The sequence below is a fragment of the Larimichthys crocea genome, chromosome XXIII, assembly GCF_000972845.2.
Source record: "Larimichthys crocea isolate SSNF chromosome XXIII, L_crocea_2.0, whole genome shotgun sequence".
Lineage (NCBI taxonomy): Eukaryota > Metazoa > Chordata > Actinopteri > Sciaenidae > Larimichthys > Larimichthys crocea.
The window spans coordinates 20,169,069-20,241,157 of record NC_040033.1 but is presented as its reverse complement, the minus strand read 5'-3'; the positions used below and the strand labels follow the sequence as shown (position 1 = coordinate 20,241,157).

General features: G+C 40.7%; 2 long non-coding RNA genes across 2 annotated transcripts; one reads left to right on the top strand and one right to left on the bottom strand.

Annotated features, from left to right (window-relative positions):
- The first annotated feature begins 51,540 nt into the window (after positions 1 to 51,540).
- On the top strand, positions 51,541 to 54,609 carry LOC113744452 (uncharacterized). Its single transcript, XR_003461540.1, has 3 exons — positions 51,541 to 51,704; positions 51,848 to 52,000; positions 54,560 to 54,609. It is a non-coding gene; the product is annotated as an uncharacterized LOC113744452 (long non-coding RNA).
- Positions 52,744 to 54,535, bottom strand: LOC113744451 (uncharacterized). The gene is made up of 3 exons (XR_003461539.1): positions 54,096 to 54,535; positions 53,921 to 53,997; positions 52,744 to 53,168 (listed from the first exon to the last, which is right to left on the bottom strand). It is a non-coding gene; the product is annotated as an uncharacterized LOC113744451 (long non-coding RNA).
- Positions 54,610 to 72,089: the final 17,480 nt, after the last annotated feature.

The window sequence follows — 72,089 nt, the reverse complement described above, 5'->3', positions numbered from 1 at the left end:
TACTGTAAATACTATAGCCTTCTCTTTTATAGTGATGCTGTGTGAGCTCTGCTGGACTGAGTACTGAATACATCAATATTCCTGTAAATGCTCAGGAGCTGCATTAGTTACTAGTTGGATCACAGCCTCACAGTTGTTTTGAGAAAGACGAAGGCCAGAGTGTGAATTATTCATACAGTTCATACAGGATGTTTAATTCTGAATCCTTCTGAGGAGATGTTGGTAAGGTGCCATGGTTAAATGTGTGGAAGAAGACTGAGGGCAAGAATGTAACGTTCCAACTCACTTTTGCGAGTTAAACGGCACATAATGTAGGCGCAAATTAAGGCGTGTGGTGCAAAGGGGTTGTTGATTACTCAAGCATAAGTATGTTGGGTGTAGAATGAATTCAACCAGTCAGATCATCTCAAAGTCTCTTGATAGGCAAGGTATATAAGAGCTATTTAATCGGTGAGTGAATGATTTTTCTGCTGAAAGTCGAGATGTTCATGTGGTTATCCCACCGGACTCAAACAGACATCTGAAATCTCCATTCAGATGACTTGGAGACTAATAGAACTCAGGCTGGTCACTTGCAAAGAAATGCAGTGTACAAATGCATTTTGCACGGGCCAGGGTGGGTAGTATTAGAGTAAGTGATTAAAAAGTATTCCTTTTTTAAAATTGTATTATGAACTGTACTTGCTCAGAATTGGTAACCGGGTGCAAGTATATTTGCTACTTAGACAACGTGGGCATGACAACTTACAAGTTTTTGGAGATCTCTGACAGATAAGAGATCACTGACAAAAGTCCAAAATGAGAGGCAAATCAGGGCTCACTGTCGTGAACAATGATCGCCATGTGTTACAGAGCCCTAAAGACATCAAGCAGACGAAATATCTGATCATGCAGGGAACAGGTCAGGAAGCCATGCAAGGAGCCTTGTGTCTTTTGAGTGACTCAAAGCATGAAGTGGCTGAAATGCATTAGGGTGGGGAGCCTGGACACTTAGTCATTTGAGATGGCTCAGGCATCTGATCAGGATGTCCCCTCCCTGTGCCCTCCCTTTCTTCGCACCTCCATCTGTGAGGAGACCCTAAGGCTGACCTAGAACATGTTGAAGGGATTACATCCTGTTCTTTGAATGAGAACAGGATGGGATATGTATATAAGTACAGTCTAACCAAACCAAATGTTCACAATGAGTTATTTCAAGTTTTAAGTTACATTACGTGCATGTGTGAAACAGTGACCTATCTAATGTTAACCATGTGTTAAAAAGGCTTTCTGGTCAAAAAGCTTTGTGACAGTTTGGTGTGTTTTATACAGACACTAAGGGTGCCATGTGTGCCTTCATAAGATGCTGAAGTTGTGGGATGAAGTGTCGGTCTCCAATCTGGGATAGGATGAGCAGTAAAATGATCTGACCAGAAGTGTGTTACTTACGTCACCCTAAAAAGTATCTTAACTATAGTCAATTTCATCATCACAGTCTTTCTCTAACCTTAGCCCTACCACAGTGGCCATGTCCATAACCCAAGTCATCATTTCAAAAAACAATGATTGTATTTTATTTTTGCTATTTTTTTTCAACATTCTTCTGGTTCAAATTGACCCAATCTGTTCACTTCCTCCATCCTTGCTTCTTTCCTTCCTTCCTTTTTTTGTCCTTCCTTCTTCTTCCTTCTTCTTTTGATCCAGTTGACCCTATCTGTTCCCTCCTTCCATCTATCTTTCCTTTGTTTTGTTAAGAAAATAAATTAAATTGCACTTCAATATGTTTGTGATGGTTGTAATTTGTTTTAATGATCTTAATAAATGTATTCATTGAGATTACAGTAGGATAGTTTGGTTAATGTTCCCATCAAGAGATGTATGTATATCCAGTGGTAAAATAAGCATGACATGTTTTATTGAAAGCTATTTAAAAGACCAAATAAACACATAGTAAATAAATTGTCATAACATACTGCAAATTTGGTCCCTTTTTTTAGAGAATCTAATTTAACATTCAATTGTGACAACTTTAATTTCCTTTTAATATAGGTTTGTTGTGAATAATTTAATAGATTGTAATTACATTACTTAAATATCTAGATTTATTAGAATATCCATATAATAGTATGTTTAATAGAGGTCTATATGATGTCTAGATTCTGTAATGGGGTTTAAATATGGTATAAAAGTAAATGTCTGGCAAACATCTAAATTTAGACGTCTAAAAATAGACGTATATTAGCGGTTATTTAAATGTCTAAGATTAGACGAGGCGTCTAGACGTAGTCGTCTTTTAGACGTCTATATTAGTCTAAACTTAGACGTCTAAAAAACTTTCATTTCTAGACCACTGGTAGACCGATTTTAGCTTAGACGTCTAGGGACCATTTAGACATGTATTAGACGTCTTTTAGACTGAAAAATGCTCAGTGGGTTTGTAAGTAAGGAGAAGAATGTTCCTGTCAGAACACGTGCAGCAGCATTCTGAATAAACTGCAAAGTCCTAAGAGACTTATTAGAGCAGCCTGATAACAAAGAGTTACAATAGTCCAGCCTTGAAGTAACAAATGCATGGACTAGTTTTTCTGCATCCGCTTGAGAGACAATGGTCTGATTTTAGCGATGTTACGTAAGTGGAAGAATGCAGTCCTCGAAATTTGTTTTATGTGGACGTTAAAGGACAAATCCTGATCAAAAACAACTCCAAGATTCTTTACAGTGGAGCTGGAGGCCAGGGTGATCCCATCTAAAGTAACTAAGTCTCTAGAAAGAGAGTTTCTGAGGTGTTTGGGTCCAATTACAAGAACTTCAGTTTTGTCTGAATTTAACATCAAAAAATTGTAGGTCATCCAACTTTTTATATCCTTAAGGCATGTTTGGAGTTTAGTTAACTGATTGGTTTCATCAGGCTTGATCAGTACATTTAATTGTTTGTCATTGGCATAACAATGAAAATTAATGGAGTGATTCCTAATAATGTTCCCTGAAGGAAGCATATATAAACTGAATAGAAGTGGTCCTGGTACAGAACCTTGTGGGACCGGGTGACAAACTAAAAAGTGGTTTAATTACAGCTACTTTAAATGACTGTGGTACATATCCCGATAATAAAGACAAATTAATCGTATCCAATAAAGAATGACTAACTAGAGGTAAAACATCCTTGAGCAGCCTGGTTGGGATGGGGTCTAAGGCCCACTCACACCGGAGGCGTTACGGCCGCGTTACGGCTGCGCCACGGTCACCGTAGCAGATAGCCACCAGTCTAGTCAATGAGAGCGCTCACACAGGGCGCGTCGCGGAGCGTCCCAGAAGCGTCTCCGTGGCATTCCGTAGCATTTCTATTTTTTCTGCGAGCCGCTGCTAAACCTCGTAAATTTCAACAGAGCACTACGCACCAGACAGGAAATCTGACACAGAATCAACGTAATAAACTTCCGCCCCCTTTCAAAATAAAACACAATACGCAGTTCATGTAGCTTTTTACAACTTCACATCAACGTTACATCATGACCGGTGGCATCAGGTGAGCAGTCAATCGATCAAAGGGTCTCAACATGAACGATGAGAGACTAATTGTTGAAGTGGAACAACACACAATCATTTATGACACAACAGATGCTTTTTATAATCTCTTCCATGTCGGAGAAGCAAAGTCAGCTGTTTGTTGTTGTTGTTTTCTTTATACACAGTTTATCGCGGGGTCTCGCATATATCCAGGATTCTCGCGTGATCTCGTGATCTCGCGTGAATACAGCCGGCTCGCTCCGCTGCCGTTCCGTGGCTGACACGCGTCCGGTGTGAGTTGACGCCGGGCAAAGGACGCAGCTAAACCGCGGCGCAGCCGTCACGCTGCTGTAACGCCTCCTGCGTGAGTCCCGTGTAAGAGATCAATGCCTGTTGAGGGCAAGAGGTGATGGATTTTGTCTCTAATAGTTATAATCTTATCATTAAAGAAGCTCATGAAGTCATTGCTACTTAGACCTAAAGGAATAGATAGTTCAGTAGAGCTGTGATTCTCTGTTAGCCTGGCTACAGTGCTGAAGAGAAACCTGGGGTTGTTCTTATTCTCCTCTATTAATGAAGAGTAGTAGGCTGCTCTGGCATTACGGAGAGCCTTCCTGTATGTTTTGAGATTATCTTGCCAGACTAAATGAGAAAAGAAAGAAGAAACACACTGACAACTTGAACTTCAGTGCTGCTTTTTTAATACAGACTGGCTGCATTTGCTTTTGACTTCTTTGACACCTGTGGTGACTTTACAGCTACCAGTTGCCTCAGCCCCCAAAGTGATGCTTCTTTTAGGTAGACAGTTTAGCCATATAAATGACAGGTGCTGAGAAGAAGACTTGACCAACTGAGCGGCGGGGAGGCAAGACTAAGGATATGCTTCCAATACACTGTGAAAAAACACTGCAGCTTTAATAGAATGCCAGTGCCTTGGAAACCTTGGAATATTTGCAAATTGTCTCACTGTCTAACCATTGTAATAAGAGCTCTGTGTGTATGTGTGAGAGAGATGACAAATGAAAGAGACTATGAAGCCCTGCAGAAAGCACGGGGGAATCTAAAAGCATCAGGCGAGATCTCAGGCAGGGCTGAATCAATGTGTAGTGCCAGTTTTCTGAGACAATAAAACGAGCCCGCTGTCTCAATTGCCTGGGAACTACTTAGAAATTCTTACTTCGATTTATTTGAGGAGACGGGCCACATCAAGGCTAAATGCAGTGAACCAGGACATCTGCTCTGTATAAGAAGATGAAATGCTCTTCTTTGGAGCAATGAATAAATCCAGACTCAGCAAAATAATAATTTAAAGGTTATTACAAAGCCTGTCTATTGTTAGAATAAGAGCTGTACAATGGTTGGCCAGGTCGGTGACTCAAAAAGATGTCTGTATGACAAATGGGACACACAAAAGGGATAATACTATAAATGGTAAATTAACACTTGCTTAAATGGGCAATAAAACTGCTGCCCCGTTGCTCACTATGGCTGAATCCAACTGTCCATTGTCTGGACTTGTAGACTGGGCCCTTGTGGTCATACATACTGTGATGTGTCTGAGGTGTCTGCAAGGGCAATGGGCCGCAAGGGTATAAAATATACAATGAAATGAGACTTCAAACCTCAGTTACTGCCATCAATATAAACCTGTAATCCATCTAAGTTTACACCGAGCCATCTTTAGCTGACTGGACCATCAGAACATCTTCAACAGTCAGCATTCAGCACCTTAAGATCTCTGCCGGTACGCAGAGGACGACCCATGAAAGGATGACAGAAGTGGTGTATGTCATCATCACAACATTGCATGTGACAGTTGTGATGATCAGTGAGATGCAAGGACCCTGAAGAAGAATGAATGAAACAGACATCATCTGCCTGTGAACACTGTTCCAAAACTACTGCCAGCATCCATGGGGAACACGTCAAAGGAGTCATCAGACGACTGGAGGAAGATCAAGGAGGACATTCACGTCTGACAACAGAGACCATCTTTGAAACAGGAGTTCCACCCATATACAACCACCTGTTATCATGTGACCAAAGTTCCATATTTACCGAGCCATTAACCGAGTCATTACACGAACGCTATCTGCTGATGAAGACGATGAGACGTGGTTGAAAGCTTCAGAAAAGGCTACTAAATGGAGTAAGAGCATTTGTCTGGACAGTTTAATATTGAGTAAAGTGTGTGTGTGCGTGTGATCTTCAAAGGAATCTCTCATGATGTCTTTAGAAGTTGTCTGCTTGAGGTCCCTTGCAGAATTAAATGAATTGTGGATTTTGACAGTCCTTGGCATTTAGATTTCACACATACTGTATAGTCCATGGAACTCTGAAATCATCTCATTGTTCACTCTTTCAATACTCCCTAGATAATGCACAATGAGCAATTCAATTCAATTCAGTTAAATTTTATTTATACAGTACCAAATTATAACAACCCCAACAACCCAGTAACCCTTTATGTGATCCACATATGGTCACTTCTACAGGCTTTTAAAATGGTGCCCCATACCTCTCAATGAAGAGACGTGACTTTCTCCAGCCAATCAGTGAATGTCAGGCTACGTCACAGGTAACATTGCTATGGCCTTTACTGGATCCCACTCTAACCCTAACCCTAACCTAATATTTTTTAGGGAGGACCGTATATGGTAACTTCTTTGACTTTGATTTGCAGCCTAAAACTGATTAAAAATAAAATAAAATCAATAAAAAAAAAAGTCTTCTTATATCCACCAATAACACTCCAGGTTTGACATTTTAAATTAAAGGGTTACGAGGCAGAAACAATACAGACCAGTCCAACTACTTACTAATCATCACATTGCATCATTAGTGGTAAAACGGTGGATATTAAATGTAGTGCACTATTTAATAAATAGGAAATGATTTTCAGACAACCCATGAGTCAATGAGTATGGGGAAATCAGGAGACATCCCTGCTGTGACATAATAATTATGACATAATCTTGTGCAGATCTTTTTTCTCACTTTCCTCTAAAGGTCTAAACTTATATTTTTTTTTTTTAAATAACCAGGAATCCTTGGTGTTTCTCAGTATGTGTAATCTTAGTATTCACTAGTGAAAGATTTAGCTCCAAAACAAATCTCTTAGAAAAAGACAGGTGGAATCACATGAATGACAATGTGAATGTTTCTTGTTGTGTGTTGGTGTGATTCAAAGATTCCTGTTGGTGCTTAGACAAGCAGGAATGTTTCCTCTTGATAGAACTACAAAAGTGAGAAAACAATCCGATTGGTTCCTCATCTGCTGTTTCCAGGTTCAGGAATGACTTTGAACCTTTTAAGCCAACGTTGACAAGAAAAAAACTGAACATCTGCAATTTCACAAGAACTCGACAAACCTGACCATCTGCTGTGGAAGAGTGTCTGCTATGATTGAAAGCTCCAGAACAACTACTCAGTTGACTTGGTGGTGAGATTGTTTTCTCAGCTACAGAATCGAAGTCACAGCGGGTGGGCACCTGGGTTTTGGGTGCTGTACGGGTCATAGCTCAGTTCCAAAATTGACCATAAACAAATGTGTTTTCAATGAAAGAATTTTTGGAAACACAAAAACACAGTAGCATTAACTTTGTCCATTTGGGGAAAAAAAGAATATAAAAGACTTTCACAATATATTTTAAGGTCTTGTTCACACTTTAATAAACTGCCAATGTTATTGTATAACATGACACCCTTTAGACATTCCGTCCTTTACCTAAAAATAACTGATGATAAAAGCAGAACCACCATGTAGCATCACCACCTGTGATCCGGTTCCTGCAGTCTTCTATCGAGGATCTCTCAGCAGCTGTCCTCTGTGAATAATTCCCACTGAACTATTTGAACTAGTGTCTGTTTCTCTCTTGTTAACTGCCACAGTGTGCTAAAAGATGAAAATACCAAACTTTAGCAACTCTCTTCCCTATTTGTCCATATGCTCAGGCACATTAAAATCAGCCAACGTTCTTTTCTCAGGCCATTAGACTGTTTTCCAACTCTAATCTATGTGTCCTATCTGTGATGTGCATAACTCCATTCTACAGCTGATTTCCATGTTGTTTGTAATGAGGGGACGTGTAGAGACAGACAGACAGCTCTGTTTCACTAACAGGCCCAGCGGTAACAAGCACTATGCTAATCGCAGTCCTAATGAAAGCATATCTCCAGGCCCGATTCGGTTGGAGAATAAATGCCTTCATTTAACTCAGCATGTGGGCTTTGGCACTGGGAAAATGCAGTTTTTAAATACACAAGCAGTGCGGCACAGCTTGGCTTTTCTACACAGGAAAACAATTTGTTGTGACTGTCAGTGAGCAAGGTAAAACAACACTGCTGCCCTGCCTCCTACACAAAAAAGTGTGCAAATACTCGCTGTTATTCGAAAGCTGGAATTTCCCTGCGAGTGAAGGCATGATCAGGAGGCAGACGAACAGAGGAAACCCTTTAGCCAGACGCAAGCAGGTGGCTTCCTGTCACATCTGAAACATGTAGCGGTTTTTACGTTAATCCTCCTGCAGCAACAGCCTCTCGCGCTCACATCAATGGAGCGACATGTTCGCTGCTGGAGATGGCTTCTCCAGATACGTTTGTGCACTTGTGTGATTGTTGTATGATAGGCACATCTTATCTCACATGCTTCAACACTCACCCTAGTGTGTGTGTGTGTGTGTGTGTGTGTGTAGTAAGTGTGTTTTAGGAGACAGAAACACAAAAAAGACAAAGATTCCCTGCGTGTGATCTGATAGTCTTTCCAGAAAGATAAGCCCAATGAAAGGCTTTCACAGTGAGGAGTCTAAGTTAAATGTGTGTGTAGGTGTGTGTGTGCGTGCGAGTGGGTGTGTGTACGTGTCAGCAGTTAGCTCAGAGTGACTCTCCAGATAAGCCTTATTCCATCTGAGTAACCTTTAATTAACTGAAAGGAATAGTTAATGAATGGCAGAAGAGAGCATTGATATGTGTGTGTGTGTGTGTGTGTGTGTGTGTGTGTGTGTGTGCGTGCATATAATGAGACAGAAGTGTGTCCTATTTCTTAGCCCTTAATTCCATTTGTTTTCTTAATACTGTATACACTACAGCCATGTGTCCATGTTGAATAGCCAGCATTGTTCTGCTGCATGTAAATGTATGATCATATTCTCCATAAGTTATTGTTTCCAGATGGATATAAATAAAAGATGCGTGTGTCTTCATGCATAAGCATTTGCATAAGTGTGTTTAGTGTGCATATGAGTTTTATGTATGAGTGTTTTGGGATTGATGGAGTTATAAAAGTATCAAGATGACAAAAATCAATACAGTGAGTACAAATAATTCAAACGTGTTGCAAAGCCACGGCAGGATCAGAGTCAGGTGCACAGGTCATCCATAGGACCACCTCCGTTGTAAGTGATTCTAGGTACCGTATTTTCCGGACTATAGAGCACACCTGAATATAAGCTGCGCCCACTACTATTAAAAAAAACCAAACAAAAACAAAAAAATTAGATATATAAACCACACCGGGCTATAAGTTGCCAATATCCAGGTTGAAAAATGAGATATTTACCGCATACACAGAAAGATTTTGTACCGTAAATGTTTATTTATATACCTGAACTGATTGTTTCCAAACATAAAGTGCTCACCATGGATTCATTAACGCCAAGCTTACGTGCAGCAGCTCTGTTTCTTCCTGGATAGCCAGATCGATGGCCTTTAACTTAAAAACTGCATCATACGAACTTCTTTGTGTGCTTTCCATGATGAGGGGGAGAGGGTGTGAAAATAATTCGCTGTTAATAATTTGTCGTGTGTGTTGTGTTGCATGTGCTAAATAAAAACTAGCGTGTTCTTTTTTGCACTGACTTCCCCTGTCTGTCTCGTTTTTGCACTTTCTGTTAGAGCGCCCCCTGGCGGCTGAAGAAAAATCTATAGAAAAGCTGCATCTTTGTATAAGTTGCATGGTTCAAAGTCTGGGAACATTTGTTTGCAAACCTTGACTACGAAGTAGTCTGCGGTTCTGCACCCACCTACTTGTATGCCCTTATACAGACATATGTTGCTCTCTCACAGTTGCACTCCAATGTGAACACTGGAAACACACTCCAATGAACGACACCTGGCTCTGCCATCCCTACGAGCAGAGCAATTCAAACTTGGTTGTAGTACCTCCTCTCCTAGCACGATCCACAACAGGACATGTTAAATCTATCCCTCCTAGAACTGTCCCTTAATTCTATGTGAGTAAAACTTATATACCTGCTGCACTAACATGTCCTTGTCACTGTTGGTCTTTGGTCTTAGTCATGGTATTGGATTTCCCCAGAATCGCTTACCCCACCTTTAAATAGGGGAACACATAGATTCAGAGCAACGGAAACACCCACTCTGTCGTCCTTTATTAGAAATAAACTTTAATGAGTTAAAAATTGTGACATATCTATCTGCCCCTCTGTTAATATAACCAATAAACCAGTCAGTGCAGAAAGTGTGCAGTATGTAGCTGTTTTGGTAAAAGAAATTGATTAAAAAGTTATCCTTCAAGTTTGGAGTTTTTCAGACGCCCATGGAATTTATTAGGCTATGGCAATTTTCTCTGCAGCAGACATACAGTGTCTACACTATAATCCTGTAAATAAAGGGAGTAAGAAGGAGTTAAGGCTTAAGCAAGTAGAAATACAGGGAAATGTGAGGAAAATTAAAAATGTTTCATGGGGAAAATAGCGAATAAATGGCCAACGGAATAAATTGGAAAAGTGAGGAGGTGAAAATAAAAAGAGTGAAAGGGTGTGAGGGGTGTGAAGTTTTACTGACGCATGTTTTTCAGAGTAATGAGATCCTTCAAACGTACAAAAATCCAGCCAGTTATCTCCCACTGACACAACATGAAGTTACAGAGTGCAGCTTTTATGAGTCTTGGAGTGAGACCTGATTCTATTTAAGGAACCATTAAGTAGGAGATGACGTGACGTGTCAAAGGAACGTTTTAAATATCTGTCAAACATGAAGCATACAGGTGTTTTTATTGCAGCTGGTTATGTGTGGTCACTTTATGCTACAGAAAACACAAAAATTTAAATAAGCAATAAGATTTTTGTGCAGTTAGCGAGTAAGTTAAACAGATTAAGGTACCCTGGTATCCACATCAGATCACCTGACTTTATGGACTGTAGTGAGAAATGCAAGCCACAGACTCTTTTACCTCATGGCCTTGGAGAAATTATAAAAATACTGGAACCAGTTCCCAGTTTGGGTTCTGGACACCCTCTCCACATTTAAGAGTAGACTTAAGACTTTTCTTTTTGGTAGAGCTTATAGTTAGGACTGGCTTAGATACGTCCTGAACCACCACTTAGTTCAGCTACTATAGGCCTAGACTGGTAGGGTGCTTTCTTGTCTTGCACGTTCTCAGGGTTATTATTATTATTGTCATTTGTATTGTTATGATTAGGACTATTTTTATTACTACCATAAGTAATATTTTATTCAAATTATACTTGTAGCTGCTGTGCATCTTTGTCTGTCTCTCTAAACTCAACCAGTCATGGATCATGCTCGAGGTTTCTGCCTTTTAAAGGAAGTCTTTCCTTGCCACTGTCACCAAGTGCTTGCTCATGATGGAATTGTTAGTCTTTGTAAATAATATTATAGAGTACGGTCTAGACCTGCTCTGTATGAAAAGTGTCAACTTCTGTTATGATGCAAGTTCAGAGAGCAATGGAGCACAAAAAAAAAAAGATTTTTGATACATATTGATTAGAGAGAAGAAACCTTTTGAACTAGAACTGTGTATTTACCCTGCAAGTGGAAGGAAGTGTGTGTGACGAGGAACTATTCTGAATATGTCAAATCAACACAAAGATCAATGATTGATGGAAGTCATTCTTAAGTATTCCTGAGTGCTTCAACCATCACCACACTGAAGTGAAGCTGCTGTCTCTGTCTGTCTGTCTGTCTGTCTGTCTGTCTGTCTGTCTGTCTGTCTGTCTTTGACTATAGTGTCACACTCCTATTTCAGACAGTTTCCCCTGCAGCAGTGGTCAGTCTGTGATAAATCAGGAGCAGCAGCTATTTGTATACATTTCCATTTCCTCCTCACTGTGTGCCTCTGAACAGGAAACTCTTTAAATACATATTGCATTAGGCTGAATATAGTTTTCAGCTCTTCCTTTAGTAAATAAGGATGAATGCATATTGTGTGTGCTTTCAAACCTTCAGTAAAAATATGCATGCCTTACTGTGCATATCACGTCTCATATAGTCAGTGTAGACATGTTTAATTATTTAACTCTGAGCATGTTTCCCCTAAACCAAACAACATGGTTTTATTTGCCAAAACCTAAAGGGCGAGTATGTATGATTTAGTGACATCTAGTTGTGACACTGCAGATCGCAACCAGCTGAATAGCCCTTGACTCAGCCAAACTCAGAGGAGTTTAGCTGTGATACCTGTAAAAGTCTCTAGTGTTACTGTAGAAACATGGCAGTTTGACGTGGCCGACTATGTGGAGGAAGATCTGCAGCATCTGTAGATTTAAAAGTCTCAATCTAAGGAAACAACATAACAATCCTACTGTATGTTCAGGTAAGTATACCTTCATGAAAACATACTGACATAGATATTATATTTGATTTTCTGCCATATTATGTAAATAGAGCCCCTAAATCTGACACACTGGACTTTTATCCAGACTCTTGTTGGCAGGCACGGATAATATATGTTCAACTTGAAAATAACATTGGATAATTAGAGAAAAAATGCAATCCATGTGACATCAGGTATGTTCAAGCATAAACATATTTTAGCTGCATAAAAATGTCAAAGAAAAGGTTGGTCATTTAACACGTGGTTTATAGTGTAGACATATTTTGGACACTTACTAATCTAACAGGTGTGTGTTTTTTGGCTCATCCAGCCTAACACACCCAGTGATGTTAGTATCTCAATTTGACTCTTGCTTTCCATTTAAAGAGATGTGAAATGATCACAGCACTGGAACATGGCTCAGACCTGACCTGTGGGTGTGATATTAATCATCTCTACCTGTAGTGTAAAAAAAACATTCTCTGCTTGATTGGCTCATCCTCGTCAGTTTTAGCAAAACTATCTCTTGGTCTCACAACAGAAATATTTCGGGACAGTATTTAATGTTATATTATATATTCATTGTATTTCGTTTTTCATATTTAAATTTAGATGTGTTTTTAAATTAAGAAATAAGAAGTATCGCTTTGTGCTACAATGTCATTTCTAGTGGCTGCTGTGTTTTTTGTTTCTACCCAGTGTATTCCATCCAAGAAAAAAGAACTTTTAAGCAAACGCTTCAAATCAATTTGAATCAAATCAAAAGAGAAAAGTCTTTATAATAAAATGCCTGTGTGATAACTGAGTCTGAAAACATTTCCCATTCTCAGACTGTTTGTGGCACTCATGTAAAAGGCCAAGCACGCCAGTGATGAATGGCATGCTATTCAAAAGCCCTCGCTCTGTGGAAACTTGTTTGTTGTTGCTTTACTTTGAAATAGAACATCAATCATGTGAGGAGTGAAAAGGATTTACACAAGCGCAGTCTTAATCTAATGGTCTGCCGCGCAAGGCGATGAAGAAATCACAAACCAAATTTGACAAAGCCAATTGTCAAAACATTTCATCCTCGTAGCGTTGGCTCGGTCCACATCGTGAAACTCAGCTGCAAGTCTCCGACAGCGGAGTGAAGCCAAATGTAAATGGGGAAACAGAAGAAAAGCGAGAGGAATGGAGGAAAAGAAAAAGTATGTAAACTCTTTCAACCATCCAAATTAGAGGTTTTTATCGGATCAAAGGCACCCGGGCTTACACAGCGGCACGCACACACTGACTCACACACACACAGTGAGCCTCCCGTTGTGTTTACGGCAGGGCTCACAGCAGTTATATGTTAATGCCAAATGAGTAGAGGGGAAGGGAGGAGGAAATAAAGGGAAAGAATTAAGCAAGGCTGGGAGGGAGGGATATCAGAGGAGTGATAAGTCGAAATAATTCTCTCCTCTGCAGCGCTGCACAGACTGACGTTGTCAAACAAATTGTCTGTGTGGCTTCGACAATGAAAGGAACTTTTATTTTCTAAGCCTCAAAGGAAAAAGGGGGAAGAGGAGAGAGAAGAGAAGGGAGGGAGGAAATAAATCAAAGTTAGACAGATAAAGGGGGTTAATATCAGATATAAGCCAGTCAGTCCAACATCATCTACATCTCAATGAATAATCTAACACTGCCCTTGAGCAAGGCACTGTACCCCCCAACATCTGCACCCTGGGCGCTACGAATCGCTGCCCGCCGCTCCAGTGTGTGTATATGGCATCTGTCACTATGTGTGTGTTCCTGTGCATGTGCATGTGTGTTCCGACAGGTGCCAGCTGGATGGGATAAATGCAGAGAGATCATTTTGTGCGTATAACATAAAGTTTCAACAACAAGATCTGTTTTTAGTGTAATATTTTACGGCATGATTGGTTTATTTATTTTTGTTCAGTTCTAGAAGTAAGAAAACCTCTGACATCTGTAAAATGGCTGGACTCACGTTCAGATATTTATTCATTGGGTAGGTATTAGATTTTCAATGTTGGTATTAGCATATTTATCGATGTTGAGTGATTATGTTTCCTCAAAAGATGCCCTGTGTTTTGTCTCTTAATGTTAGTGGCACCTTCCATTGATGCTTTCAGTAATCGCCATAATCTCTGAATGTATGAGACAATCAGAATGCACAGATTTGATTGGCTGAGTAGCATCATTGAGATGATTTATAACATACACTGTATGAACAGAAGAATTTGGCCACACCTTGGTGGATAATGGTATGGGACTGTTTTTCAGGGTTCGGGCTAGGCCCCTTATCTCCAGTGAAAGTCCATGTTAATTCTTCAGCATACCAAGGATATTTTGGACAATGCTATGCTTCCAACTTTGTGGCAACAGTTTGGGGAAGGCCCTTTTCTGTTCCAACATGACTGTGTCCCAGTGCACAAAGCAAGGTCCATAAAGACCTGCCTGTGCCTGACCTCATAACTGCTCTACAGAATGAATGGGCACATATTCCCACAGAAACACTCTTGTGAAAAAACCTTTTAAGAAGAGTGGAAGCTGTTTAGCTGCAAAAGTGGGGCCAACTCCATATTAAAGTATATGCATTTGAATACAATGTCCTTGTTGGTATAATTGCCAGGCGTCTGAATACTTTTGTCTATATAGTGTACATTGCTCCTGTTCTGCTGAACCAGTGCTGTAAGCCGAAGCTTCAAATATTCATAGATGCTGATAACTACAGAGACAAATGTATTCAGGACAACAAATTGATACTACAAAAACTACTAAAAAAATAGCCTTGGAATGACCATGCTTAAGAGTGCTGTTCATACCATTGGTCTAGAAGGAGGTAATACTGTTTTTATGTAATGTTTCAGTTCTTTAAGTCCAAGACTGACATCTGTTTGACAAAGCGAGGCCAGTCCAAGTGGCTGTGGATTGTCCAGGCATGGTTGCCACTGTCACATGGAGACCTCTGAACTGCTGTCCACAAATTTGAATAGATAGTTAACTATCTTGCTACAGTCTGAGGAAAACAGAAAAACAACTGTGGCCAGGCTGGTTACAATTTGATATCCAAAAATAACAACACTTTGTTTCCCAGCCGTAATGAAAAACTTTAGTTGCTCTTAGCAACAATACTTTAGCCTCCATTTCCATCCCTCTGACAAGAAATGAACTGACATGGACCAGAAGAAGAAGAAGAAGAAGAAGGCTAAAGTGAAAGTGAAGTGAAACAAAATGGCAACTGAGACTGATTATCAGGCTGAGGTATTAGTTCAAGAGAGTGGGTGGATACCATGATCTTTTTTTGAAGCTATTTGAACAAATGAATCATTGTTTAACTTTCTTTATGAGTTTTTTTTTCATTAATTCATATTCATATTTATGTGTCTTACAGTGTGGATTGTACAAAGATGTTTGATATTTCTTTCTTCTTCTTTATTTTTTTTTAGAAAAACAGATTAAAACAAACTCGATAACAGTGACTGCACAGATCGTGTCAGGAACGCCGACCTGATAGCATGGATGATGTGGTGCCCCAAAACTAAAACTGACTTATTAACTAAAGGACTACATATTACAGCACCAAGATCTAATTGGTAGAAATATTTACTTTTCATATTTATTTCATTGCAATGTTAGATGCAAAGAGATAACCAATGACAAAGACAGAAGTGTCAGTATTGTTGAGGCTGTTGTGGTGACTAACTAACCAACATTTGGAATGTTGGTTAGTTAGTAGGTTGATTTTACTGTGACCACAGTATGAATGTTAACGTTGCTTGTAGTAACACTATAGCATGCAGCCCAATGTGGCTCAGATTTACCCCTATCACTGCCAGATGGACCTAATGTAGAACTACACTGTGTTCCAAATTATTATGCACATACTAGTTTTGTTATTTTTTCCATCATAATCTGGATTGTATTAAACAAAATTACTAATGATGACACTGGCATTTTATGCAAAATAACTCAAAGTGTGCAGTGTTCCAAATTATTATACAAAACAGAATTTGAATTTGTCCATGTACAGTTTCTGCCTGTGTTTCCTTTGAAGATGCCAGAATCACCTCCTAGAGCTGTTGCTTTGAGGTAAACTGCTGCCCACCCTCATACAGCTTCCTTTTAAGGATGCTCCACAGGTTCTCAATAGGGTTGTCAGGGGATGACGGTGGACACATCATGATTTTTTCTCCCTTTATGCCCAAAGCAGCTGTGGTATTTTTTGTAGCATGTTGCAGCATGGTGCATTGTCATGCATGAAAATGATTTTTATACCATGGCAGGAAACAGGCAGTTAGGAACTCCACATATTTTGTAGAGGTCATTTTGACACCTTCAGGCACCTTAAAGGGCCCTACTAACTCATCTCCTATGATTCCAGCCTAAACCATCTCTCTACCACTTCCTTGCTGATGTTGCAGCCTTGTTGGGACATCTACCAACCATCCAGAACTCCATTCATCTGGACCATCCAGTGTAGCATGGCACTGATCAGTGAATAAAAATGTTGAAAATTAGTCATCATGCATTTCTGAGCCCACTGCAGTCGTTTTTCCTTGTGGGAATTGTTTAAGAATGGCCAAAATACAGCTTTTTGCACATCAGCAGGCCTCTGGAGTAGCCAGCATCAAGAGGTTTTTGGGACTCCTGAGGCACCAGCAGCTTCAAATACCTGTTTGCTACTCATCAGTGGCTTTTTCACACTCATGCTCTCTTAATACGATAAATTTGCCTTACACAAACCTTTCCTTAACACGCATTTATCTGAACTAATGCACTGTACTCTGAATCAGACACAAATCTTCTCACAGTACGATCGTCTCTTAATTTTTTGTGAAATATCCAGTGTTTTCATACCTTTTGCAAGTTACTGCACTATTTCATGCTTTTTATCTGCAGAAAGATCTTTCTTTTTCCCCATATTGCATGAAACCTGTGACTTGTTTAATAATGTGGAACAACCTGCTTAAGTAGTTTCCTGTTAATTAGGCTCAGAAACAAATTACCAAACCTATCTGATTGATGTCAGTGTCATATAAGCAAACAGGGGAAGACGCACAATTGAAAACTTTCATTGAAAAACTAAAAATCAGATGTTTGTTTATTTGAAATCATATTTGCATAATAATTTGGAACACAGCGTACAGATAGAATTTGGTTTTTAATGATAGCAGTTTTTCCTAGCAAACCTGGAGAGAAAGGTCTCTCACAGTCAGGGTCAGCACCTGGGTCTGTCTCACTTCTTTTCCCCTGCTTTTCTTTTTCTCTGGACTTCTTTCTCAACCCTTCCCAACCTCACACACACACACACACACACACACACACACACACACACACAACCACCTCTCAGTCAACAGAATAAAGCCATGTATTTCCTGTTGTCGGGAACTGAGCTGGACTGTTGACCTATAGCTGTAACAGGCCTTAAGGGGAGCTGTGATCGCTTTGCTCTTTGAAGGTTGGACTCTTGCCTTCATCTTGATTATACAGCAGGAGACATTTCAGCTCAGTGTTATGAGGAAAACATCCTGGGGTCTGTCTCTTCTGTGCATCTGAAAGCCTGTCACACAGTCACAAGTTGTTAGGTTTGAGTGACGTTTCACAGAGGGTCTTAAGAATGAATAACAGCATGGTAAGAATAAAATGCAATGATTAAGAAATGGTGATGTAGTGGCAGTGAATAGGATACATCACAATAAGCTTGTATGTAAGAAGGGGAATATAAAAAAGATCTAATTTAAATTGAAAAATAAAGTGCTTCCAACTTTGTGGCAACAGTTTGGGGAAGGCCCTTTCTGTTCCAACATGACTGTGTCTCTGCACAAAGCAAGGTCCATAAAGACATGTTTGATGAGATGATAAAATGGAACATGTATGTACTATCAAAATGGACCAAAAAATAGTAGTGTAGTAATAGTAAAATAGTAACAATAGAAAGGTTTATAGGTGATTAGGTGGAGAACAGATGCAGAGCCTTCTGTTGTACACATGCTGCCATTTTGTAGACAAAGGTACATGTTGTTAAAATTAGACTGTGTAGTTACATCATGAAAAATATGCTGAAAAAAAGACCTCGTAAACATTTCCTCAGCACTTTTTCTGTAATAATGACTGAAATACATTAAAAGTTGTGTCCACCAAAGTTTTAATTGTTTGTAATAGGAGAGCTGCATATTTACATGTTGCTATGATATGCTATATGAACTGCAGCATGACAAGATACTGAGTGTCTATTTTACACAGAGCGCTGCATATTTAGAACTTTTTTCTGGTCACCAAGAATTGAAAAATGCTTGACTTTGACTAAATACTGCACTCACCACTGTTGACTACTGACTAAAAGTAGAAGTGTACTTCTCAAACATGTCTGTAATGTATTTCACTCTGTGTATTGATTTGTAGACAAGCAGTCTTATATTTAGTTGTATTGCTGAGAGGAAGTGAATGTAGTGACTTAAGAATCCAGTAAGAACTGTAGCAGCTGGATTTTGAGTAAGCTGAAGCTTCTTGAGGCTCTTTCTGGGGACCATCGCTGTAATCGCCCCTGCTTGAAATAAAAATGAGTTTTTCCAGGCCGGCTTTGGTAAGACACAGTCTCTGCGATTGGCTGTTTTTCCAAGCTGATGTTGTTACTGCTGTTAATATTAAAAATACAACGTGTACAGATGTACATCCATTTTGGTTGGTACATACATATAACACCATATTATTACATTTTTATTAAGATAAGATAAGATAAAATAAGATAAGATAAGATAAGATATATCTAGTGATATCTAGTAATGAGAAATATCTAGAAAAAGTCATGCTGGTGCTGAGGAGTGTGACAGCTGCTGGAATGAAGGAGCTGTGGTAGATCTCCTTCCTACATGGTGGGAGTAGCCGACCACAGTGTCATGCATAGACGCCTGCCCTGCAGCATCCTCCTCGCTCCCACCTCCTCCATGTTATTGGGTAGAGATCTTACATTCCTTTGATAAGAGACGGTACGGATGGTTTGTAGCGACTTTTCTGCTTCTGGCACTTAGATCCAGCTCTGCATCCTCGTCTTCTTCTCCTCAGTTCGGCAGGGATCACCGGTCTTTCCACAGATTGTATGCCAGCGCTACCTGGTGCTAACAGTGCTGCCTTCTGTAATAATCGCTGCTATATATCATAATTTATTACAAAATGTGGGGAAATGTATTAAACTTTGCGTTATTAAATAACCCTTCGTATAACATATTATATCATCAGAACCCTTTATTGTAAAATAATCAAGTGACAGGGAGAAAGGCTGGATGTAGAATGTGAATTTATGATTTAATAATGGGATTTAACTAAGATGCAGTATGATCAGTGCTACATGGTATTATTTATATTGTGATCTTTCTTTCCTCCAATCTTCTTGCATTAATTTAAAATATGATTTTCAGTGAAGTTTTGACTGACCCTGGTCATTTGATTTCACGTTTTTAAATGTTCAAGTAGAAAAAAAGCTTCAGCACAGAGAGCCCACTCGGGTCGAGGCCCCAGTATATGTGCATTTTATTTGTGCAGGCAGGTGTGAATGTCCACGTTTGTGTGAGTGCGTGTATCAGTTGCAAACAGTGGAGTCGAGTCTATTCTTGGCAGGCCAGTGTGTCAGGAAGCTCAGATAGGCAGTGACAGCTCACCTGTGGTGCATAGGGCACTGCTGGCCTGCAGGCAGACAGAGGGGGGAAGAAGGGAGAGAGAAAGAGAGAGAGAGAGAGAGAGAGAGAGAGAGAGAGAGAGAGAAGGGGGAGTGGTGGCGATGACACAAACCCAGCATGACTCACCCACGTAGACACACACAGCAGGGGTTAACACGATCACATTACTTACTGCACAGCACAGGTGGGGGCTGGAGGTGGCAGCGGTGGTGGGAGCTGTGGACGACATGTATCGCCTTTGATGAAAAAGGATGGAAGGCTGGAGAGGAGGACTTCAGAGGGAGGAGGGGGTGAAAACAGAGGAAGAAGCCCCAGTGGACGGAGATGGATAGAGACAGGTCTCCACTGAGAGGGGGGAACATTTAGGAGATCAAGGCGAAGCTACATCTCGGATAATACAAACGTAGATATAGAATATGACAGAGGGCTCTTTGGGTATCTGATCGTATTTCCACTTCACTTCAACAGATCTGACAATCAATTTCTGTTCTGTTTCTGTGACTGCAAACAAAACACACAGCAAAGCACTTTGTATGTGCATTTGACCCAATGTGAGTCGATATTTGAAGCAGTTTATGAATTTTAGGGCGATTTCTAAGAGCTTGTGAGATCACTTGATATCTTCATACTCAGACTTGTAAAATATGACAACAAAGATAAACCAATTATGAATGTAGCATTCAGACAACAACTTTCCATGAGTCTGAAAGTAGACACGTGGACCAGTGGTGTCTTAAAGAATAACTACATGAGGCTGCTGCTGTCTCTGCTTGAAGTTTCAAGATTATTTGTAACACAACCAGCGAGTTACCTCCTCGATTACACCCCTCCCTATACTAAAGCATATTTGTGTGTGTGTGTTTATATATATATACATATATATATATAAACACATGCAGTAAGTCATAAATCTATAAGAAATTGTTTTCTTAAGGACTGTATTGAAAAACTGAACGTTTAGAGTGTATAAGGTCTCAGCACATTATGACAGAAGTATATCGCTGTCCAATGAAATGATGTAAGCCCAAAACTTTGAAAAAAAAAACCCCTCACAGTATAAATCTAAAACACTGCAATATTTACGGTTAATATTTTAAATTGATATGCATGAATTAGATTGATATATATGCAGTACAGCTGGAAGCCTACATGTTTCCACAGAGCATATTGACTGTTTTAGACTGAAATCAGCATAATGACCCTGGCGTGTGTGCATCAGTCAGTTGCAGCAGTTTTTGGGTTGACAGTATTTGTGCAAAATTTTACAATTTCTGATGATAACTCTTTCCAAAATACCACTTTAAGACAGCTTGAAGAACACCACAAATAAATCCATGCTGTCATTTTGTATCAAAATCTACAAGAATTGTATATTTTGGTAAATGAATGGCGAGCACTTCTCTTCCTGAAATTGCTCAGAAACCATTTTTAGCAGCATATGTAGGAAAGCCCTCAATCTTCTGAGTGTCGTCGTTTGTGATTATTAGTAGGTAATGTTATACAGTGAGGTCATTTCAGTGCTTACTACAATAAAACGGCTCCTATGGGGACTAACATCATCACATGTAAATACAACTGGGCTCAGGGAATCCACAAGAGTCTCAGCTTTCCAGTCAGACCCAATTTATGTAATTCCAATACTGTTCAGGTATGCGGAAATATTCAAATACACTGGGCCAAATTAACACATTTACTCTGCATGCAGTGCTGCTGTGTTTTTGCCCAAAGCTGGATTAATATAAAGTGGACAAGTAAAGGGGGCTCATTACACCCATCTTCATTCAGATCAGTTTAGAGGTCAAGGGACCTTTTTCGAAAATGACTATGCCAGTTTTTACTTGTATCTGTGACCTAAGGTGTATTTTCCATGTTCTAACATTTTTAGACGTGTACACGCTACTGACTGTGTCCGACCACATCCCGTTTAGGCACAGATGGAGGGCTGGAGCTCCTGCTGCTCTGCTAGTGTGCTGCTTTCACTCTTACAGACTGTGTAGACATTGTGTCAGTGTTAAGAGCTCAAAGAATTTTTTTAAACATCAGAGCTCTCAACAAGGTCTGAGATGACTAAAAGAACTACCATCTCTAGTACTAAGCTACCTGGCTCATGGCTTTTCATGGACAGCAGAAGCCGGTTCCATCCTCTGTGAAAACAGAGGTAGCAGAGAGACATATCAACACAAAACACTGCACTTCATAGACAACAATTGTAAAGAGTAAAGAGTGTTAGAATGATATTAAGAGTTGACAGTCTGACCTGCTATAATGCACTTCAAGATGGCGTTTGGGGCTACATCATACAGTGTATGTATGTGTTCCACTTAAAGCTAAAGGGTCTGCAGAGTCCTGTGTACTCGCTGGGTGTAGCTGCATGTTTTGCCAAATAAAAGCCGGTCTCAAATAGAGGCTGGGTTTGTTTTTTAAAGATGTTCTTTGAATATATAGAATTAAAAGGTCTTAAAGCCCACCAGATTGTCCACTGAGCTAGTCCAAAGCTGTGTAGATGGCACAAACAAATGTAAATCCAATATGGATACGATACTGCCATAAGATTTTACACAATTCAGTAGTCATTTTGTAAAAACCATGCACTGAAGTTTAGTTCCTTCAGATTTCGGTATACATGCTACAGATGATCCTGTGGAGTCCTTTCTTTAGTCTGTAAAGGTGCACTGATCAAAATAAAAATAAATAATAAATGTTTTTTTTTATTATTATTTATTTATTCATCCTGGTTTAAATCAACAATTTCATATGTCTCATCTTTTCTGAGCAGTTGTGTTCACAATATCAGCAGGTTGAGTTCAGTGATTGAAGGAAATCTAAGCCTTTACTTTTTGCATTATATTTTTTTATTTCTATTCTATTTTGCGCAGGTGCAAATCTTCTATAGAACAATACACAGAAGAGTTCTTAAATGGCAGAGAGACTTGTGAAGCATATGGACGCAGACAATGGAACGTCCTCACTCTGAGGACAGAAATAGTGTGCGAGCAGTAGTGTTTCTGTGTGAGCTCGTGTGAGCAATGCTGTGAGCTCCATGTCTCTCAGTGTGACGCTCACTTTCACTGAGCTGTTCAAGGGCCTCCCAGATCTCTAGTTGTATGTTTGTCCAGGAGCCCCCGCTGCTGGGCACTGTGGTGACCAAATGGCATACACAAACCCAAACGGGCTGATTGGTCCCCGACCAGATCAGACCAGCATGATGTTCTACTGAACACATTCTGCCCTCTGAGATTGTGACCAGGTAGCCATCTGAGGATGAGGAAAAAGGCCGGATGGTTGGCAGCAACATGGAGGGAGAATAAAGAGGATGTATCAAAACAGGAGCGAGGTTGAAGGAGAGGAGGAACAGGGAGCTGAGCGCAGTGGGAGGGAGAGAAGAAGTTTTGGGAAAGGAGGAGGAGGATTGTTGAAAGGAGGAGGGAGGTGGATGTGGGAGGACGGAGAGAGGAGCGCAGGATCTTAAATAGCCGTTTGTGCAGCTTGGCAGGCCAGCAGCGCTAATGAAGACTTCAGAGCAGACAGACTGTCCAACGCTGCTGGAGACCAGAGGCTGAGAGAGAGAGCGAGGGAGGAAAACAAAGAGGTGGGAGGGCGGTGATGAAACAAACTGGCTGAAGGCACGGTTAGAGCTGAGCTGGTTTTGGACACGACGCTTTGTGCTTTGTGTTTTGTTTTTTTTACCAGCAGCATCTTCCCGTATCTGCTCCCTGTCAGGTAATAAAGATGTGAAAGTGTAGAACAAGCTCGAGTCATCAAACCATCAGCCTCATAGGAGTGGAGGTAGAATATGACAGACTGTTGTAATGTTTTTAAAAGATGACGTATACTATCACTTTACATGATAGTTGCTTAAAAACACTCTCACATGTACAGTACAACCCCTAAATTCCACTGGGCATGGCTCTGTGACGTTGCGGCCACAGAGCTTGGTTTATGTGCTTCTACCATGAGTAAGTAGACTACGTAGTTAAAAACTTTCCCTTTTGTCAGTTTTTATGAGCAGGAGTCTTCACAGGCTGTTTTATTTTGAAAACTGACCGGGTTCTATGCTGTTTCGGGGTCAGAGTTCTGGCCAGCTCGATCTGTTTTGTCCTGCTTGACCGTGATCAGTCTAAAATAGACGTGTGTTCTCCGTGGTGCAGAGTGCAGAGACGCTTCTGAATGCTGCTGTGGTACCTCTGGTGGAATCACAATCATTGTTTAGAACCGTTGCAGCGGGAATGCGTCACAGCCATGCCCAGTGGAGTTTAGATGCAATGCAATCCAATAGAAGGGTTCTGCCACACAGTGATGATGTCTATGATGTCCATGTAAATACATTCATACATGTAAAATGGTATTAGATTGTGATAGCATGGCTCAGGCCTCATTGTCTAGTATTATTATAAATAATATAAAAGTAATAACATAGTTGAACAAATGAAAGATGAAAAAGCCAAAGAAAAATGTAAACTATAACCATCCACCATCTTTATCAGGATACATTTGTTCCCTCTGACTGCACATGGGAAGGTTTGGCTCACTTCACAGTTACCCTGTGGGTGTGCCGACAGAGAGAGAGAGAAAGCGAAAGAGAGGGGGAGGCAGAGATAGGGAGGAGGCAGGAGAGTGAAGTTATTTGGCCTGAGAGTCTCTGGGGCCTGATATGAGTCGATCTAATGAAACAGCCCATAGAGGAACCCCAGACAGCCATGGCAATAACTGTACATCTTGACTGTGGTCAGGGCTAATCGGTAAGAGGACAGGACAATGGAGAGGATAGAGTAGGAGGATCCGCAGAGGCCCACAGACTCTACTTGCCTAAAAGTCCCCTACACACGTTTTCACTCATGAAAATAGTTTGCTGTGAATAATAATTGAATATGTTTATGTCGACAAAAAAAAGTTCAATTAACAACTTAAAAATTCTTAAAAATTCATCTCCTCTGTAGATGGCCTCATTAAGAAAGCCAGAATTTACGTGCATATATGACGCATAACGCAATTAACGCGGTTTTGTTTACTTCCGGTGGCGGCTGACCCATAACCTTTTTGAGCGCTGAATCGTACGTCGACGTCGCCGCCATTTAGGATGTGGCAAAGTAGAGCTTTGTTTCCCAGATATATTAGTGTTTGTGTGAATGGGTGTATAAGAGGCATTAACTTAAAGCCCTCACGGTGACTGCGCCCTGGGCGGTCGCCCACATTTCCCATAGCTAAAACCGGCCCTGCTTGTATTAGATTATGGGCAGATCTGCCACATCCAATATGGCGGAGAGTCTATGGCGGAAAGATGGATAAGGACGGACTTTCAGGGGGAACATTTCATTTTAAAAAGTTGCCCGATGGCTCGTTGGACAAAAACAAGGTAATTTGCACAGTTTGCAAAACCGAATTTAAATTCCACAGAAGTAACACGACTTTAACATATCACCTCAAAGCAAAACACCCTGTCTACACTACAGGAGTGTGGCACTCAGTATATTGCCTCATTCTGGCTTTTTTCTGTTTGCACTGTGCGTATGTGCACCTTAAGCCAATAAAATGAATGAATTTCTGTGTTTATTCTACATTAATTTGATCATTTCACATAAATACATATTCATTATAGGCTTCAGTCTCAAAAAAATGCAATTAATTTATTGATACATTTATTGATTAATTATTACAGACATTTTTGCAATTAATTAGTTAATTTTTTTTAATCGATTTGGGCACGTTACTCACACAGCGGACTGCGGACAGACAGACAAAGGCATAATGAGATCATGTATGTATCATAATTACGGCTGTATTGGGGCACTCCTGAGAGGTGGAGGGCTTGCTCAGGTTGGCCCAATAAGCAGCTGCCTGGCCTGTTGTAGGCCTGCCACGGTTCAAAACATTTGTTAAAAATTGAGCGAACTTCTTCGTCAGAAGTACGGGCAGGGTATTGGACAGGGGTATCGGGAGGATTTTGGCACGCATTCGCCAGTGTATGTATCATGTCCTCATTGCTTAATATCGCTGCAACTAGATTGCGGGCGGCCTGACTCATTGTCTTTTACAGACTGTCCACTTACACAAGATGGCTGCAGGCACTGCCGCGAAGTCTGACATCAGTGAAGTTTCATTCAATATATTCAAGGTTTCATTCAATATATTCAAGGTTTCATTCAATATATTCAGACTTCATTCAGTATATTCAAGGTTTCATTCCATATATTCAGACTTCATTCAATATATTCAGACTTCATTCAATATATTCAGACTTCATTCAATATATTCAAGGTTTCATTCCATATATTCAGACTCCATTCAATATATTCAAGGTTTTATTCCATATATTCAGACTTCATTCAATATATTCAGACTTCTTTCAATATATTCAAGGTTTCATTCCATATATTCAGACTTCATTCAATATATTCAGACTTCATTCAATATATTCAAAGGTTTTTCTGAAAGGCATGCCATAATATACACACACACAAATATATAATATATATATATATAGATATATAATATAATATATATATATATAATAATATATATATATATATATATATATATATATAACATATATAAACGATATAAATATATATAATAATATAGATATATATATATATACACTATATACATATATATATATATATATATATTTTTTTTTTTTTTTTTTTATTTCAGAAGTTTAATTGCAGGAGACAGTTCTGACATCACACTTATGACCAGGTGTTAAACACAGACATTATTCTGCACAGTGGAGATCAACCAACCGAGTAAAGTGACAATAAGCAAAACACATTTTTCCCTCCTCTTTAGTTTCGAAATGACTAAGCCAAACATTCCAGTATTACAGATAAATAAGATGAACTATAGAAGTGAAAAGTATGAGTTTAATCTTTTTTTTTTCTTCATGTTTTCTGCTGTTTAGGGTTGCAGAGCCCGCAGCATGTAACTACGTTTGTGGAGCAGAGGGCAGCTAAACCTTCTGAATAAGCACCTGGCCTTCACAGATTCTGGAAATATTCAATGAAGGGGACTGTCATAACCAGTAAAATAAAAGCATTATTTTCAAACACTATAAAGGATGGATAGCTTTCCTGTTAAGTGGCCTTGTGAGTAATTAAAGCCACCATACTTGACGATCGCGCTGGCAGTCCTACTCTTTTCCTGTGAGCAGTATCACCCAGCTAGGTAAAGTGCAATCTTTGGCAGGGCGTAACACTGGTGACCCACAAAGTTATTATTAGTTTAACTGACCTTGAGTGCTGCTGACCTTTCGAAGCTGGACCAATAAAATAACACCTGTGTGTGACGTAGCAGCTACGCATGTATGGAGGGGAGGTGCAGAGTGATGGAAGATGGACACCAACACTGATGGAAGACCAACACTTTCCTGAACTCAACCTTATAACACAACATCAAACTACCAGCTGCCAACCTCCTCAATGAAAGTAGCTAGCATGAGCTCCAAAAGTCTGAAAGTCTCTAAGCTGGCAGCTGGTTAAGGCAGCTTTCAGTAACACAAGTGGAAGTTGTCATGTACGTCTTAAAGAGCAGGTACAGATGGCTGAGTGTTGAATAACTGAAACAAAGATTGGATAGTCTCAGTCTGGGGATCGCAACTTTTTCACTGTGCTGCAATTATGCTATTATGTTGCTATTATGATGCCATAATACATTCGCATTTCAAACTCTGTCTAAGCTGTAAATATATTTTTACAGTGGCTGTGGCTCAGTAGGTAGAGCAGGCGGATCCCTGGCTCCTCCAGTCTGCATGTCGAAGTGTCCTTGGGCAAGATACTGAACCCCAAATTGCTCCTGAACGCCGTGCCATCAGTGTGTGAATGTGTGTGAATGGTTAGCTCCTCAAACTGATGAGCAGTTGGCACCTTGCATGGCAGCCAATGCCATCAGTGTATGAATGTGTGTGTGGTTGGAAGACTAGAAAGGAACTATATAAGTACAGTCCAGTTACCATATATGTATTGGGGGTTGAGTGGGAGGAAAGCACAATCAAGCAGAAAAAGAAAAGTTCTTTTTATTAACAACAGAAATATTTGGATATTTGGTGTTTCAGTGATATGAATCATTTCTCTCTGAGGCATAAACAACTCTAGATCTTATTTCTACTTTCTTCTTTTTTTCTAACTTTTGTTGTTTCTAAGGTCTACAACTTACAAGGATGGCAGCCAAAAATATAACATCACACATTCCTGTGCTTTGTTGTAATAAAATCTAACAAAAGTGTCTTTTCTTACTTAATTGGCATAACAAAACCAGTCAGGTTTCTGTGCTTTGTTTTTCTTTTGTTCCATGCCCAAACCCAAGACTCATTCAACTTGAGCTATGACGAATTCAAGGAGGCAAAGTGCACCCAGTTGCTCATTAGTATGAAGTTTTTTAATTGCTAGTTTGGATGAACTTTTTTTTTTCATAAGAGTTGAAAAGTGACAACTGACAGTTTCCACCCACCCTTCACTCTGATCCAGGTTCCAGGCTGCTCCAAGAATCATTTTTCCAACTTTCAGCGATGTGGTGGGCGCTGACAGGACCTGAGCAGCCTGCCTGACAGACAACAAGCTGCACCGCGGCTTGCTGCATAATTTATGAAGGCAGATGTACAAGGCGGGTTATTAGCTCCCCATGCTACGCTGCTCCCCTGATTTACAGTTTAAGGAAGCGAGTATAACAAATAGAACACATAAACAAATCAAATCGGTGACAAGTTTGTTTGTCTGCTGGGGGAAAACGTGCAAAACAGAAGGCAGGGAGGAGGGAAAGGAGACGAAAAATACACAGCAGCCAATTAGTGGATGTTGGGGTGATTGTTAATGACGCAGAGGCACTCCGCATTCTGGTTGGGAGAGGTGTCACCTCTGCTACCTCTCATTATAGGAGATGGATCTCGCAAGTTTGCAGTGGCTGAAGCTATTAGGCAACAAATAGGTGGCTATCATGCAGGACATGGGACCAAAGACAGCTTCATCTTAATGAGAGCCTTTCTTATCCTTAATGAGCTTAACTAACTCTCTCCCTCATCCTCATATTCTCCCTCTATCTTGCTCTCCCTCTGAGGATTTCATCCAGCTCATCCCCTCCCCTCTATCCCCCTCTGCGGACCCTGTGGTTTATGATGATGGAGCTCTGAGGGTAATATACATTATAATGCTCCGTAATGGGAGGGGATGGCGGGATGGCAGAGGAGGGGAAAGAGGGAGGAAAGACAACAAGAGAAACAGTGGGTGGATTAGAAAAGGTCTTCTCCCTGAATGTCTCAGCTTTAAATTAATGAGGAGGCTGAGCGCACCACGATAAATTTAGCTTTTCATGTTTAATTATGCTATGACTGCGGTAGTTCAGTGAGGATAAATCACACAATTATTATGCTCCTCACCCGTCGCCTGTGTTGTTATCCCCCCTCGTTGCTGTTTTTCTCCTCCCATCTATTTGTTGTTGTTGTTGTTTATTCATAAGCTGATGTCTTTTCTTAATAGTAACGTGTGTATGGGTGGAAATAATGTTTCTATCAGAGCGAGCGAAACTCCCTCTGTGAGAGAGAGGGAGACAAATTGCAGAAAAGTGGAAAAGTGGATCTACAACAGGGGGAGGGGACTTTCTGAATGGAAAATTGTTTCCCTTCTTTTGTCCTCACAGTAAAGATGTAAAGATGTAAAGGTGCTATTACACTTGACACTCTTGACACAAAGAGCCTAACATCCTCTGTGAGGTTGTATTTAAACACAGCCGTGCTCTGAGCTAAAACCTAAACTCACCATGACACCATGAAGTATCGCCATGGTAATTACTACAACTGTCAACCTCATGGTGACGCTAGAGGAATCCTCAGGGAATCATCAAAGTCATAATGTCAGTAGATGGTAAATGGACTGTACTTATATAGTGCCTTTCTACTCTTCTGAACATTCAAGGCACTTTTGCAAATACACGTCCCATTCACACACATTCCCTCGTCCAAAACACCTGTGGTATTCAGCTTCTCACCTTTTCATATATGTAGGAGAAACTAGTACTCACCGAGTTTCTCAGCCAACAAAGTACATTTAACTATAGTTATACAAACGAACATATTCATAAATAAAATGTTTATTAATAATACTTTGTCCAGAATCCTTTGTAGACAATAGTTGCTGGAAGTCGGGAGGCCATGGACATCACCAAATGCTGGCTTTCCTCCTTTGTGATGCTTTGCCAGGTCTTTACTGCAGCTGTCTTCAGTTGTTCTGTGTTTGTGGGTCATTCTACCTTAAGTTTGTCTTCAGCAAGTGAAATGCATGTTGGACCGGGTTGAGTTCAGGTGATTGATTGGTCATTGCAGAATATTGCACTTCTTTGTCTTAAAAAACTCCTTTAATCTTTTGGATCATTGTCAAGGTTTAGACCTTGCGGTGAGCCCTCTGTATTTGCTCTTGTACTCTTCTCTTTATGGTAGATTTGGAGAATGATATGTCTACTTCCTGGAGAGTGTTCTTCACTTGCCTTGATGTTGTTAAGGGGTGTTTCTTTACCATGGAAAGGGTCCTATGATTATCCTACTGCTGTGGACGTCCAGGCGTTTTTCTGTTGCAGACCTAACCGGTGCATTCTTTTTTTCTTCTTATCAAACTGTTGATTTGGCCATCCCTATTAACAAGTATTCAGTATTTCAATTTCTAGCTCTGCTAATTTAAAGAACTTTCTCACTGAACAGCAAAATATATAGTGGCACCTGTTTGTGTTGCTGATGTAGTGATAAAACCTACCGACCATCTGTAGCTCTCTCGCTCTCTGCGTCTCCCAGTGTGAGTGCAGTTTGCTGTAACAGATGTGAAGGAAAGGGAGGACGTTACTGTGATACAGTCAGTGTGAGTCTGTGAAATGCCAAACTACAGGTATAGTGATGTAAATCTCCCCAATCTGCACTAATCCCAGATCTCACTCCAAATGCCAGATGAGCTGCTTACCTCAGCAGGTCCCATGGTAATCAAAGTGTTCCTCCTCGAGTAGTCACTCATACTGTCAGCTCCGGGCTTTGACTGATATGGCTGCTACTGATCGTTTTGGATGGATACATAGGATAGCCAATATTTAACACAACAACTGGGCTATTTATAAATGGTTAAGAGGGATGTCCAGTTCGATCGCTATCAGCCGATACTCAGTAAATGATGACGCACATGATATTTGTTTATTAGCAGACCTCACCTAGATGCAGAGCGGGCACATACAGTGGGCTCCCTTCCAGTCAAGATGCATGATGATGAAGTTAACGGAAAAGAAGATTCATTAATGTGGTAATGTAATATCAGGTATTAAACTGCAGATGCTCCAGTTTGAGCATTAATCACTTTTAGTCCATCAATTGGTGATCACTTGGGGCTCCTATCCCTAAAACTAACTAGGTTAAGGAGGATTGAGGAGTCAGATAAAGATGTCTTATTAGTTGGTGCTGTGTTTGAAAAAGGAAATCACAAATTTGTAGAGTAATTATTAAATATAGTGAATTAACCATATTGATTTGGACAACAGAATGTTGAACCTGCATCAGGGTGTCGAGAAGAATTCAGGGTGCTTTCATTCACAGATGTTGGGTTAGACTCTCCCACCAAGGTGGCGATTGGTGTCAGAGCTGAACTCCACAATATCTAATAGGCCTTCCAATGCCACTTCTGCCTCAACAACTTCACCCAGTAAGATTAGATTTTTATACAGCAGTAACAAAAACCAGAAGCTCCTTATCATCTCCAGTAAGACTGAAGCAGAGCTGTAGACCAATTATCACTTATTTGGTGAGTTGTTAGATTCAATATCACTGAATTTGGACGTGATGGTATAGAAAATCTGAGGAAAATTGGATTTAACCAAAAAAAGGCATCTTGGGCATCATATCCATTATGTACATTGTTCTAATCTATCTATCTATCTACTGAAAAAAGCTAAAAAATTCTAAAATAGGGTTTGATGTGCCAAAGATATTAAAGCTGCCCCACTGATTTTTGTCTACTTGTGGGCAACAAAACAAGCTTTTCACCTTATTGTGAATGTTTTAGCAAACAGGTGCTTCATTATACAGCAGATGGAATCAATATTAGATGTTGTGTGTTTGTGTTCACCTGATGACACAAAGCATTTTAGCTGTGGTTTGGTCTCCACAGATATCTACATTTGAATGCACAATCTGTAGGCAAGGGACCGAGATTCAGACAATGGATGCATTCCGGTTTAAGCAGGCTTTATCGTCATGTACGGTAGTTTTAGAAATCTTTAACCCCAAAGCTAGTATCATATGTGGATTGTTGGCCCCATGGGGCGAGTGCATCATCTGATGGAGACATGTTTATAGTTGTGGTGTCAGTAGTTGATGTTGTCATTTTTTGACCTTGTTGGTCTCAAAGCAGCATGGCAGCACTCTACCCTGTACTCTCCTGATGCTGAGCTCCTGCATATAAATGTTAAAATATTTCTCCTCTATCATCTGCGCAGCTTAACAGTAACTGCTCGCTTTCAACAGTTTTAAGGTGTGTGTGTGTGTGTGTGTGTGTGTGTGTGTGTGTGTGTCTTTGTATTTTGTGAGTATTTTTGCATCATTGTCAAAATGGACTGCATGTTAGCATGCTACAGAGTCTTTTTGTTGTCGTCGTTGTTTTAAAGGGAACTCAATGTTGATGCTTTTGACCAGCTTGGTCTCATCCAATTTCCTTTGGCCAATTTTGAGATTTGCAGTTTCAAATACATTCGGGGACCCCTGTCGGAGCTGACTGATTGCATTTCCACAGAGCCTCAGTGGCATGTTGTGCCTGAGATCAACTTGGCATCATGTGGCATGGAGGCAATTTCCATAAAATGCACAACTACCCCCATGTCTCTCTGTGTGTACTACAGAGTCACACGCTAGTGCGGATAGATAAATTAACACTACTGCTTCCAGTCTCTCTCGCTCGCTGTCTCACACACAGTCAGACGAACGTCCAAAGCATCATGGCTGCTCAGGTCTGTGCAGCAGTCTGGGGTGGTGGCATGTACAATCCTCTTCTGACTGTCATCAATATGCTAATTAGGGGGAATTAACAACTCAGGGGTAACTTCTCCACTTAGACACACACCAAGAGAGGAGCACAGGCCTGTTGAGAACCTCTCTGTCTCTCTCTCTCTCTCTCTCTCTCTCTCTCTCTCTCTCTCTCACTCACACACACACACTGGGAAAAAATGGCATGCACTCTTGTCCTGGAGACTTACCCTAACAGTGACCATCACCTAACTGGTCATTAGTTCTAAATTTAACATCAGAAACAAACACATACACACCTGTGTGAACACCATAAACAGAAATACAAAATGTTATTCATACATTTTACAGTATTAATATTGCTGATGAGTGAGTGACAGTGAAGCGCATGCTATGATACTTTACATGTTACTAGTGAAAGAGCACTTAGAGCAGTTATTTTTATCGAGTGTGAAAGTTCACAAAATAATCTTTATTCATGGTCCACTTACCAGGCTTTCGGCAGTTGCCATGGAGATGGCTCAGTTGTGTTTCTGCTTCTCAGAGAAAGTTTTCCCTTGCTACTGTCGCCCAGTGCTTGCTCATAGAGGGACTTGTTGGGTCTCTGTATATATTATTAAACAGAGTACGATCTAGACCTGCTCTATATGGAAAGAGTATATATACGTGTACGTGTGTGTGTGTGTGTGTGTGTGTGTGTGTGTGTGTGTGTAATATATGGTATATATGTTCAAAATATTTACAACTTGAGTAAAGACTAGTCCGCTCATCTAACGGAAATAAGGTAAACTATTAAATGATGATTTGCCAATACACTCTTGAAACTATGCCAGTCTAATAAACACATCTCACTTATAGTGTACATGTCATGACTCACAGTCTAACTGCATTCACTCCATAACAACATTGGGGTTGTGAGAACAGTGGAAAATGTAGGATGGAGACTGAGGATGAGACTTGAGCATGTCTCTGTTGCATGCTGGGAGATTTATCTTCACCCTAACCATGCAGACTAACAACGCAATATGTTCACTTCAACAACAATTTCAAATATTTTCACTCAACTATCTAAATTTAAATGCAAATTAAGAAATTACACAGTCAAACTCTACAAACTAAAAAAACAAAATGAATAAATGATCTTTAAATGTTGGAATTTTTAAATATGCATCTAATGAACAGCAGTATTGTCCCTGTTAATATTTGTTATACCAGAAGATCCCCAATGGCTGGAATGAAGCTAATGTTTCTCTCCTTGATATTCAGGTCTCTATTTCAGCATCATAAATAGCACAAAAAAATAAATAATAAATTTAATCAATTAATCCCCCCCCCCCCCCCTCTCTCCCTCTAATTTAACCGGGGCCAACAGCTGCATGCACCATTTTCTTTTTCACGTTTGGCCAAAGCACTGCCTCGAGCTTCAAATTTCTTTTTAATAATTAGAGTATAGACGTGCGACTGTGATGACCAACAGAATGTGGTAGAGATTGTTCAGGTTCAGTTTTGTTCTTATTTTAAAAATCCCTGTTTATTTGTGGATCACTTTTAGAATGAAACATTATTCATTCTCAGATTGCCAGCAATTATTTCATGCATATAAAAATGAAGACGACATGCAAAACAAAAACCCTGTCAGCTTGCTGCCAGTTAACAGAAGATGGTTAATGTGTGGATTACTGAGATGACAAATAATATTACACTATTACACATAGAAAACCATATCCAGAAAACATGAAATCTATTAGTAAATTTCATGTACACTCACTTTAGTACACCATTCACCCTGGTTCCATTGTGCCATTGTTTCATGTCCATTGCAACAGTTATTTTACCTTTTCCAAAGAAAACCCAGTAATTTTGTCCGCTTGATGCCAAGAAAATATGTGAAATACCTTTGACATACCCTGACCTGAAAGGTAATGTCACATTCTCAGAGTAGTCTGGTACAGCTGGCGTGCAGAGGCATGTGGTGTTGGTGTGTGTGGTGGTGTGTGTGGAGCACTCCAGGACTCTACTGCTCTGTTGGTCGGTCAGTAATTTGACAAAACTTTCCAACCAAGGCTGAAATTTGGCATGAATTGTCAACGTCTGATCATTTCACATGAACTAATTAAGCAATATTACACGAGAGGGTGAACTTTAACGTCATTATTGTCACGACTGTAATACGGTCAGGACAGAGGCGCTTGTGCCGAGATCCATTAGCATCACTGAAGTGCCAATAATAAGTTAAAGCACACCCTTGAGTGTAATATTGTGATTATACAACAATTACCAACTAAATGGTATAATGAAAAGATATTCATGTTTTGGGGCAATTTGCTCCTTAAAATAAACATTTCTTTGCTCGCCATTTGTGTTCTGATCTCTGTTTCTATGGAAATACATGGGTCTGACTAAAAAAAACAATCAGTCACAGCAGTAGACTGTAATGGAACCCAGTTCACTACTCGAGCAAGTAGCCCGAGCCTTAGTAACGACCTTGCAACGGAGACACTTTCTAGTCCCGTCAAAGCTTATGGAGATTGCGGAGTCTCCCAAACTGAATAAATAGCACACATATAAACACTAAACTGCTTTGCTAGTTCAGTCTAGTAGTGACTAGATATTTGCTGAAAAAGATATTTTTTCCATAGACACATTTGGGTCTTCAGTCCATGGACATGAGCTTATTTTGAATCAAAATGAACATCATATTTTTATTTAACGGAATATTCCTCTTCAGTCCATATTAGTCGACCTTTAGTACTTTATAAAAGTATTTACATGACTCAATTTCTACTATGAGCAAGCACTTGGTGATGGTGGCGAGACAAGAAAGGGGGGAGAGAGAGACAGTTGAATCCTGGCCACTGGGATAAGAACCCAGTTTTGGTACATGTGGAGCACACAGTTCAAATTATTTTCAACTTTCCAACCGTGCTGATGGAAAAACATTAAGAATTACAGCCGATTCTGAAAACAAACACATTCACCCTTTCATTTTCCATGAAATGGTTCCACGATTTGTCTGCTTGTGTCTCCAATACTGAGGTAATTAGAGTATGCAGAGTTATCATCCACCTCACATCAGCGTTTCATTTGGAAATCCGCACAAAGTGATGTCCTCAGGCAGCAAACAGCAGGTTTCCAGCTGATGGGAGCTTAGCAGCACATTATGAATATGCCTCCTGCACTGCTTTTATCAGCACGGCCTTGCCTACACCGGCTCTGTCGCGGATATGATAATGCATTCAATAACATGGTTTTCTCTCTCGGATTATATTTTCTCCAGAAACAATCAGGGATAGCATTTTATTTATTTATTTTTTTGTCCTTCCTCTTCCCAGAAACGTCGAGTTGTTTTCACTGTGAAACAAAATACCCAATAGACAAGCTGTTGAGTGCTTGAGGTAATGCTCTCATATTCAGCATCACCTGCACTGCAAAAGTAAAAGCCTCGGATAAGAAATAAAAAAAAGAAGAGAGAAGAAAGAAAGAAATGCTTAAGTGGGATATCTAGCTGGCAGAATCCATTTGGAGTGAGCAAGCAATTGCTGCTCATTGACACGGCAATGTCTTAAGCCTGGTTGGTGAATGAATATTTTTGCAAATATATTGCATGATTTTACAGCAGAGGGCCTGCAGCAGATGCAAACACAGTAAAAAGCAAGACAATAATCTGCGAGAGGAGCACAGTGTGTGACTGCCATCAGCTCTTATTTCACTTTCAGGAGCCCAAACAATTTTTCAATATCATGTAGGATGCACAGCAACACGCAGAGAGGAGGAATAAAACTCATTCACTGCAGACTGTAGCTGCTCTAAAATGTTTTTCACACAGCATATGATTCTGGAATCAGGACGCTGAAGTAGATTACTGTTTGTTTCTCCACCTCTGCCGTGTCGTCTGTGGACGGTAAACCTACACAGACACAGTGTGCGCTCTTAAATGAAGAGATACTGTGTAACTAAAAGCTTATTAGCTCATCAAAGGCTTCTGGAGTCCCCCCGCTTCTCTGCTCACTAAGCTCAAAGTGTCAATGTTAGCAGAAAGGATCTCATTAATTTTTTGGTGGATGAAGAACAGTGGCCACTACTCCAGAGTAAACAGCAAGGTTTTAATAATAATGGGCAGACGGCTGGGGCACTTTGTCTCTCTCGCTGTTAGCTGTCCTCTGACGGCTTAGTAAGAGGTGTGTTGGTGTTGTTGCTCAGCAGAGGAGAGGAGACTGCAAAGGTAAGAGAGGCACCGCAAGTGAGGACATTTAAAGTTACAGACCTCCAGGTAATAATACACCTGTCTGCTTAGTCTCAATCACAGCATGGAGATATTTATATTCAAGCTGAATGAGGAAAAACACATTACAGCTTGATAATAAGTAATAGTTTGATAGTAAAGAGGTAAAAGTAATTAAGCAATACCATGTAATTACCAAAGTAATAAGCTGGTGCTGTAATGTTAGAGTTAGTTAGTTTAGTCCTTAAATTAAATTCATTATGGACGTGGACTTAAAATCATTGTTTTATTTTATGTCCTTGGTGCCCTGACTTTTGGCCTTTGTGCCCTCAAAAAATTGACAACACAAAAGGCCAAGTGGCCTTGCCCCTAAAATGACAAAATTTCAGGTCTGGTTACATCACAACTATATGATTAAGAACACAAAACTACCAGTAATATCCATCAGTGGTTCAGGTTATCAAATCAATTAAATCAAATCAATTTTATTTGTATAGCCCAAAGTCACAAAGTACATTTGCCTCAGAGGGCTTTACAATCTGTACAGGGAGTGACACCCTCTGTCCTTAGACCCTCGGTTCGAGTGAGGAAAAACTTGCCCACAAAAACCCTTTTAACAGGGAAAAAATGTGGAAGAAACCTCAGGAAGAGCCACAGAGGAGGGATCCCTCTCCCAGGACGGACAGACGTGCAATGGATGTCACGTGTACAGGACAAATCAACACAAACATATTGTACAATGACTGATAAAATGACAATGAATTATAATGAATGATAAAAATGATTACAGTAATAGATATGGTAGTAATAATGACAGTAATAATATATGTAGTGGGCGTCATGCAGGATCACAGCAGCAGCCACGATCCACGAGAACCTGCTAGACGACAGAGCACAGAAACTCCGGGGAAGTTTGGTTATCATGTATAACACCATGACAACTAATGGTTACAACATTACAGTTACATTTCAACATACAACCAATTCTTGACAACTAAGGTATGACATCAGATATGTTTACATACACCTACGTTGTTTGTATTTTTATTTTATTTTTATTTTTTGCACATTCCAATTCTATTAAGTTCTTACTAGTAACTGAGGCCTGCACTAAGCTGTACGTGTGCAGATGTTGGTCCAGGCTCGAGGGATACCTGTCAGGTGTATTCTATCAGATTCAGGTATAACTGAAAAATGAATTTATAAACAATATTTCTAATATGCAGTGACTAGGAGAGATGTTGGTAACTCTGGATGATTTGATCCAGCATTAAGACTTCTATAGAGAGACAGAGCTGTAGACTAATAGCCTCTCTCTCTCTCTCTCTTCTCTCCGTCTTTTTCATTCATTGATTCATTTAGATGTATTCAAAGTCTTTAATCCTGTCGTGGATGGCTGGTAATGCTCCGTACACATTGTTTAAGTGATGACAGTGACGAGCCAGGTAAATACACTGTTGAATCATCATCAACATAGAATATTGTCTACCTTAAAACTGTCCTACAGGAACTGAATTTAGTCCAGTGGAAATGCAGGCAAAGTTTCTGAGCTCCTGCAAGAGAAGCTCGGCCTCTGGGGAATGTTCCTGTGGTGGAAATCTTCCAGGGGATTTAATTACAACTAAGCTTGCAGCTGTATCAGCCACTAACAGGACACAGAATACACTGAATTCCTTGACTGTCAACAACACGACATAATGCAGTCCTTACCTGAACCCCAATAAGCTTAACATGGTTGTCTGTGGTCACTCTGGTCCCATACTAGTCTTTGCAACAATGACATCCAGCGTTGGTGGTTTCAGTTCATTTAGGCTAGAAAAAAGAAAAAATCCTTGAGATGACCAACTTTCTTTTTTATTTTGAAATGACCAATCTTTTATGCTGCTGTTCGAACATGAATACATATGCACAAAAGAAAAAGACACAATCAAATAAAGCACAAAAACACAAGAGGAACAGAAAATGCTTGCTCCAGTCAAGTTCATTACTGGTCACTGACGAACAGAACTCTAAACCCCACATGCGTACGAGTGTATTCAAAGTCAGGGTTATTAGAAACAATATCTGTTGTTGCTGAGCTGTCTCTCTCTCTTTATGCTGGATCATCTGCCTGTGCATCATCCAGATGTCTAGATTATCTTCCTCCAAGATATTTCTCCTCACTGGCGACAAGCTTTTGTGGATCAGGTTCTACCTATTTAAGATAAGATACGATAGACTTTAATTATTCCACACTGGGGGAATTCACTTGTCACGTCAGCTCACATACAAAAGGTGGATAAGAACCTACTCAGAAAGAAGAAAGTCTGGTGACACCTGGATTTTCGAATGTCCTTCATCCATTTTCTTCACTTATGTCTCTCAGTTTTCACATATGTGTATTTTTGTTTTTTGTTGATGTCATTCTTTGTGTGGTCTACCAGCACGTTATAATAGTTTTGATTAAAATTTGGGTTTGTTCTGGACACTCAACATCAAAATACAGCATCAAATACAGTACAGTTCATCTGCATGTATGTTGTATACCAGCGCCACGATCGTTGGGTTCCAGTGTTCTTTGGAGCTCCTGTGGAGGCTGGTGTACATGATGGGATCCCTCTGCTGTGGCTCTTGAGCTTTCTTCCACTTTTTCCCATGTTAAAAGGGTTTCTGGGGAATTTTCTAATAGCTGAATGGAAGGTCTGAGGACAGAGGGTGTTGAATGGTGTATGGAAAAAGAAAACTGTGACTTGTGATTTTGGAACTGATTTGGCAGTATTTTCTGACTTAATTAATCTGACCTAAATATTATATAACCTCTTTTATTCTGTTTCAGTTTTCTACTCTTGGTGAGAAGAATTCAGTATTGCAGGACAGATATGAGCATGTCCTCGTAGGCAGATGGATATGAGGAGAACAAAATAAAGACAGGAACATTTAACATCTTGATCAAATTCACTTTGATCATAGAGTATATATATATGTGCAAAAAAAATCCTGGAAGTCATCCCTCATTCAGTGAGCAGAGATCACAGGCCAACAGATATATTACAGGATTCATCTGGGCTCCTCTACAGCTAAATAAATGTCCCCAATAATATATCAGGGCCCTGGCGATGGAGTAGACGGGGCCGCATGTGTTTTATCAGCCTGGTAATTGTTCATGTTGACACACATTGTCTTGGAGAGGATGAGATGGTGAGAGACAGTCCGCCTTATTAATGGTTTCTAATAAAGACAGGCATTTATCAAGCATTATATGGCACTGTCACACAGGGCAGGTTTCACACACACACACAAACACACACGCACACACACACACACACACACACACACACACACACACACACACACACACACACACACACACACAAGCGCACATGGAGGACTCTCTCTTTGTCCACCCACACCTTGGAATTTCCTCATTTTAAATTTAAAAGTTTTGTTCTAAGTGTTCAAAGATGATAGCAGGTGGATGTTTGTGGGAGGAGATGGTAAAACTGGTCTCTGTTCAAAGATGGTCTCTGGTGTCGGACATGAATGTCCTCCTTGATCTCCCTCCGACAGTCCACTGACTGTTGGTCCATGACCTCTGACCTCTTTCAGGTGGATGCTGGAAGTGGTTTAGGTTTGGTCTTCACAGACAGGTGATTCAAAGTTCAAGGTTATCTTAATTGTCAAATGTTAAATGTGTTATGCAGCAGGGTAGTGCAGGGACTGCAGCCAGTGTTCTAGTTGCTCTTAAACAGGTTAAAAGCACTTGGGATGAAAGATCCCTGAAGCAACCTGAGGACAACTGGACAGCATGGTCCTGGCAGTCAGCATTAGCCTTCCTCAGGACCTGCCTGTTGTAAACAAAAGCTGGCCTGACTCCTTCCTGAGAAATACTAAAAACAGAGTCTTCTGTCAAACAAGACGTTTCTGTTTCATTGATTCTGTCTTTAGATTGAACAGTCAGATCAGTTCATGCTCTGTTATCTTTTATGGGTACATTACATGAGTGTGAGTGTAGTGCACCTTACTTTTAATAGGTTCCATGTTTCATCATAGACCTCAAATATGTTTCCAAAACAGCCATTTTGAAGCTCAAACCTCTGTGGCTCTGGCCACCGCCATATTGGCTCTCCTGCCGCCTACCTAAATCTAAAAAAGCTAATCTAAAAATCAAAGACATTGATTATTGGTGGACCTGAGGTGAGCCGAATAAAGCCTGGTTGGTCAACAATTAATCTGTAACGACACCCGCCTGTTGATCAAAGCGTCCACACTCTTAATCCTGCATAACTTTAAGCCTTAATATAATGTGAACAGGTGAGTTGTATATAAAGTCACCCTCAGTACAGTTGTCATGAACGGGGGTATTAGCTACAGAGACCAAAACTGTTTTTTGTACCAGGCTGTAAACATGTTTTATGTTAGTTTTATATAGATATATATATATATATATATATATATATATATATAATATATATATATATATATATAATATATAATATATATATATATATATAATATATCGATAGAACCCCTATATATATATATTCCCAGCACTAACTGAATGCGTAACACGGCACCACTGTTTTACTGTTTTTGTCTATCCATTGTAAGTCTCCTTTGAGGCACATTAGAATGTGACACATTGTTTGAACATATGGAAATATATTACATGATTTCTTTTGTGTTTTCTTTCATTATTCTGCAGCTGTATAGGGACATAGCTGTAGTGCCCTCCCTCCACCCGCTTTTATAAAGATGCTTTTTTTTTATCCACACAGTGCTGTCTGGACAATGAACAACAAACAGAGTAAATTATTTATAGCTGTGATGAATAGGTATCAAGATCTAATATCATGCTGCCTGTTGATTTTCATACATGTATAATGCAGGCTGTGGGGCTGCTGAATGTGGCTTATTGGATGTAGAGAATGAGTTGTTAACAGTGCTGTGTGCTGCTGCTGCTTGTGTAACTGGCCTTGAGTGATTTAAATGGACTCAGTGGCCTTTGCAGACACAGCATCTCTTTGTGGCAAAGTAAAAGAGTGAGAATATGTTCACTATGCACTTGTCTAAAATATGTTCTCTTATTCTGTACCTCATTCAAGATCACTTCAAAAGACCTGAACTATCCCTTTAACCTAAGCTTGCTCTCACCGGCTACAGTAAACAAAGGTCAACAGTCTAAATTTTGATTGGTTAACAATGCCTATAAAACTGATGAGATAAGGTGATTGGCTGCAATACTCCTCCAGGACTCTCAGGTATGCGGTTAAGATCATGGTTCCTCACACTCTGGACACAAATTATTTGAGATCCTCCCCTCTGTCACTCCGACACCCCACCGGACACATCTCTGTCACGTCGAGGCTGCGACGCTGTTTTTGGTCCGTCCTGAGACTTTTCAGTTTCAGAAGCGTTTATCCCTCTAGACTTTGTTTACTTGCTCAGATTTGGTCATTTTCCTGGTTTATGTTCTTCTAAATATGCTTCTACATGTGTAAATATGCTACGTAGTTTCCCTTTTGTCTGTTTTTTTTTTTTTTTACGACCAGCAGTTTGAAGGGGTATTTTATTTTGAAAATCCACCGGATTCTCTATGCTGTTTCTGTGTCTGGCTTCCTGCCAACTCGAGGTGCTCGACACATCCTGTATTTGTCCATTTCTGACTTTTTCCATCATCTCTCATGTGTGTCTCTCTCTTAGCCTCCCGTTCTCTTTCTCTTTCACATTCCCCCACCTTCAACCCTCCCATCCCCATGTTCATCTTGGCCCAGTGACCACCAGAGGTAACTGGCAGCTGTGCTGCCTATGTTTGAGCATCTCCACCATCATCCAGGTCTGTTGGATCACTGCCAGCACCAACAGGGCCTAATCAGCCTGCTACAGCGGAGAGGTGGACAGAAAAAAGAGAGGGATGTAACATAACACAGAGAAGTGTTCACAAACCTTCACCAAACAGCATCACTTCAAAATAAAGGTCAATCCAGGAACAATCAAGGGGGAACTGTCATGTCAATCTATTCAATAGTTGTGGAGATATTTCAGTTTGAACCCATGTTGACTGAGTGACTGAACACTGAACCACACCACGTGTCCAGCATAGGTCAAAATACATAAATCATCATCAGCAGTTGTGTAGAGCAACAGCTGCAAACACAGCACAAAGCATACCAAAGGTGGATGACAGGTCTAATATCCCAGATACAACTGCTGCCATCTTATGCTGGAGATGTCATTTGGAGCCAGAATATGTGCAGCAGTGATCAGGGAAATCACAGTGTCTGACTTTGGAGCTTTTTCTTCTTTATATTCAGTCATATATGAATGTTTTCTTATTCTACATCTTAATTCTATGAAATGAATGATGAATTCATGAAACACCAATTCTGGCAAGCCAAGTCAGTTCTTATCCACCTAAGTGATGTGGAGATAGCTCCTTGATACACATACGTCGACTTATCTAGGTCTGCTAAATAAACGTTGACCTTAACTAGGAACAAATGTTCTAAAAAGATCAAATCTGTGCGTAGAAATGATGCATTCATGAGGCCTTATGGTTGCTACCAGCACCCATATCTTTGACCAAACTGCTGGCAGTTATATTGTGGGTAATGTAGACACCAGGAAGAATATATGGAATAATGAGAATGTACTTTTTGAAGACCTGCTTGTTGCTACTGAATGCTGTCCCCACCCCTGGCCTCCAGGATTCCAAGGCCCTCTCCTTGGTAACGTTTACTGCTGCACTTATCCACATGTGTAGTTCTCAGACAAACAGTATCATCTCTTTAAATGTTACCGATGTAAGAGGAGAGGCCTTGCTTTACGCCCACCAGAGGGTAGTAGCATCACCTCAAGGTAAATGGAAAGGAAAAAAAAAACAGCTATTAATATATGTGAGGAGAAATAAGTAATTAGTTTGCTAGAATAATTGCCTTCATAACCCCCCCCCACCCCCACCCCCCCACAAACACACACACACCCACAGCATGCCCTTCCCTCCCAGTGGCCAATTATCCAGGAACAATCGAGGGGGAACTCAGACACTAACAAGTTATTTCTACACAACGGTGTTGCGATGTCGAGCCCTTCTCTTCTTCTGTTTTTTAATTTTTTCACCCATCAGCCTTTGTGTTCATCGCTCTGTCTCTCTCAGGGCCACAGTAATGACAGTGAAGGGGTCTGGGGGGGGGTAATAGATGTTTATGCAGCACAGTGAAATGCCCCCATGATTCTCCTTTTGATGAGGGCTATACTTTGCAACAAGCACAAAGATGACAGCAGATGGCCGAGGCCCCCCAGCAGTAAAGACAGACATTACGGTCACCAGGAAATCATCAGACGGACAAGGGGCCGGTAATGAAGAGAGATGGATGGCTATTATTGTATTCCACCATTGATTGGCAGCACAAGCCTCTTTCCTTCTGTTCTGTTTCTGTTCCTGTCTGCCCTTCTTTTTTTCATGTTCCTGTCTGTCTTCATTACTTTTTTGTATTTGTATCTCTCTGTCCTTAATGCAACAACTGGAGGAGTTGTATCTGTCAGACACTGCTAACTCCTTCCACAGCGGTAAACAGCTATGAGCCATGCTTCAGTAAGCTTGTTTAAACAGCTGATCAAACTCCCACGGAAATCTGAAAATCCTAACGCCTTCCTACAATATGTATCCATGGACCCTCCCTCCCTCCCTCCCTCCCTCCGCCTTCCCACCCTTGCTGCACCTCGCAACACTTTCCACGCTTAATCTCGCAAATCAATGTCAATTACATACTGATTATGTTTAGTGCGCCTAACCATTTGTCTTGATTTGGGAGCCATGTAAGTGTGGAAATCAGCAATCCATGTACGTGCTGGTGGATATTGAGGGTGCGGGCGGGGGCGTTGCGGTGCCACAGTACAGTATTGTAACTTCAAAGGTCATGTTTGACTGTTTCTGCATCATTAGATATGAAGAGTAGTCCTGATTTACTGGGAAACACCGAAAAGGTCAAGCGTGACCGCTCTCCCTCTCCCCCTCTCCCTCTCAGGTCGTAGCTGTGCTTAGGTTCCATGTCACACTGTGAAGACAAAATGGCAGCAGCCAAAGGGGCCAGAGCAATACACACTGCAGCCAGCACAGCGGGTACCTGTCTGAATGTTGTCCACACGTCACTATGCCTTTGCGTTGCCATTTCTCGTCCTGTGCAGGTTGAAACGCAATGACTTCTCACGGCCCAGTGAGTCTAAAAATACACTCCACTTGTTTCTGCTTGGAAGTCTACATGATTTTTTTGTTCTTCCGGCTGTATTAACTGTGCTTAAAGCTCGGGAAGCTTTGCTAAGAGCAGATAAAAGACACCAAGCATGAAACTAATGAATGTAATCTCAGGCAATACAGCCCGTAATCCACTACGCCATGCCAGTAGTGTTACTCTGGGTGATAATAAATACAACATTAAAGGTTCTGCTCTGTTCTCATGTCACCATTTGTCTGTCATGGTGTGATTTTATAATGCAGTTATTGAGAATACAATTCTGCTCTGTGGTAAATTAGCTGAAATGAAAATAATCGTTTTCACTTCTGAATTGGGTCCAGCACCTGTGATTCATGCATTTAGCCCTCTCTGTATTGACGGGGTACCCACACACACAACAGGGATACTTTTTTCATGACTTTGTTAATCAGCGTGTTCAAAATGACTTCATATCATTATTTTCTGCTCTGGTTTTAATTAGTGATTTCTAAAAATACCAATGTGCATCGGTCCTGGAGGTCCCTGACACTCAAAAGCACCCAATTCCGCCTATGCATGGAAGTTTATTGTGTTTACAATTGCCGTGTGTCCTAATGTAAAATATCACATGCTACCATTTTTAAGACGGACACAGATTTTCCCATGTGGTCTGTCAACGAGCCAAAGGTGATGTTCAAAGTCAAACATACAATCCATCTTTTCATAATTAAATGTTTTATTACCAATTATGTTCTATTATACAAGATTTGACTGTGTGTCATGCGTTTTTCTTAAGATGACATTGGGGCCCATAATGTTCTGGGAAGAAATAACTCAACATTTTGCTGTGACGCTTTGTTATTACAGTAGTTCTTGAGTCCTTATATGGTAATTATGTGGGTGTAAGGCTAAGCAGTTCACCATATGAACCAGATTTTTAATATGTATAGTAGACTGTAGCTATGGTGCCATAAAAAGGCCACTGAGATGTTTTCTTTTTTTTTTCTTTTTTTTTGATTCACTGATACCTGAATAGAGCAGCACTGATCCAAACATGTGAACATTTCACTTACAAGTATGAATGTACAAATGTGTGAGGCTGACATGAGTGACTAAGTTCTGACAGGTTGGAGGAGTTGCTGAGGTTTTATCTGAAACAAACAAATCTGCTGCTAAATCCTTTTTGGCTTCACACTTTGAGCCGGTGCCGCCTGTCACTTTCACTGGTTGACAAACATGACTGCTGGCAGATTATATCAGCTGTAACCAATTAACTTTAAAGGGTGAGTTTGGTTTAATCTGGATTTTTCTTATTGTCAACAAATCCAATTTTACTAGCGAGCACCGCACCACGACGATATTTCACGTAATGGTTTAATGGAACTTTGTGAGTTCTTGACTGGTGAATGGATGAATAGATGTGGAGGGGCGGGTGTGGAGGAGGGATGTCGTTGGTTGGATCTAGGAGTACGTGCTGAAGGCCGGGCGGAGGGAGATTGTGGGGGTTTCTGTCTACGGTGTGTTTCCACCCGAGCTGCTTACAGGCTCTCTGACGATGGTATGAAGCAGACTGAATAGGAAGGGATGAGGTAAGGAGGGAAAGGAGGCTGAAGGGATGTGGGTACAGAAAGTGAGTGGATGGTTTAAAAAAACTGACAGAAGAGTAGGCCAGGTAGAAACAGACAGGTGATCAAAGGTGTGGTTGAGGCTTGGCCCTACTCCCCAACCTAAGTTAATTCATTAATTTAATTTAAATGTTTAAATGTTTTTTACCAAAACAAGCTCTCAGTACTTATGATTTTCCTACTCTTTCTGTGGCTGTCAAGTCCAAGTCTATCTTAGTTTAACTCAAACAGGAGGAAACAGTGCTTTTGATGGACACTGTTTCCAGCGGTGGATTAATCCATAGTTGGTGTTTTAGTGAGTATTTGTGGCAGTGGGACACTGTGTGTGGAACTAAGTCCAAATAAACTGCAGTGTGTGTATTCATGGTGGTTTGAGTCTCCACATGAAATTTGTCTGCAAGAGTAAAAATCACCGGAATTATTGGGATAATGGAGCGCTGTGACACTGAGGAGTAAAATCAGGCTTTGGATACAAACACAATGGGAGACATTGATTGTTGTTCTGGGTCTTTTCACAAGAATAATATATCAGTATTTTAGTTTTTCTCCTTTCGTTCTGTGATTAACTTTAAGTTGCTCTCAGTATACAGGTCTGTGCTCGAGCTGCAGAACGGTACAGTGAGAGGACTGTCTATTAAATTCAACATTCCGTCTGTTCTACTCTTCACAGGATGCAATACACAATAACAATTATTTAGCTAATATTATATGATCTTATTCTGCCTGTGCGTTGAACCTTATTCAAACAAGGACACCTTTAACCAAGCAGCCTGAGAAAAAAAAAAGTGTGATATTTAGCCACTTGGCAGAAGGGATAAACAAAAGGAGAGCAAATGAAGGAATGGATGGATCAAGGGGACAAAGAATTGTGCAAATGTTTACTTCTGCATTCAGTGCAAAAGAGGGATGGATAATTAGAATGACATTTAGCATAGCCAACGGTTTCCGGCTGTGTTGTCCGGCGCCGGCGTCTGCTTTCGTTTGGCAGCACATCATTAAATATCAACATGGCATCAATCTAGGGGCTGTGGCCATGAACTCCGGGCCAAACAAACGCTCATCAGCCACACCGTCAGTGGCAAGAGAGCCGGAGGTGGGTGGAGTATCACCGGCTTCCCTCTGCTCCCAAATGAGGTGAAACCACTGCTTTCCGCTAATATGTAACTGACCCCTGACAAGCACTATCTCCTGACTCAAGCTATGCAGAGAAATCCAGGAGGTCACATTAGCAGGCTAGTTATAATAGAGTGTCAAATGTCTGTCAGCGCATTCTGGGCTAAAAGGCTGTAGCCACACAATGAGTTGCCATCTATCTGAGGTTTAATACGTGACAACAGTGGACCACTCATAATCTATGGGCATCCATTAGCCAAGAGAACAGGGCCAGTATATGACATGATCCCTATCTCTCCTTTCATTGCTCTCCCTATTCCTCCCCATACTTGAATTAATGACACAAGAACCCAGGAGAGGAAGAGATCTAGTGCTCTCTCCACGTTATTTAAATGCCTCCTAATCCCTTTCCCACTGGAGGGGGGTGGGGGATGGGGGATGGGGTCAAACATGGCGTTGCAATAAGAGCGATGCAGGCGAGAACACGGCTTAAACATAAGGGGCCAAGCGATCTGCGCGTATGTTTTCGCATTAATGCAGACGGACATATTGATCCTGGATGCTGACTCTGAATGAAGCCAGCGAGTTCGAGCAAAGCTCATTAGACCCTGTGCATCCCTCTGGCCACAGTCAACAACAGAAACACACGGAGATGAAAGAAAAAAAAAAGAGAGACGAGGAACACAAAACACAGGTCACGTACGAGCATGTCTCAGAGCTATGGAAATGCTCACATAAAGGACGAGCATGTTGAATATATAGCTGCATCTAACCCTCTCTCTGGAGATCCCTCAGAACTCTATTGACAACCATAGTTGTATAGTATAAAAATACACTGACCTGCAGCCCCAGGGGGCTTCACATGTACAAAGATTGGCCAGATTATTTTAAATTATTTACATTTGGTGGATGTATTTACTCAGTAGTCCTTGTGTGTCGTACTTGTTATGGGGAATGACCTCAGTCAGTACCACACGGAAATCCATCCAAGATTTACTTATCTGAAAACTGGCAACGAAGAATTGATATTTCTGCACCTTTAAACAACTCCTCCATCAGCTGCAGCTGTCACAGGGAGAAGGTTGGACTTAAACACTGATATCATTTATAATTGCAAGCACCACATGCACACTGCTTTTCTATGAGAAATAATCATACAACATGAGATAGATGTTGCAGTTTCTTATGCAGAATTTAATAATACTAATAAAAAAGTCTGTTGAATAGACGTGTGGCTGATGAAGTGAAAGCTTTATGGGTGTAGACCTTAAAGCTGCCCTGCAGCACTTCTCTTGTAAGCAAACAAAAGTTATCATTACATTCAGTATTACAGCCCTCACCAAACCACACCATCACACACAACATATTGAATGCATTCCCTACCTCGTGAAATATTTGTGGAGATATTTAATATTTGAAACATTGCATTATTGACATGTGTGCTTACTTGCTGGGAATCACATCCTTCCTCTTTTGGTGCATTGCGATGTTTGTCGCCATGAGTGGAAGGAACACATTGCATTTACTCTTACTGTTTTTTTGTACACTTTCACACAAAGTTATTTTACTTGAATACATCAAACTGTTCCCATCTCAAAAGAAAGGTGATAAATCAGCAGCTGCAGCAGAGAAGAAGGAGCTGTGGCGTGTCTGAGGCTGCATGAGGGCAGAGCTCCGCAGAGGAAAGCCTCAGCTGACACTGTGGAAAGAAAAAAAAACATACATATGTGTGTGTGTGTTGACTGGCTGAGTGTCAGCATTGCTAAAAACAGGTTTCATCTATCACAATTTATCTGGTTTAGGCGACCTGCCCCTGAAAACATTTCTCCACAGTGCTGCCAAATACTCAACACTGTGTCTGTAGTCAATATCTGTGCTCTGTCTATGTGGTTAGATCTCTGCATGCATGCACGTGGTGTGTCATATTTCCAGCAGGCTTTGGCTGAGCCCAGAAACCACCTTAATCCTGCACTGGGTATACATTATCACATCTCGATGTCATATATTTAAGTGGCTGAAGGTATGTGTGCTCTTTAAAAAAACAAAAAACACCACAACATAGTTTTCAAACCTCTGTAGAATCAGAGGTAGGAATCAGAGCGTGCACAGTCTTAGCGCTGGTATAGTAAGCTCCAAGGTTTTCAGTCTCATTACTGGGGAGATTTGTGCACAGCCAGCTCAGCTGCCTCGTTTGAAAAGAGCACATCAATGAATGTTGTTGTCATGGTTTCCTTTGTTCCAACCTGCTTGAAGGAGTCACTTTGGATCGCTGTAAACTTGCAGTTGCAAAAGGAAGAGCGTGTGTGTGTGTGTGTGTGTGTGTGTGTGTGTGTGTGAGGTGATGCGAGGACAGAGGATCTGTGGCGGACCAATGAAAGCTTTGCTAACCTTTAGACGGAGAGAAAGAGAAAAGGACAAAAAGAGAGAAAGACGCTGTCTTGTTTGAAGTTATGTCCGACTGTTACTGAATTTCATTCTGTGGAACATCCCTCGTTTTTACACTGTTGCTATAGCAACACATCGCTTTAATTGTGGAAAGTATCTCAATTTCAGCTAACCCTCGTGGCTTGTAAGTCTGTGAACAAATGACTGGAGTAAGTCTTCACCAAACTTTGTCATGTGGTGGTTTTTGCCTAAGAGCAATTATTTCATTTACACTAAGAGAGGAGACGGTGAAAGACGTGGATCAGCTCAGTTTTATCTGCACACAATGCTCTCACTCAGGCCACTGACAGCAGTGTGCCAGCGTGCCTCTGACTCACATGTCAGATCACTCCTGCGTTCATTCCCTTCACTGGATTTCATCAGCAACTTCAGTAGAGTTCTAAAGTCACAGGGTCGACTTTGGAAAACAATAAAATCATTTCAAATAGTCGGCTGCATCTCTCAAACTGCACTTTGACAGTCATGTCTTCTTTATTTCTTTTCTCTTGACACAGCGCACTCAGATTGCTAGACAGACAAAATAGGCAAAATAGCTACTTTCAACTTTATGATCTATCTGTGAGGACACATAGTGAAGCAGTCCTAAAGAAAGTAACGTTTGCTTCATTTATTTCATACATGCAATACCACTACGGTCCTGCCACGTATTATATATGCATTATGTATTTCAGAGTTTCAAAGAGATTTAAGAGATTTCATTTGGATGGAAGTGGGAGTGACTAAAAATAGTATGAGGACCACAAAGATCTGCTTCACTTACTGTGTGGATCTAAATAACAGCAGTGAGCTGCATTTGGATTGACAGCGGATTGATCTGCCCGCAGGTTGGGGAGGTGGGAGGTGTGGTTCCTGATGGGATGCCACCCACTGTAGAGCAGACTGTTGGCCTTCAGCCTCACACCTTCCTCATCTGTGTTTGATCAGGAAGAAGACACACACCGACCAATAATAGTGCTCTGCTAGCAGAGCTCATCGGTTGACAGCGGTTTTATTTAGTATGAGCTCAAATCACATCTGACAAACAACGTCAAGTAACAATCAGCACATGGCCACATAATTAGGTATTCATACACTGACTAGCTCTTTGTGTCACTCTCCATGGATGTTAACTGCGAGCAGCACAAATTCAAACTGAAATCACATTCAGCCTAAAAGAATTCAATCACCTGTTTCCATTTGTTGTTAATAAAAGTGAAATGCTCCTTTAGGTCAGAGCTGGCTGGATGGGCGTGTCCGTGTCTGTGTTTGATTGACAGCAGCTGGCGGGCTGTCAGAGTGCTGCTGTAGGGAACTGGAGACAGAGTGAACAAACTTGTACTGTAGCGCACATGTCATGTGTAGACAGCATGTTGTTAGTGGTACTGAAGAGTAAAGGAGCACACCAGCGTCTAACTGGACCTCAGTGACACTCACAGGTATGTTCAAACATGCTGTTTAATGTGCTGCAGCTGAGAAGCTAATTAGCTTTCTAGCTGATAGCCGAACACTTTTCCTCTGTCAGTGTTTGGTGGCTTGTTCTGAAGTATGGTGCAGGACAGGATGTGTGTTTGTACGTTAGATAAGAAGAAGAAGACTTGGCTGTGGCTCTTCCTCTGCTCTGTCTAAGACGTGGAGACAAAGGATCTCCTGAAGCACTCAGTCCTGCAGCGCAGCAACATGAGCTGCTTTTCTGACCTGCATTGTGTTGTGGACACAGTTACTGCCTTATGCTGTAAGTCTATCTACTGTACTGCACATTTTCAGGCTTTTCTCAAAGAAGAAGATAGGTGAGGTGGTATAATACAGAACAGATGTGTTATGCACGTTTACACATTTACATTTAGTCATTTAGCTGATGCTTTTATCCAAAGTGACATACAGAGGAGGGAACAATCAAGGTACAGTGTGATAAGAAAGTGTTAGTGCAGCAGTTAGTAGGGATGGGAATCGAAATGGAATTGAAACACACAGAACCGGTTCTCAACAAGAACCGGTTCTGTGTGTTTCAATTCCATGGAATCGCTTGGCAGTTTATGTGACGATTCTCTTATCGATTCCAGAAAGCACGAATTACGTCACGTAACTTCTGCAAGTTTGGCACTTGCGTTGCAATCAGTAGTAAACAATGTCACCCACTCGGTTCAAACGCTCCAAAGTTTGGCTGCATTTTACCAAAACAGATGGCAACAGGGCGACTTACAATCATTGCAAAGTGGAGATAACAGCGTCGGGAGGGAACACGACGAACATGCAGAAACATTTGCGCACACAACATGCAATATTTTTAAATGAATGTCGTGTTTTTGACACGCCCATGTAACCCTTATTATGGTATTATAACATGAGCACAGGTAAGTAATAGTCAATGTTAAGAGATGGACCAGTACAGAAGACTATAAGCTAGAGAGAGCCATTGTTGTTGAGTAATGAAAAGACACAGTCAATGATTTGAAGTTTTTTTCCTTTTGTTTTTTGTGTGGCCACTTATTATTAACCAATAACACAATGAAAATACAACAGTTGTTGCAAGGCATTCAATGGAAAATAACAAACTAAAATAATAAAGCCGGCAAAAATGAAAACCCTTTTTGTCCCAAAGTTACCGTTGGGGCCCTTATTTCTTCGGATCCGTGTCAAGTGTCAGTGTATCAGTGTATGTTTGTTCTGTCCTACCACACAGTCCGTGAGGAAGGGGGAATGAAGGAATTCTTCTCCACTCTCAGTTCAGTATCAGTAGTTCAATGCGGCTCGCCACCCAGCTCACGCTGGGAATCTAGTTCTAATCTGGTTCTGGAACCACTCTCTGGATCTCTCGAACTTCACACGAAACCAGCTGGATCTCTCCTCTGGACGGTGGGATGTGGATCATCTAATGATGTCACAGGGAAAAAAAACCTGACCTACAAAGAGGCCAAAGGAAATCCAAATTGCATGTTGATTATCACTAATCAATAATAATGCTTCACATTAATTGGATTAAATTATCATCAAGCTCCCAAAAGGTTAAGTTGTACAACAATGTACTCAATTCAAACATTAACTCAGTTATGTAACCATAAATACATTTAAAGTGCATTTAATAACTAAATTCAAGTACTGTAACTCATTAATAACTGAAACAGTCTTAGTTACACTAGTAACACAGAAAATATCATTTTACAAAAAATAAAAAATATTGCATAGTACCCTTTAATTTTTTGTAGGAAACTGCATTAAATTCACCTAAACTCATGGTAATTAAGAGGAATTAAGGCCTATTGTGCTTATATGTCTCCCCTTGCACCGGTAACAATGGGAAACTGCACCAAAAATTCACCTCTGCATCTACCATAAGCACACACACACCATCATCTTATTATTTAACACTGAACGACAGTTTTAGAAAAATATTCTGAAGTAAACAGCTATAAAACACAATAAAACGATAATTTACATATGACACCAACCGAACTAAGTAGCTATACACCAGTCAATGGGCCATTAGCATCACATTATAGCCTATGGTGGCTATAGCACCATTAGCACCTTTTTCATGGCTATCTGCACAGATTAATGCAACTTTTAGCTGCTTTACACACACCCAACCAGGTTACACATGAATAAAAAACACATTCCAGCTTAACCGAACAGGTTAAAGGGTATTTTCACTCACCGAGTGATCAAGCTAGGAGCACTGTTTCAGGATTTAGCCGCGCCAGATCGGCGGAAATCATCCGGTCTCACAGAGCTCTACAAAGTTTAAATGTTGACAATATGCCGGTCAACCAGTGATTAACATCATCAAGAATTACTACAACTCGGTTTGGAACATTATTTTCATGTCTTACCCCGTGGATGCAACAGGTTTGCTTGCGGTTTGCATCAGGTAGCACATGAAACAACAGAGGTAACCATGACCGCAAAACCGGAAGAGAAAACCGGACGTGACCCTACGAGGTCAGTCACCTGAGCCCACAGGGGTTCACTGATTGGGTCACCCCACGTAGACCTCCGCAGCAACTCTATTTTTTCCTTTTTTCTCTTTATTTCTCCTTTTCTCCGTTTTAACCACTTTTACCCCAGGTTTTAACAGTTATTGGTGCATATGAATTAATTTTAACAGATTAACAATATATTTCAAAATAAAATGAACTATTTATGAAACATTTATTTACTCCAAAATAAAATAAACTGCTTTTTAGAATTTTTAATGTTTTTTCCAATAAATTGTTTCTGTCACCAATAAAAGGAATTATTTTAAAGGGATAGTTTCAACAAAATAATGTCACTTTATAGCCTGGGCTACACCCAGGACTGGAGATGAATCTCAACCTAGCAGCAGCGGCAGCAGCCAGGCTATGACCACCTCTGCAGATACTACGGAAGGTAAATAACACACTGCCTACCATGTTAGTGCGATGTGCTTCTTTGTAAAACATGCTATAACAGTTTACATTAAACGTGTGTATTTGCCACAGTTACACATCGTTACTAGGCTGTGGGTCTCTTTTGACCTCGCTGTTGGTTTTGTAAGGTCGTGATACTTCTAACTAAACAAAATTGATGCTGATCAAACAGTTTGTTCTCCTTTTTTTCCCACATGAGAATCGATAAAGAATCGAATCGTTAAGCAGAATCGATAATGGAATCGGAATCATAAAAATCTTATCAATTCCCATCCCTAGCAGTTAGTGCTGTGACATTCTTAAAGGGTTACATTTATCATGTCCAGCTGTTGGTAGTGTTGGAGAGGAGGTCCTCTCTAAAGAGCTGGAGGTCTTCAGGAGATTTTTAAAGGTAGAGAAGGACCTCCTGCGGGGAACAACAGACGAGTAGAGTCTGGATTGCCTTAACAAAGGGGTGGTAGAGCCAGGCATCGTTCATTGTAGGAATGCAATGGTCGTGAGATAACGTATGTCTGTATAAGGGCCTTCAAGTAGGTAGGTGCAGTACTGGAGACTACTTTGTAGGCCTAGGGAGTCAATCTTGATGTTGATGTGTATAGTAGGTTTGGCTGGGAGGAGCAGCAGTTCAGTTTTTGAGAGGTTCGGTTAGAGGTGGTGTGACTCCATCCATGTGGTGATATCTGAGAGGCAATCAGAGACCCATGCAAAGATCAACGGGTCGTCAGGAGGGAATGACAGATAGAGCTGGGTGTCATCTGCATAGTGGTGATAGGAAAAGCCATGTGAGCGGATAATCGGACCCAGGGAGGTGGTGTGGATAGCAAATAGAAGGGGCCCAGCACCGAGCCCCAGGGCACCCCTGTGATGAGGTGATGAGAAGTGGACAGCTGTCCAAGCCTAGGATACGCTGAATGAGTGCCCTGTCAGGTAGGATTCAAACCAGGAAAGAGTCGAACCAGAGATGCCCATGTTTGACAGAATAGAGAGGAGGATGTGATGGTTAACTGTGTAAAAGGCAGATGATAAGTCAAGCAGAATAAGGACAGAGGACTGTGATCTGAACCTTAGTGGTGGTGAAGTGAAGCTAGAAACTGCAGTTCCTCTTGTCGTCCACTTGAGGCTGTCAACAGAAGTGAGTCAATTTCCATAAGTCTCCATGTTCAAATGTCCAACTTCACAGCAGAAATAAACATGTTTACAGCCTGGTACAAAAAACTGTTTTGGTCTCTATAGCTAATTTCCCCGGCAACTGTTTTGAGGGTGAATTTCTATAGAACTTACCTTATTATATTAAGGATTAAAGTTTGCAGAATTAACAATGTGGCCATGTTCTATACAGTCTATACTGGAACCCATTAATGAACAGAAGAGATCCCTACAAGAATGCAAAACATACAGTATCTGCAATATGCAAGCAGCAGTAAATTGTGAAGCTTGATACTGCTATATTTCTGATCAGCATGTAAGCATTGGTTGCAAATCACTTTTATAAAACAGGTCCCAGGTGAGTACACTGAAAGGTTCTTCAGAATTTCAATTGTTTTTTTAACCCAAAGGGCACGATGAGGTCTGACATTATTAATGGCAAGACTTGTTCATTTTTGTTGGACTATTATTTCAAAGTAACAGAGCATCTCTTGGTATAATGTTGGTATTGGATACAATTTGCATCCAGTGCAAACATTCAGAGCCAGAAATTAGCATGTAACAATGTGGAAAGTAACAGTGAGGTTTTTGTCCAGACTAGTTCCTGGTCTCTAGGGATGTCAGTGTTGGTCGATTTGACTTGGCTGCTGCTGGTAGCAGTTCTCGTACATACTAGCCCTCCACACATCCTGTGCTGTACATGCCTGTATGCTGAATTTGGGAGCCCATGGGTTCACCAGATCAATTCATGAACCAGAGTCAGACAATGACTGTCTCATATTAGCCTGTGGATACTTCCTGCTGCCTGTAGACTTTGGTGAGACTTTCAGAGAGATGGCTGAAAGATGAGCCTTACACTTCCAGTACTTGGAAGTATTTAGAGGTTTAGAGCAGACAAAGGATGAACTTCCAACCCTCCAAATTTGTCTGTCTTTCACCATGCCCTAACTGCCTACATAAATTCAAAAATCAGTTTTATTACTCTGATACCGTTTGCTGCTGTTTTCACAAGGGTCTGTGTGATTTGTGGTTAATGGGCTCATGGTTCTTTAAAGATGAGTTTTAAGCCGGACTTAAAAAGAAAGGAAAAGAAAAACTAAAGGAGTAAATGAACAAGTTCAAGCATCAGATACAGAATTTATGGTTTTGTTTGAAGAATGTGTCAGTCTACATCAGCTAGTAGGATGGGGTGTATACCCCATCACCTTGACGTCCACCCCCTCAGAGTATACTGCAGTCCTTTTTACATTCTGGACAGTGGCATTTGAAATAATCTCATCTCAAAGACTCAAACTGACTTCAGTGCTTTCTCCTTTGAAAGATTCATTGGATGGAAGTTTTTTGCCTGTCATCTTTAAAATTCAGCCTGGAAGTCTGTCACTGGGGGAGTAAAAAAAACAACAGGAGCAGTTGACAAGTGTGGACAATGATGGAAACTTTCTTTGCCGATGGGAAGCAGGCCTGTCTGCAGGACGCTGGCAGTGACAGCGGGGACTGGAAACTATTTGCTGAAACTATCTCAACCCGCAAGCCATTTATCAGGTGGACTGTAATGAACAAAAGCACTATCTCAGAACTTTTTGTCTGCCGTTCGATACCATATCTGTCCTCTGTCGCTATCTAGTTAGTGCTGCTCTGAGGGATCGCCCTGCCTGACATTTGGGACTTGTCAGACACAGTGATGGATGATTGAGGGGGTTGTGGTAACACGTCTACCTAAACGCTCTCTCTGTGGAGGGATTCTGGCTTCCTCTAAACACGGCCACTGTGGGTTTTTACCAGTTTGCTAACAGTCCTGCAGAGCTGTGCTGCTGGACAGATTCTATCCAACCCTGTTTTTGTTCTGAAGAGTTGAGTTAAAAGTTCTCTCTGAATGCAGCAACAGTGTGTAGACTGGAACCTGTCTTTTATATTGCTTAGCCTATACTGCAGATTCTTGGTTAAAAAAATGACTCACTAGTTGTGTTTCTCTTCGACTTAATACACTTCTCTATCTCCAAAGAGCTCCACCAATAACAGTTAAGTTTATTTCAGTGTATTTCAGTTTCTGGTCTAGACCAAAGAAGAACCCTGATGCCAAACATGTTCAGGTATTTATACTAAAAATACTTTTTAAAACTACTTACATTTTTGTTAGGTTGGCTCATATTGCAAGTCCGATTCACCAAATAAATTTCCCATTATGCTAATGAGATTTGTTTATTTATGCTCCTAAAGTTACTATGTAGATTTCATTCACAAAGTTTCAGTAGTGGTTAGAAGAAAATAATAATTAATAGTAGCCTACAGCTGCCAATGATGTGTGGTCAGAGCAGCATTAAACAGATTACCAGATTAAGTTAAATTTAGATGCCAAAAATATGTTTTTACAGAAAAGCTGTACATGATAAGAGGCAGTCCAGGGGACTTTGTAGATGATGTTTCACTTGTGTGTAATGTGTCTGACATGGTGTCTGTGGCTCGGGAGTTAGAGCACCTTGTCCACTAATCAGATGTTCAGTGGTGCTTTATTTAAGGGGCTGCATTTACAGAATACATCTTTCATAACTGTTGTCCTTAGTGCGTACTCATCTGAAAATAAGAATGTTTTTGTACTTTAGAATGAGCCCTTTTATAGGTACAGACAGTCCTCTTCCACAGAGTGCGCCATGTTGAACTACCATGTGTCTACAGTAGCCCGGAAGAGACAAACTAAACAGGCTCTAGACAGAACTGTTTGCATATGTTGTTTTCTTGTCCACTTCAGTTTCTCCACTTGGTGACAGTGGCAATTAAAAAACCTGATTTAAAAGGCAGAAACCTTGAGCAGAACCTCATGGTGGATGGTCATCTGCTGCTATAGGTTTAGCTCCCAACAAATATCTGTAAAACACTGAACCACACTTAAAATGATAATTATAATATCACACACGTTTTCAGCACTTACATAGACATTTATCGTACTCATTATTAACTAACCAGAAAAGATAAGATTGTGTGCCTTTTCTAAAGAGTTCAATGAAGCTTCTGTCATCTTTTGTAAAGTAAATGAACATGCTGCGTCGATGTTGTCCATAGTTTGCTTGGGCGGGGGGCTGTGCACTGAATGATGAAACTGCCTATGGTACAAGTGCTTGCATAAATGTACGGTATGTTTAAAATATTTAAAAACAGCGCAATTATTCAATATTTCTTTTTTTAAGCTTTATCTGACAGAGACAGCTAAAGAGTGACAGGAATGTGTGGAGAGAGAGAGAGAGGTGGGGAACGACATGCAGAAAAGGACCGCAGATCGGATTGGAACCTTGGGCCACTGCGCCAAGGACTAAGCCTTTGTACACGGGGCGGATGCTCTACCAACTGAGCTAAACTACACCCCATCATTCAATATTTCTTTATAATGTCTGTCATAACTCATTCTTTAATGAGTGAACGCTGGAGTAGTGATAAATGCACTCACACACACACACACACAAACACACACACATACACATACACGCACACACACACACACACACACACACACACACACACACACACACACACACACACACACAGGCCCCCATGCTAGCTGGTATAATAGCAAAGCAGGTCCAGTGAGAAGAGCTTTACCATGCATGAATGATAGGCTCGGTTCTCCCTTTTACATTCACAAAGCCAATTCCCCAACCTCCATATCTCTGAACCACACACACACACACACACACACACACACACACACACAGCTCTCCGCTTCCATAGCTTTCCCTCTCTGATTGCAATTAGTGAATCATGCACTTGGACTTTGGCCAGCTATGCAGGATTAAATTATTCATAAATGTTAATAGGCGCTGCCTCCCTCTCTCCCTCTCTCTTTCTCTCTCTCTCTCTCTCTCTCTCTGACTCTCTCTCTCATCCCTCCAATCTGGGCCCTAGCTCATACAGCCCATGCCGGGGAGATAATATTGACCTTTTCATTGGGGCATGTTATTAGGAGCTGCTCTCTATTAAAACAAATGATGACATTGTCTGTAAAGCACAATACAATAAGTCATTTCAAAGGGATTACTTTAGCTTCCGCCCGGCGAGAGCAAGAGTAAACTCAATACAGCTCTGGAAAGTCAAACTAAAATGAACAATGATGAATGAAGTAAACAGTAGCTGGGGGAAAGAAAAACAATAGAATCCAGTTTAGCAGCGTAGCGGCTCTGTGATGCAGCCTCACCACTGTCATTTGCATACAGCAACGCGCAGATTCATTACTGTCGGCAAAAATCCTTTTATCTCCAATTTTGTCTTAAAGGTGCTACACACAGTGGTTTTTAAATAGCAGCATGTCTTTGTCAAATTAATTGTTATATCTTGGTACAGAGTAATTACTGTTAACAAATGGTGTTTGCTTTCTATCTTTATACAGTTAGCAGTCTAGTGGTATTGTTTGTGCTGTTGTGTCTCTGCATGAAGACCATGTTCCCCGTAAACCTTGTTGTTCCCACCTTCTCTAAGACTGAATTTACCAGAAAAGCAACAGCACCAACAGAACCAACAGGAGCGTTGGTAGTTTGACATTGGTATCCACTAAAACCCTTTACTGAGTTTAGGGTGGACGGTGCAAATCTGGAAACCTCATCTTTCCTACCAACAGTTGATTCATTTTTTTCAACTTTATTTGTTCAGGAGAGCTTTATGAAGAGCACTGCTCTCTTTTTCCAGTAATTGCAGGGTCACCGGTTCAGTTCTGGGCTCCCCTCCGTCCAGTCAAGGTGTCCTTGAAGAAGATAATGAACTCCAAATACTCCCAATGGCTGTGACGTCGGTGTGTGAATGTCGCTATGGCTCATCAGGAGCAATTGCCACTTTGCATGGCAGCCTCTGCCATGAATGTGTGTGTGTGTGAATGTGACAAGTGTTGTAAAGTGCTCTGAGTAGTCAGTAGATTAGAAAATGTCCATTTACCATCACATTCACTCACAGTTATGGTGCAAACACACTGGATCCGTTGAGTTAAGTGAAAACATGTCAAGTGCTGATCAAATATGAACCATGATTTTGTTACTGCATTGCCTATTTCCCCTCTAAAATATTCTAGAAACATGTTTTAGTGTTCTGTTTATCTGTAATATGAGAGAATACCAAGTATCACCCAACTGGCCATTGGCCAGAGAATGTTTCATAGTGGTTCAGTTGATTCTGTGTCAGCACCTTTACATATTCACACCTGAAACTGCCCATTAGAAGTCGATAACAACCTATTGTTCAAATTAAAAAATGTGGCATTTAAATAAGACAAAATATCGCTGTAATGAATGTTCAAATGTCTTTTTTTCTTAGCACTTTGAGGACCTCGTCATAGAGCCGGCCGTTAAAGAGTTTTATAGTTTATATTAGTTCTTTATTCAATATAAAGAAGGCTGCATGCATGGGCTTTAATGTACTGATATACTGAATATTTTAGTTTAAAGACACAGTCAGACTTTGATTTATTGTTTCCAGCTGTTTGCAGCCTGATCTTGTCATTACACAAAAGTGTATAAGCAACAAAACAATTTCTGTTTGCATGCAGCCAAGTGTATTAATAGCAAATTTATTTAAATTCTTTTGGTCCAGCACTTTCATTTAATGTCCATTAATGGCTTACCTTTAGTTTTCAAATCTCCATCTTGACAAATGGATGTTTACCATTTTGCATTTTTGTATGCCCTGCCTAACACTTTACAGTGAAGGTTTCTTAGGTGTGAACTGCTATCAGCTCTAAAGTCAAAATGAACCCATTGATATTTTCTGGATGTTCAAATGCTACATGTAATAGCTTTAATCTGCTGTGATTCATATTTACATTCTGTTTCATAGTGTTTCATATTTTAACACATGCTTTGGTGTGACTATGAAAATCAATCAGCTCTTCTTTCCATCACTGCTTTGTCACACATGCAACAGACTGACTGTTGGTCATTATGCATGTTGAAAGACCGGACAGCTTCATAGCTCAGTCCATCCGACTGCCTGTCAATCACTCTTAAGTCCAACATCCAGTAAAAGAGGTAAGGCAATGTGAGCATCGTGCTGCACAGGCAGGATGAGATTGACGGACAGAAAGAAAAAGACAAGATTAAAGCGTGAATCTCTGTGTAGTTGTCCGTCCTCCAGAAAGCTCAAACATTTGAGGAGCATCTTATGGTTTGGAATGGAAAAGGGCCTCTTTGTTATTTTGTTGTTTCTTTCCTGAAGTGATGCCCTCCAGCTCTCTGTGTTCAGTTGAAGTTAGTTGCACTGACAGAATGCAAGGATGCAGGTGGTGTGTCTGAGAGGTAATATCGCATACAGGTGGCCAAATAGTCCTGTGATACCTGAGTCTACAAGTTGTGACATTTGACTTCAGCACACGATAGACAGCTGGCAGAACACGTGGGAGATAACAGCCCCTATGTGAGGATCTGAAAACTTTGGATTTTAGTGACTCCTGGTGGTTGTTTGGGCTGATGATGATGTTGATGAATTTTAAATAATCCGCAGAGAGCTAACTACAGCTTGTCCACATCACCTCTGGCTCATAAATATCCTGCCCTGCCAGGACTTATCTGTGACATTAAAGGAAACTTAAGTGACAATTGCTGAATTTACACCCGGCCTGGAGCCCACTAGTCTGACACCCCTCTGTGTGTGTGTGTCATGCAAAGACTACATATGACATCAGAGGAGGCCAATTTACTACAGGATGTAACTCTAAACAGTGAGGACACAACACACTGTGAACTTCATATGTGCATAAAAGAGGTATGTGAGGAGAGATGTGATTAGACCCCTTGGTGATGTCATCATTTTTAGTCTTGCCATAGCTGTAAAGTAATGTACTGACAGGTGTCACTCCCCGATGGAATCCAGAGTCTAGTGATGAACAGTCATAGCTACTGTAAAGATCTGGATGGATGTGATGTGGAGCAGGATTCTTGATGAGCTCAGTGGTACTGTAGGACCAAATGCACAGCTGGTCGAGTTTCTGCTGAAAGCGGAGGTGGATGGGTGGAGGCGGGGTCATGTCAATTAGGCACCGAGATGACAGCTGACAGCAGAGAAAGGAACCGATTAAAAGACTGACAGACACAAAATGGTTGTCTGAGAGGTTGTAGCAAAAGATTGGTTGAAGTGAAAAATGTGACATTAGTCAGCTGTGGGAAGAAAAAGGTACTGATGATTATTGTTATCAGGTATTTTAACATTTAAAAATCAATATTGGTATTAAACAAAAACCAATGTTCAACTGTACTCACATTGAAAATATTTTCTAGTAGGGATCTTCTGATTTGTCTGATCTGATAATTTACTTAAATGTTGAAATATGTATCTGACACACTCCTTTATTTTTAAAACTGTAGTTGAAACTGTGAAATGTATCATTGCTCTGATATCATAAGCATCTTCCCATCACAAACAATCATTGTTCGAATCCAGCTACTGCATACAGAGAGCGCACAAAACCAGAAAATGTTTCACTCTGGCACGCCGACATGTTACTCAGACAATTATCACTGAAGACCAGATGCAAACAAACACACGTTCATAGACTGTACAAAACACGGACATAGTCTCCGTGGTGTCACTCACAGGTTTCTTAAGAGCCATTATGAAGCTCAGTGTGGAGGCCATCTTGGCATACCTTCCTCCACTGTCTCCTGGTTAATAGGGAGTGTGCGGGAGTGTGGTTGCTCAAGCAAGCCATCTGTAATGGCTAATTTTGGATTATGAAGAGCCAGCCTCAAGTGGACGTTTGAGGAACTGCACTTTTTTTTTTTTTTTTTTTCGTGTTGACATCTGACCTACTCTGTTTTGACTTTTGAAAACTGATATGAGATCTGATTTTTGGGCCTTTTATCATGGACTCATCATGGATATTAACTGCATTCTGTTTTTATTGTAATCCCTTGTTCAGTACATTAGTTACACTTGTATACTTTTACTCAAATTCTTTGTGGATACAGGTACATTCCTTCATTTAGTGCAGTCTGTTGTCAGTGTTTGTGTCTATCTTGTGTCTGTCCTCAATACAAGCTGAAACAGTTCCCTGTCAAAAGATGCCAATCATCCTTGAACTATTTACTCTTAGTTGCACTGAACAATTTCTCAAACATCACAACAGAGCTGACAGTACACAATGTGTGATACAGGTTGGATTCAGCAGCTGAAATTCCTCCAGCAGCCTTGAGTTTTGACATTTAAAAAAAAAAGGAAACGGCAGATAGCAAACTGCTATTGTGTGAGTATCCTTCCCATGAAAAGGCCAAACTTTAACTTATTGCCTTTATTATAAATCAGTGGTGACAGACCGCGGGCCCAGTCTGACATTTTGATGGAGACGTCCTGTGCCTGATAACATGCAAATTCAAATGATGCTGCTGGGGCTACAGTAGTGCTCATATATGTCTTTCCTCTCTCTCTCTTTTCCTCCTCTCTACAGCTCTCTCTTCAGGGCAATGATGCGTGATGCTATCTATTACACTGCTCTGTGTATTTGCATTCTTGGTCGGTAGCAAGCGTTTTTAATAATGTCACAACAGATGATGTTCTGCTGCCGGGGGGCTGGGGGGTGGGGTAGAGTGACACCATCACAGTTTGTCAGTGCACATGGAAATAGGCAGCGCTGTCCTCAAAAGGGAACAGCAAAGAGAGAGGAGGGGTCAACTGAATTTCAATGATGACTTTATTCAGTTGGTGAGGTGAGCAGGAGAGGGTGGGGATGGATGATGTACAGTTGCAGGTTTGCAGACAGTATGGAAGGATACATAAACTGTATGAATGGTGTGAATGGTCCTGAACTGACATTTTGACTGTAAATGTAGCCTTTGAGAAGTTCAACCATCATGTTTTTCCTTTGATCTGTCTGTTTATTGATCATCAGTCATAAATGTATTGTCAGTGTTCCTCTGCTTAAGAAAGCACTCACACTCACAATAGACCACCATGATTTTTTTTTTCTTTTTATCCAGATGTTATTCATGTTAAAAGCATAGAGGGCTGGCGGCTCTGACCATCTCCATCTTGGCAGTCCTGCCTCTGTTACCACCACACTAATCCAGAAATGGACAAAGAGGTGGAGCTGAGGCAGGCTGAATGAAGCCTGGTTGCTCAAACAGTCCACTTGTATTGGCACTCACCTGTCAAACAAAGCAGCCACGTTCTTAATTCTGCATAACTTTAAGCCTTAATATAACTTGAACAGGTGAGTTGTATAAAAATTCACCCATAAATTCAACCATAATTATTTTTTATTTTTTTATTATTATCGCTGACTGTATAAATAATGCTTAACCATGACATCACCCACATATTTTTGAGGAGCCGTTGTGAAGCTCAGAATATGCTGTGCTGGTTGATGCCATGATGGCAGTCCTGCCTCCAAGCTAATCTAAAAAAATCAGCAAAGACATGGATCACCAGTGGACCTGAAGTGGGCCGAAGAAAGCCTAGGTGCTCTAATAAGCCATCTGTAACAACACCAACCTGTCATTCAAAGCAAGCACAGTCATAATTCTTTATAACTTTAAGCCTTAATATTATTTGGACAGGTGAGTTGTATATAAATTCACCCTCAGTACAGTTGTCATGAACAGGGAAATTAGCTACAGAGACCAAAACTGTTTTTTGTACCAGGCTGTAAACATGTTTATTTCTGCTGTGAAGTTGGACATTTAGACATGGGGACTTATGGAGACTGACTCACTTCTGGAGCCAGCCTCAAGTGGATTAAGAGAGCAGATTAAGAGGTTCTTTTGTGACCCCACATCAACATTGATCTTTAAATTTCATTTTCAAACTTTTCGTCTTCAGCCTCAACCAACACTGACTCAAGCAGCACCAGTCAGGATTACTCAGCCCTCCTGTTTTGGCTCATCACTGCAACATGTTTATAGATTTGGATCTTTCTCTCTCTCACTTCTTAATAAAGGCATTGTTGTGTCACATCTATTTGATCTCTCTTTACTGAAATGCCTTTTGCCTTGAAAACAGTACACCTGTACAAGTGCTTTACCTTATTCTCACTCAGTGTAGCTTTATAATGAATTCAAGGATACCCATTCAAGCTTTGGAAACCTTGGGCTAACAGCCACATAAACACACACACACACACACACACACACACACACACACACATACACACATACCAAAACCCTAGTTACACTGTTCTATTGAGGACTAAAAGCCAAGCCACAGTAATCATAGAGGTAGATTAGCATAACGATACAAAGCAATACGCCAGGCTTTGGCTGCTAGTCAATGCAAAACCATGACCTCCTATAATTACAACAGGCAGGATGCTTCCAAAGAGGTTTTCTCTGTGTGTTTGTGTGTGCACGTGTGTCTGCTTGAATGCCCTTCACATAGGGGCTTAAATGAAATGTGAAATAACAACGTCTTATCATTGTCTAAAAATGTGATGAGCTTGTTTGATGACCATGGTCTAAATAAATATCACAGTGAGTAAGGGGCCTGCCTGGTGGATGACAGTTTGACTGCACAATTACATGAATAAACAGCATGAATGCATGAATACACATGATGAATGTATACATGTATAGTTGAAAACATGGGGATGGGGTTTGGTGAACAAACTTTAAATCCCAGTTGACCAGCCTCAAAGTGAAGTACTGTGTTAAAGGAACATTCCAATAGTTTGTGACACTGTCTCATTCATTCTTTTCAGAACCTAATGCCTACACTACCCATGACACAATGTTGATCCTGAATAAGTTTGGTATTAGCTTTAACTGTGTTGGAGTTTAGACAGGCTTAGGCTAAATATGTTCTCTGTGCTCCCTCTCTCTCATTCACTGTCTATGTTGACCAGTACTCTCTCAAACCATTGGACACAAACTAAAGGAAAAGCAACTATAGTTCACTTGGTGTCATTTTATAGTTTTTACTGTGACCTATAGACAGTGTTATTGATGTTTATTTGACTACTATGTTAGCAGAGATAGGTAAGTAACAGGTCAGCTAAACTACTTATGCCAGGGAGTAAATGTAGTTAAGGAGAAATACACTCAACACGAACCAACAGCTCAGTTTTTCTCCTGGACCCCAAAGGTAGTATCCAGCCCTGCCTATAGGTCATGTCCCTGATTATATGTCCAAATTTTCCAAAAGTACATTTTCTACAGCACAAATCAATTAAAGCCGGAGAGTACATTCAGAAGTTATTTTAATCAATAATAGCCAACTATGTGCGCTCTCCACACACTGATGTGGTCTGTACGTCATCCAGCATCCTGAGTTGGCCATGGCTGGATTAGAGGTGAGGGGTGATGCAGTACAACTCCTTCTATCAGTGTAATTGCTCTGAGCACAGGAAGCTATTTTCAACCCACAGGCAAAAAAAGTCAGGCCGGTGTCTTTTGTTGGTAGACTAAACCCACCGTGGCCCCTCCATCCAGCTGAGGACCTCTTTGAAGCCTCCTGCCAGGGAGAATTACTTTGTCACATCCTTAGGACGGGGCTTTGATCACAGGTCCATAGGGTCGAAATGTCGATGTGTATCACAGGTATATGTGGGTATGCATGAATGTGTGTGTGTGTTGAACAGTGCAATTTTGTGTTCCATCATAAGCATATTGAGATTTTCCCCTGTGCATGGAACTAAAATTTCACTTTGCTCCACTTTTTTTTTCTTGTATTAGAATCAAGCTAAATAATCTAACTTGGCCTGGCCTATACAGTCACCAGTCACTGTTAACTTATTAGCTCAGATAAGGAGATGAGTAAGAAGAAATGACCACAGACATGCCAAAGATATTTTAGCAGTAACAAACTCACGCTGTCTGAGGGGCAGGATGGAAAAAATGAAAAAAAAACCACCATGCAGCTCCAGGCCATTCACAGTATATACTTAGTGGACAGAGCCTCTGAGTCTGTGAAGTATTTTAAACCAGATTTTTTCCCCCATTGGCCAGCAGGGGGTTTGGTTGCAACAAGGAAGTCCAATTGTATTGAGCTGTGTGAAGAAATAACCTTCTTTCCCCCCCACTGATATCTAACTCCAGTAAACAGTTGTTCCCTCTCTATTTTCAAGTCCTTTTCCATACAAGCTATTTGTCAGGAGGGTCAGACACAGAGACGAACAACCATTCACACTCACATTCACAACTACAGACAATAGAACCTGCATGTCTTTGGACTGTGGGAGGAAGCCGGAGCATCTGAAGAGAACCCACACAGACATGGGGAGAACATGCAAACTCCACACAGAAAGGCCTCAGCCAGCTGCTGGTTCTGTGCTGTGAGGTGACAGTGCTCACCACTACATCACAGATGCCATCCAGTTATGCTCCCATTTTCAGTTAAATAGACGATAAGGCGGTGTATGTTTTCTAGGGCATGACTACCTTGTGATTGATGCATTTAATGGTCACTTCCAAGATGGCAATGGCATTAATGCCAAACTTTAAGCTTTACAAACACATGCTGGTTCCCCGCATGCAGAAATTCATGTCTTTATGGAAAAAACTATTTCACATCCTGGTTAAAATTAAAACACATTGAGATAACATAAAATAAAATTAAAATAAAAAAAGGGAACTATAAACTATTTAACAATTTAGAGGTATGTATGGCAACTTGTATGGAACTCTTTAACTTTTTCTCCACTCCAACACTTTTTCTTGCACATTGGGCCTCTGCAGAGGGCATCTGTGTTTTTATATTCAGTTTTTCTATATGTTCGAAACCTCAGGCCTCAGCAATATCTGACACTAAGGCACCGTCTGCACTGTATATCACAGTTACAATATTGGACAGATCTATTTACAGTCCGTCAATTTTATAGTATTTCATTATCACAAATATTTTATACAATATTCCATATTTCATGGGCAGAAAATATGAGAAGGCAGAGTCATATGGACCTCGGAAAGTCTTTTAATATGCATCTATATGAAAACAAGTGCAGCCTTATGAAAGAAGTGTCTGTATCAAAAGATCTCCTCTGTGACTTCATCTACAGGGGAATATTAAAGTGTGACAGCTGAACTTCACTGTCAAGTCATCACTTTGAGATTTTCATATAGGCATACTGCTTGCTAGTTAAATTCCTAACCTAACCTTCCAATCACCATCTCCACCACCACCACCATCATCATCATCATCCCACCAATGTCCCTCAGATATTATCCCTGTCGGCTGAGGACATGTGGCTGAGCCATTTAGGCTAAATCCAAATCAATTCCTCTCCAATGGCCGTAGAAAAGTACCAAATCGAGTTTATGCTCAGCTAATACAATCAGCCTGTGGGTGGGGAGAGGATGACTGTGCCATCATCTTCCCTAATTTCATTTCGCCAGGCAGGCAGGCAGGCGGGGCAGGCCTGCTCAGTGGGGTTGGTGCTGGAGGGATGCCCACTGCCACCAGGCATGGTTGGATATGCTCAGCGCCAAATACCATGGCTGTCAAAGGTTTCACAGGAGAAAACACTGGGCCAAAACCTGGACTGGAGGAACAGAGAAGGAAAGGAATGATTTGAGACAGAGATAGTTGGATGAAGGAAAAACAAAGTGAAAGAATAACAGTTAAAGGAAATTCCTGGTTTATGAAGTACATCATTGAGCAAAGAACCTGAACCTGAACCTGGGCTCTAGTTCCAAAATTGTCCTCTGGTAATGCTATATTCTAAACCATTAAGCATGCAAATCAAATAACCTTGACGTGGAAATGTTTATTTATAAAATGACTCAAGGTACATCTTTTTGTCTCATAGGATTCAGCTGATTGTTTTAGTTTATTAATGAAAATTCTATATTTATATAACTTGTGTCTTATTTTTGTAGGCTTGCCCATTATCTCTGTGAGTTATAATAACATTTTAGGATTGGTCCAGTCCAGTTATAATACACTGCCAGTTAAGAGAAAAAAAACTCTCCTTTCTGTGCAGATACTACAGAAAGGAGAGATGATGTGACACTTTATATTATGCATTTATTACTCCAAAATGGCAGTAGCAACAGCATATAGCCACTGGCTGTGAGAACAGCTGTGGCTGCTCTATCCGACTGTACCATATCCAAAGCCAGAGATATGGTTATTGCCCGGACTGTGGCTAGATATGTTGTTTAATCTATGATGCTGTGGATATGGCTACTGTAGCATCTATAAATCACTCACTCCACACACACACAACCCCTGCATGCTGTTAGCGTTACACCAATTATAAGATATACCACAATAATAACCAAAAGCATGGCCATGGCTAGTTATCTGTCTAGCTCCGACTGAAAAAGTTCTGACATTCCCATCAGTCTCAGCTGTTTTTGTTGATTAACAAATGATAGAATGTTAACAAGCTAAAATGGTGAACATGCTAGCCAGTGGTAGAGGAAGTATTCAGATTTATTTATAAAAAATGCTCTTATGTAAAAGTCCTGGGTAGTTGTGTAATGTATCATATTCAGATCTCCGATCTGATGTGTTTTGTTTCTGTAAATCTGTATTTAGCATTGCCTAAATACAGCCTCAAAGAGCTACATGGCTTTAGACCAGGGGTCGGCAATTAGCGGCCCGCGGGCCAAAACTGGCCCGCCATCAATTATATCTGGCCCGCTAGATGACGTTGATTTATTTTAATATATATATATATTTTTTAATATATCTTTTAAACCTCATGTTTCCTGTCAAAATACAACAATTCCACAGATTTCACAACATTTATTGAAAAGTAGCTGATAAGTAACGTGACAGCATCCAGAACATCCTCGCAGCCTCTTTACTTGACGCACAGGTCGGAACACTAATTGGCACGTGCGTGCGCTGTAACCTGTGGAAAGTAAAAGTGTCCTGTGTCCCTCTTGTAACGGACAACGTGAACAAATGTATTTCATTAAATGAAAAAAACAAAACCAAACAAGGTCGGCTCAAACATCAAATATGAATGTGAATGCACATCAGCGGCAGATCTGCGCTGCTGTATACATTAGTTACGGCACGTTGCTAGGGCAGGTTGTCCGTTTCATGACAGACGCAGTGGGCGTAAACGAAATCCGCGAAGTAAGTTTTACAATTATTATACATGTTTTAAGGCCGTAAAACCCCTAAACACACTTTTTTATACACATTTTTACAGGCATTTTGTACAGTACTCCCTTAATTAATCAGGACGTAGAACACATGTGCGGTTCTCACTCAGCCAATCAGGCCCCCCCCGCATGGTCATGGCCCGCGATGGATTAGTCAGAAAAAAAATTGGCCCGGGTCCAAACTTATTTGCCGACCCCTGCTTTAGACTCTGAGGCCAGTTTAACCTCCTGTAGATAATTCTTTTGGTTTGACCATGAAGTTCAGTGTCAGTGTTCTGATCGACCTTCTATCAAACGGTAGCAGGCAGCCAAATCCAGAAAAAGGCTAAGGGAAAATGACTACACTTTTCTCTGGTCGCAGAAACTGAGGAAACTTGGGAATATGGAATGGGTTTTGCTGAAAGGAACACTCTGCTGGGAGCAACAACAACTCCCCTTTAGTCATCTGGCCTGCAGTTTGCACAGCATAACCTGCAACCACTCCCTTGTTTGCTGTAGAGACAAACTACAAACCAAAAAGATCCCAAGAAAGGTCCTGACGGCATTTGGCAAAAACCTGAGAAGGTCCAAAAACTGGTTTGAAACCAGTTCAATGGAGTAGGCATTGATCTTGGAAGAAAACATACTTGCCTTACCAATTACAAATGAACAAAGACCCTACATGACCTCACAACTTACCAAACCTACAACAAACCTGTGCCAACAGAAAATATTAAAGGTATGTATGACAGTAAAGGTGCTTCTACCAACATCTCACTTCACACAGTGTTCTCTTTAAATCAGCCTCAGGATGAACCATAACTGACTACTCTAAACAACTGGACCACTAAGAGCATTACTAAATCTACGAGTAAGTGCAGAGAGCAGAAAAAGACACTCTAAATGGACAATGACCCTATGAAAGGTTTCCCCACAAAATATCTCCACACCTGCCAGTACTGACATGCCAGTCATCTTTCTTGGGGTATTATTTTCCCACCTTCTGTGGCAAGCCTTCAGAACATCCGTTGAGGGACTCGTTTACACAAAAGGACAGACGATAATCTATTCAACCTCACTCGACTGGTAGCTAAAAGGTCAGTTTATGTACAGTCTAGACCTGCAGTGTATGCAAAGTGTTATGATATTGATATTGTGCAGTTGAATCGAATTGAACCATCTATCATCTGATATAGGCTGCTTGTGATGTTTGCTGATGATACAGTGGCCCCACACTCCCAGGAACACCTGCACACCCGCATGAACCAATTCACCAAAGCATGCTAGCCTGACCATCAGC